Consider the following 72,089-nt stretch of genomic DNA (forward strand, 5'->3'; position numbering starts at 1 on the left):
TGCAGCCTCTAAATACCTCCTGTACCATGTCCGCGCAGCCTCTGACCATCTCCTGTAGAACGTTCGCAGTCTCTGACCTCCTCCGGTATCATGTTCGCAGCCTCTAACCACCTCCTGTATGATGTCCACAGCATCTGACCACCTCCCGTATCATTTCCGCAGCCTCTGACCACCCTCAGGTAAGTGACAGCACTGCCAGGCCAGGCTAAGGGGGGGTCACTGATGCAAGGGCTGGGTGAATACAATAATGTAAGGGGGAACTGATATAAAGGTTTCCCCCTTATAGCAGGGAATCCCCCCCTTACCTTAGTGTAATTAATCTGTGGAAGGTGGTCTCTGGTCACCAGAGTCCCCCCCCCCATCAGAGTTCCTGATATTCCTCTCTACATCAGAGTCTGCAGGATTCTCCCCTTACAGTGCAAAGGGGGAACTCTGCGGACTCTGATGTAAAAGGGAACTCTGATGTAAAGGGGAATGCAGTGGACTCTGATATAAGGCGGTTTCTGGTCACCAGAGCCCCCTCTTAAATCAGAGTTCCCCCTTAAATCAAGATCTGCAGCATTCCTCTTTATGTCAGAGTTACACTGTAAGGGAAATCCTGCACACTCTGATATATGGGGGAACGCTGTGCTGACTGGGTTATATTAATCTGATCTTCATGTAAATGGAGAAATATGGTTTTTGACTTTTGTTTAACCTAAACACATTGCTAATAGCACTATCTACATGTTTATAGTTTAAGTATTGATATTTGCACGGTTTAGCACTGAAAACAGCCTGTTTATGTACATTTTTGCAGTGCCAGTAAAAAATTTGTGCCGTCCGTAAATTTTGGACATTCTGCCAGTAAATTTCCCTCCGGGGGGTTGGCAACACTGCTCCCACCTCAGCTGTAGATCTCTGCAGTTCATCCAGAGTGATCATGGGCCTCTTGGCTGCATCTCTGATCAGTCTTCTCCTTGTATGAGCTGAAAGTTTAGAGGGACGGCCAGGTCTTCGTAGATTTGCAGTGGTCTGATACTCCTTCCATTTCAATATTATCGCTTGCACAGTGCTCCTTGGGATGTTTAAAGCCTGGGAAATCTTTTTGTATCCAAATCCAGCTTTAAACTTCTCCACAACAGTATCTCGGACCTGCCTGGTGTGTTCCTTGTTCTTCATGATGCTCTCTGCGCTTTAAACGGACCTCTGAGACTATCACAGTGCAGGTGCATTTATACGGAGACTTGATTACACACAGGTGGATTCTATTTATCATCATGTCATTTAGGTCAACATTGGATCATTCAGAGATCCTCACTGAACTTCTGGAGAGAGTTTGCTGCACTGAGAGTAAAGGTGCTGAATTATTTTGCACGCCCAATTTTTCAGTTTTTTATTTGTTAACAAAGTTTGAAATATCCAATAAATTTCCTTCCACTTCATGATTGTGTCCCACTTTTTGTTGATTCTTCACAAAAAATTACAGTTTTATATCTTTATGTTTGAAGCCTGAAATGTGGCAAAAGTTCAAGGGGCCGAATACTTTCGCAAGGCACTGTATATATACATATATATAAATGGAAGAATTAAAAAAAAAAAAATTAAAAAAAAAAAAAAAAAAAAAAAATATATATATATATATATATATATATATAAAATTGTTTTTTAATACTAATATTTCATATTTGGTTTTTAATATTTATCTTCAGTATTTCATTATATTTAGAATCTCAAATAATATATATATATATATATATATATATATATATAAAATGGAAGAATTAAAAAATATATATATATGTATATATATTTTTTTTTATACTGATATTTCATATTTGGTTTTTAATATTTATCTTTAGTATATATATATATATATATATATATATATACACATATCTATATTTTTTTAATTCTTCCATTTATATATAAGAAAAAAAAAAAATATATATATATAATTGTTTTTTAATATTTATCTTCAGTATTTCATTATATTTAGTATTTCTTAATTTCTTATTTTTTATTATAATTATTTAGCATACTTAGAACAGAAGGAGCCTTTTTTTAATGCATTCATTACGCACCGCGTCCCGCCCCCTCTAAGTCAGCTCTACAGTTCCATACCGCTTCCCTGTAAGAACTCGATGACGCGGTGGCAACTCCGTCCCAACTCAGCCCCGCCTCCTCTCAGTCAGCTGTTCGCTAAGTCTTATCATTTCATCGGACCTCGAAAATGTCTTGTGCGCATGCGCACCGGGGCTCGCACCAGCTGTCGCACCAGCTGGGTTCTGACGTAGCATCACCGGAATTGACAAGGGTCCGCAATTTTCATGGGTCCGATGAAATTTTAGAACACCGGTACAAGGGGTGGGCAGGAGGGTCTCTTGCCCTGGGCGGTGTCTTAATCTGGGGTGAGGGGGGGCGCACGTGGAGCTTCGGTTAATGCTCCTGCCTCACTGACATGCAGTGAATGTAAGCCACAGTGTCCTATCTACTGATTCCCTGACTCCTCCGTTCATCCGAAATCTGCCTTATCTGTTTACTGTAGCTACTAATCAAACTCCCCTCCCACACTCCCGCCCGCACCTTGCTCTCCTTCCCAGGACACCTCACTAAGGCCCCTTTCACTCTAGTTCAGGTCTGCCTGTCCGGTTTTTTTTGGCGGATCTTAACGGATGCCCCATGCATCTCTATAAGCAATCGGATGTCAGCGGAGACATGTCCGCTGACATCCAATCCGTCAGATCCGGACGGATGGAAACCCTATTTTCCATCTGTCCAGCAGATCGCATCAGATGGGCTCAGATGAGAACAGACAGACAGTCCGTTCCCATCCAATTCCCTCATAGAGAACAGCGGGGACCTGACAGCTCTGTGTCCACACACAGCGCGGAGACACAGCTGCCATCCGCCTGCTCAGCGAAGGATCGGCGGATCGATCCCCCGCTGAGAGAAATGGAGTCCATCGATGGACTCCCATGTGTGAAAGGGGCCTTACACTCAGTTGTCCGTTCCATCTCCGCTCCGCCCCCCTACACCTCTCTCTACCTTTCCTGCACGATCACACAGTAAGTCAGCACCGATCCTCCCAGTGGCAGCTGGTGCTCAAAAATTTGGGGGGGGGGGCTCAAACAGAAAAATGTAATAGGCATTGCTTTGCGGCAAAAAAAGCTGTAAAAATTGCGTGACTTTGAGGTAACAAAAGTGTGAAAGGGGCCTTCAGTAATTAAGGTATAGTGTGCCCCCTTTCAATGCACAGAGACCAGTGTGCCCCCTTTCAATGCACAGAGACCAGCGTGCTCCCTTTCAATGCACAAAGACCAGCGTGCCCCCTTTCAATCCACAGAGACCAGCGTGCCCCCTTTCAATGCACAGAGACCAGCGTGCCTCCTTTCACTGCAGTGACCAGCGTGCCCCCTTTCAATGCAGTGACCAGCGTGCCCCCTTCCAATGCAGAGATGCCAGTGTGCCCCCTTTCAATGCAGAGATGCCACCATGCCCCCTTTCAATGCAGAGATGCCACCATGCCCCCTTTCAATGCAGAGATACCACCATGCCCCCTTTCAATGCAGAGATGCCATCATGCCCGCTTTTAATGCAGAGATGCCATCATGCCCCCTTTCAATTCAGAGATGCCACCATGCCCCCTTTCAATGCCGAGATGCCATCATGCCCCCTTTCAATGCAGAGATGACAGCAAGCCCCCTTTTAATGCAGAGATGCCATCATGCCCCCTTTCAATGCAGAGATGCCACCATGCCCCCTTTCAATGCAGAGATGCCACCAAAAAAGACCCATTGAACTCCATGCGTCCGACGCCCCGCATGTAGATTAGGGGGCCGGATGCATGGATAGGGTGGCCGCCACTGGATTCTTCTTACTTCTCTGCCCTGTTGATTTTTTCCCCTTCTCCTTCTCTTATCTGTTCTGTCTATAAATATCTACAACACTTGTCCTGCAGCCTCTGCTCTTAGCACACCATTCCACACACTGATTTTGCACCCTTTCCATCCCAGTTTGCCTTTAGCTCTTCTGTCCTGTCCCCACACAACCTAGAACATTCAAATTTCCTCTACACCCCATTACTTTGCTCTTCTCAGGCACACATACCTCCCGACTTTCAGGGATGAGAATGAGGGGCACCTATTATCAAAAATATGTAGGCATAGGACACACCCCTGCCACGCCCCCTTAAAAGAGAATTGTACAAAAAAAAAATCATTGGGTAAACCCACAAGTGCTTTTTTACCTCTACTATTCCTTTATACTGGCTTTTGGAGTTTAGAAATTGGATGAAAGGTTTAGCACTGGGAAACACTTTTTGAAAGATAAATGGTGCATTTTATATACAACTATATAGATCAGATCAAAATGAGGGACAAATGTGGAGGAAAGAGGGACAGAGGGACTTTGTTCCAAATCAGGGACAGTCCCTCGAAATCAGGGACCGTTGGGAGCTATGAGCACCTACCACCCCAACCTCCTCATTAATTCACTATTTTCTGATCCCTAATAGTGGGTTCACATAGGGGAGCGTCAGGATGGCCGCAGGATGATTGTATGTGCAGTTTACCCACAATTGTAGGTGCGCTTCTATTAACCACTTGCCGTCTGCTCACATTGAGCCTACTGTGGCAAATTGGCTCTCCTGGGTCCAGCGACGTAGACCTACATTGATGGATCCCGCCCCGTCTCAGCGGCATGCGCGCACCGCCGGAGGCTCGCTCCCGCTGTATTCAGACACAGCGGGAGTCGGGCCAGGGGAGGAGAGGCGGTGATCACCGCCGCTCTTCCCCGATTGTCGGGGATCGAGTGAGGATCTCCTATGTGACAGACAGGGACATATTACAGGATTCAGCATAGCTGAACCTGCGATCTGTGTCTCTGTCACACAAGCCCCTCCCCCCACACATGTCAGTAAGCATGAGGCATACATTTAACCCCTTGATCACCAACAGTGTTAAGCCCTTCCCTACCAGTGTCATTATTACAGTAACAGTGCATATTTATAGCACTGATTACTGTAGTAATGTCACTGGTCCCCCCTAAAAGTGTCAAAATGTCAGTCAGGGGTCCGATCTGTCCGCCGCAATGTCGCAGTCCCGCAAGAAAAATCGCAGATTGCCGCCATTACTAGTAAAAAAAATAAACAATAAAAATGACAAATCTTTCCCGTAGTTAGTAAACACGATAACTTTTGCACAAACCAATCAAAATACGCTTATTGTGATTTTTTTTTACCAAAAATATGTAGCAGAAAACAAATTGGCCTAAAATGTTAAAAAATTTTGATTTGTAAATTTTTTTGGGGGAATGTTATTTATATATATATCAAAATGTAAACAATATTGTTTTTTTTTTTTTCAAAATTGTCGCTCTTTTTCTTAAAAATTCAAAATTGCACAGGTGATCAAACACCACCAAAAGAAAGCTCTATTAGTGGGGAAAAAAAGACATAAATTTAATTTGGGTACAGTGTAGCACGACCGTGCAATTGTCTGTTAAAGTAACGCTGTGCCGAATCGCAAAATATAGCCTGGTCAGGAATGGGGAAAAATCTCCTGGTCTTAAAGTGGTTAAAAATACGCTCATTTAGAATTTTTTTGTCAAAGACATGTAGCTAAATACATTTTGGCCTAAATATTTGACAAAAATTGAATATATTGGATATTTTTTAACTGTCAAATTAGAAAATGTCAATTTTTTTGCAAAATTTTCGCTTTTTTTTATTAATATGGCAAAAAATGAAAAGTGCAGAGGTGATCAAATACCACCAAAAGAAAGCTCTGTTTGTGGGAAAAAAGGACGTAAATTTCATTTGGGTACGGAGTTGCATGACCGCGCAATTGTCAGTTAAATTCGCGCAGTGCCAAGTTGCAAAAAGTGGCCTGAACGTTAAGCAGGAAAATCTTCCGGTCCTAAAGTGGTTAAATTCTCTCAAACCGCGTGTTTTCATGAAAAAAAATCACAGTCTTGCATGCTGCATCTTTGATGGACGTTCAGAAAATGCACAGTCCATGAGAAATCAATGGGAGCGCACCTAAATCTGCAGGTAAATTGCACATACAATCGCACTGCGGCTAAACCCAAAGCACCGCACATGTCAGGATTGTGCACTAAAATGTGGCTTTCCTGACAAACACAGAAGTGTCCTGTCCTTTAGAAAGTGTTCAGCAGTGCCATTGATGGGTTAAGGGCACCCCCGCACATCTGCTAATGCACACATTTTTATACATACCAAACCACATGGTGCCGCAGCACTGTGTGATGTGACACATTTTTACACATACCAAACCACATGGTGCCGCAGCACTGTGTGATGTGACATATTTTCACACACACCAAGCCACATGGTGCCGCAGCACTGTGTGATGTGACACATTTTTACACATACCAAACCACATGGTGCCGCAGCACTGTGCGATGTGACACATTTTTACACACACCAAACCACATGGTGCCGCAGCACTGTGTAATGTGACACATTTTTACACATACCAAACCACATGGTGCCGCAGCACTGTGTGATGTGACACATTTTTAAACATACCAAACCACATGGTGCCGCAGCACTGTGTGATGTGACACATTTTTACACATACCAAACCACATGGTGCCGCAGCACTGTGTGATGTGACACATTTTTACACATACCAAACCACATGGTGCCGCAGCACTGTGTGATGTGACACATTTTCACACACACCAAACCACATGGTGCCACAGCACTGTGTGATGTGACACATTTTTACACACACCAAATCACATGGTGCTGCAGCACTGTGTGATGTGACATTTTTAGAAAAGGGTCATGGATTATTTTCCAAATTTCTCACCTGTAGGGCAGTCTATCAAATCAAAACATTTTGGGATGCATAACATCACAGCTGCATCATGGGCTTACCCCATACGGCTGCCTTTGAAGCTAAAAGGGGTGTCGACTGTAAAACTGCAACTCAACCCCCTTATTTTATGACCCTCCCCCCACAAGCACAAGTGTAAGCAAGGCCATAGGGCTTATTTACACAGGTTAGAGGGAGGTAAAAATAGGCAGTTGAGCTGCATTTTTAGTGCCACAAACCACCCACCTGAACAAGGAGATGGTGCCAGACAGGGCTCTGCACATGGCAAAAGTGAAATGGTATGTACTGCACACTATAGAAGCCCAGTAGGTCAGCATTTTAAGAGATAAAACAGATGGTAGCAACTTATGACAAAACAAACACAAGGGCGCACCGGCCTAGTGCATTATCCTCTAAAAATAGTTTATTTAAAATAAAGGTATAAAAATACTCACAAACAAGTTCTTGTTAAAATCACATTAAAATGTGGTACACAGTCTTCAGCATCGAGATCCAAGGGCATACCATCCCTTGAAGCTGTACAGGCTTATGCATTTTTGAGGCTTAGCCTCCTACTCAGAGCCTCTGAGGAAGAGGCTAAGCCTCGAAACGCGTAAGCTTTTAACAAGAACTCATTTGTGAGTATTTTTATACTCACAAATGTGACACAAATGTGACACATTTTGATGTGACACATTTTTACACATACCAAACCACATGGTGCCGCAGCACTGTGTGATGTGACATATTTTTACACACACCAAACCACATGGTGCCACAGCACTGTGTGATGTGACACATTTTTACACACACCAAATCACATGGTGCTGCAGCACTGTGTGATGTGACATTTTTAGAAAAGGGTCATGGATTATTTTCCAAATTTCTCACCTGTAGGGCAGTCTATCAATCAAAACATTTTGGGATGCATAACATCACAGCTGCATCATGGGCTTACCCCATACGGCTGCCTTTGAAGCTAAAAGGGGTGTCGACTGTAAAACTGCAATTCAACCCCCTAATTTTATGACCCTCCCCCCACCAGCACAAGTGTAAGCAAGGCCATAGGGCTTATTTACACAGGTTAGAGGGAGTTAAAAATAGGCAGTTGAGCTGCATTTTTAGTGCCACAAACCACCCACCTGAACAAGGAGATGGTGCCAGACAGGGCTCTGCACATGGCAAAAGTGAAATGGCATGTACTGCACACTATAGAAGCCCAGTAGGTCAGCATTTTTAGGGATAAAACAGATGGTAGCAACTTATGACAAAACAAACACAAGGGCGCACCGGCCTAGTGCATTATCCTCTAAAAATAGTTTATTTAAAATAAAGGTATAAAAATACTCACAAACAAGTTCTTGTTAAAATCACATTAAAATGTGGTACACAGTCTTCAGCATCGAGATCCAAGGGCATACCATCCCTTGAAGCTGTACAGGCTTATGCATTTTTGAGGCTTAGCCTCCTACTCAGAGCCTCTGAGGAAGAGGCTAAGCCTCGAAACGCGTAAGCTTTTAACAAGAACTCATTTGTGAGTATTTTTATACCTTTATTTTAAATAAACCATTTTAGAGGATAATGCACTATGCCGGCGCGCCCTTGTGTTTGTTTTGTCATTTTTAGTGGTCTCAGACTACCCTGGTCTCGTAAGGGGCTGTAAGGCCGAAGCTATCCGGTGTTGCCGAGTCACAAGTTCTCAACAGCTGCAAGATTGTAGCTGAGGTGGACAGAGGATTGCACCACTCAGAGCGCAGGAGATTGGTGCTGTGCACCGACGATTTGTTGGTAGCAACTTATTGCAACTTATTGCCCCCTCACCACCTGTCAAACACCAGCAATGATAGCAGCATGTTTGAATGAGCCCTTAGAAACCTTTCACCCCCCTTCCTCCTTCAGAGCCCCCCTAGAGCCCTTTAGGTCTATGCACCCTTCAAAGTCCACCTACCCTCCCTCATCCCACTGACATAGAGGCCAATCAGTTCTCCTCAGATTGACACAAACAACATACTGTAGCAGTATCATTTCCTCCCAGTCATATCGTCACCACAGGGACATTTTTTCCTTCTGGTGACACCACAGACCACTCCCCTATATGTGTGCACCAATTGTAAACTCTCCGGGTCGCTGCAGTGTAACACTAAGTACTATTTCAGTGTATGTCACAAACATTACAGACCTTCCATCACTATTAGTCCGATCCTGGGGGAGGGGGCACAGTTTACTGTTAAATGAATTTAATATCAGGGATAATGTGATTTATAGGGACAGTATAGCCTTCAACATCAGTTTCCCATGGCTGCAGGACTACAAGTCCCAGCATGTTCTCTTGTGTCACTGGTGGCTTGTTTTTTCTGGATATCAATGAGCCACATCTACATTATCCACTATTCTCTCTCTCGTGGGTGATTGTGTAAGCGGGGCCCCAGTGCACTGCATTGCCCGGGGGCCTATAAGGCTCTTAAGATGGCACTGGTGGGGGAGGGGTATGAAAGAGAGAATTTCCCCTCTACATATAGGAATCGGTTCACAGCAGAGGGAGCGGGGGAGGGGTGTGCCAACATTTCTACATACAGAGGATTTGTCTCAGTGCAAAGGGGGAGGTGTAAGAGGAGAGGTCATGTCAGCATTTCTCTACAGTTTTTACATTGAGGACACAGATTACAGCAGAGAAGATGGGGGAGGGGCCATGGTAACACTTCTCCTATAAACAATGAAGTCAGCTTGAAGCAATGGGAGTGGGGGAGGGGTCTTCCTACAGAGGAGTCAGCTCACAGCAGACGGGGCGGGGCAGGGGGAGGGGCATGTCAGCTGTTTTCCACATGGAGGATTAAACTTACAGCAGAGTGAATGGGGGAGGGGACATGTCAATCTTTCTTTCTAAACTGGGGAGTGAAGTGGAAGCGATGGAGTGGGGGAGGGGAAGAAAGAAAGCATTTCCCCTCTACATATAGGGATCAGGTGACAGGAGAGGGAGTGGGGGAGGAGTGTGAAGTAGAGGGAGTGGGGGAGGGGTGTGAAGAAGAGGGAGTGGGGGGAGGGGTGTGAAGAATGATTTGATACTATAAAGAACAGACGTCTGTCCTCTATACTGCATTTCCCATTTCTCCATATTATACTTCCCCTCTACATATAGGGATCAGGTGACAGGAGAGGAGCGGGGGAGGGGTGTGAAGAAGAGGGAGTGGGGAGGGGTGTGAAGAAGAGGGAGTGGGGGAGGGGTGTGAAGAAGAGGGAGTGGGGGAGGGGTGTGAAGAAGAGGGAGTGGGGGAGGGGTGTGAAGAATGATTTGATTATATAAAGAACAGACGTCTGTCCTCTGTACTGCATTTCCCATTTCTCCATATTACTCTTTAGGCTGTGACATTGAAGTGCTCAGCAAAGTGAGGATTAGAAATAGTGTGATGTCAGCTCTGGGCGGAGTCTCCCTGCCTCCAGTGTTTATTGGGGAAGCTGATTGGCTCAGGAGGTTCTCACACTAAAATACTGACATCGCTATGTACAGCAAAGACTCAACAAGAGATAGAAAATATATTTTATAAAGAGAATGATTTGTAATGAATAATACAGTCAGTCAGGTCATTATTTAGTATAGTTAGATAATTAGTGAATTAGATAGGAGAAGTGTGATTGGATATTCCCAATTATAGGTGATTATTAGTGTTGAGCGAACACGGACTGTATTATTCGTGTTCGTACAGAATAATTGGATTTTTGTTACCCGAACACGAACACGGACACTTTACTGTATAGTCGGGTAAAAATCCGTGTTCGGTCGTTTTATTTCCGGGTTTTGCATGCTTTGGCGCTCTTTTCATGGCGGGCTTTCAACAGCCAATCAACAATCATTTAACTGGTGTGCCTTAAGCCATCCCAGCCATGCCTGCAAATGTCTCAGTAGCTGTGATTGGCCGTCTGAAGCATGTGACCGAGTCTTTATAAGTTCGAGGCAGCCGCAGCGGCGTCATTATGCTGCTTAGATCAGGGACAGAGCACACATCAACGTGCTGGCTGCTGATTAGGGAAAAATAGGCAGGAAAAAAACATTTGTGTCCGGATAGAATTGAGGGACAGGTCGGAGTGTTTAGGCAGGGCGAGCTGTAGGCATTTTAGGGATAGAGTCTGCTGAATTATAGGGTCAGTGTGTTCTACAAACTACAATCGATATTGCTGTGTGGGGTGGGGTCTGCACTTAGTTCTCCTGATCTACGATCTCTTCTCAATCCTGTTAGGGACAGAGTCTGCTGAATTTTAGGGAAACTGTGTTCTACAAACTACAATCGATATTGCTGTGTGGTGTGGGATAGGAGATAGGCAGGTGTCAGTGATCCACATCCATTTTTCTGTGTGTGGGCTGCAGTGAACACAATCTTTTTGGGGTGCAGTGAACACAATCCTTTTGGAGTGCAGTGAACAAAATCTTTGTGGGGTGCAGTGAACAAAACCTTTGTGGGGGTACAGTGAACACAATCTTTGTGGGGTGCAGTGAAGACAATCCTTTTGGAGTGCAGTGAACACAATCTTTGTGGGGTACAGTGAACACAATCTTTGTGGGGTGCAGTGAACAAAACCTTTGTGGGGTGCAGTGAACAAAACCTTTGTGGGGTACAGTGAACACAATCTTTGTGGGGTGCAGTGAACACAATCTTTGTGGGGTGCAGTGAACACAACCTTTGTGGGGTACAGTGAACACAATCTTTGTGGGGTGCAGTGAACAAAACCTTTGTGGGGTACAGTGAACACAATCTTTGTGGGGTACAGTGAACACAATCTTTGTGGGGTGCAGTGAACAAAACCTTTGTGGGGTACAGTGAACACAATCTTTGTGGGGTGCAGTGAACAAAACCTTTGTGGGGTACAGTGAACACAATCTTTGTGGGGTGCAGAGAAGACAATCCTTTTGGGGTGCAGTGAACACAATCTTTGTGGGGTACAGTGAACACAATCTTTGTGGGGTGCAGTGAACACAATCTTTGTGGGGTGCAGTGAACAAAACCTTTGTGGGGTGCAGTGAACACAATCTTTGTGGGGTGCAGTGAAGACAATCCTTGTGGGGTGCAGTGAAGACAATCCTTGTGGGGTGCAGTGAAGACAAACAATCCTTGTGGGGTGCAGTGAACAAAATCTTTGGGGGGTACAGTGAACACAATCTTTGTGGGGTGCAGTGAACAAAACCTTTGTGGGGTACAGTGAACACAATCTTTGTGGGGTGCAGTGAACAAAACCTTTGTGGGGTACAGTGAACACAATCTTTGTGGGGTGCAGTGAAGACAATCCTTTTGGAGTGCAGTGAACACAATCTTTGTGGGGTACAGTGAACAAAACCTTTGTGGGGTACAGTGAACACAATCTTTGTGGGGTGCAGAGAAGACAATCCTTTTGGGGTGCAGTGAACACAATCTTTGTGGGGTACAGTGAACACAATCTTTGTGGGGTGCAGTGAACAAAACCTTTCTGGGGTACAGTGAACACAATCTTTGTGGGGTGCAGTGAACAAAACCTTTGTGGGGTACAGTGAACACAATCTTTGTGGGGTACAGTGAACACAATCTTTGTGGGGTACAGTGAACACAATCTCATACTTCTGAAGCTTTGAGGGTGCTGCCTGTTCTATACTCCTCCTCCTCCTCCTCATCCATCCTTTTAGGTGTACAAACAATAGTAATTGGGGCCTAGTGTGCTTCTGTACGTGTGAAAAACATACACTTTTTTTGATCATATTTCCTATTCCGTTATTCAATAAAAACCTTTGGGGCTCAATTAAATTGCAGAATAGTCTGTGTCGGTACGTGTGAGATCCACCTTTCCAAGTTTTTGGGGTTCATCTCATACTTCTGAAGCTTTGAGGGTGCTGCCTGTTCTATACTCCTCCTCCTCCTCTTCCTCATCCATCCTTTTAGGTGTACAAACTATAGTAATTGGGGCCTAGTGTGCTTCTGTACGTGTGAAAAACATACACTTTTTTTTGATCATATTTCCTATTCCGCTATTCAATAAAAACCTTTGGGGCTCAATTAAATTGCGGAATAGTCTGTGTCGGTACGTGTGAGATCCACCTTTCCAAGTTTTTGGGGTTCATCTCATACTTCTGAAGCTTTGAGGGTGCTGCCTGTTCTATACTCCTCCTCCTCCTCCTCCTCATCCATCCTTTTAGGTGTACAAACAATAGTAATTGGGGCCTAGTGTGCTTCTGTACGTGTGAAAAACATACACTTTTTTTTGATCATATTTCCTATTCCGCTATTCAATAAAAACCTTTGGGGTTCAATTAAATTGCGGAATAGTCTGTGTCGGTACGTGTGAGATCCACCTTTCCAAGTTTTTGGGGTTCATCTCATACTTCTGAAGCTTTGAGGGTGCTGCCTGTTCTATACTCCTCCTCCTCCTCTTCCTCATCCATCCTTTTAGGTGTACAAACAATAGTAATTGGGGCCTAGTGTGCTTCTGTACGTGTGAAAAACATACACTTTTTTTTGATCATATTTCCTATTCCGCTATTCAATAAAAACCTTTGGGGCTCAATTAAATTGCGGAATAGTCTGTGTCGGTACGTGTGAGATCCACCTTTCCAAGTTTTTGGGGTTCATCTCATACTTCTGAAGCTTTGAGGGTGCTGCCTGTTCTATACTCCTCCTCCTCCTCCTCCTCATCCATCCTTTTAGGTGTACAAACAATAGTAATTGGGGCCTAGTGTGCTTCTGTACGTGTGAAAAACATACACTTTTTTTTATCATATTTCCTATTCTGCTATTCAATAAAAAACCTTTGGGGCTCAATTAAATTGCGGAATAGTCTGTGTCGGTACGTGTGAGATCCACCTTTCCAAGTTTTTGGGGTTCATCTTATACTTCTGAAGCTTTGAGGGTGCTGCCTGTTCTATACTCCTCCTCCTCCTCATCCATCCTTTTAGGTGTACAAACAATAGTAATTGGGGCCTAGTGTGCTTCTGTACGTGTGAAAAACATACACTTTTTTTGATCATATTTCCTATTCCGTTATTCAATAAAAACCTTTGGGGCTCAATTAAATTGCGGAATAGTCTGTGTCGGTACGTGTGAGATCCACCTTTCCAAGTTTTTGGGCTTCATCTCATACTTCTGAAGCTTTGAGGGTGCTGCCTGTTCTATACTCCTCCTCCTCCTCTTCCTCATCCATCCTTTTAGGTGTACAAACAATAGTAATTGGGGCCTAGTGTGCTTCTGTATGTGTGAAAAACATACACTTTTTTTTGATCATATTTCCTATTCCGCTATTCAATAAAAACCTTTGTGGCTCAATTAAATTGCGGAATAGTCTGTGTCGGTACGTGTGAGATCCACCTTTCCAAGTTTTTGGGGTTCATCTCATACTTCTGAAGATTTGAGGGTGCTGCCTGTTCCATACTCCTCTTCCTCATCCTCCCTTCAGGGTAGGAAAAAATTTAATCGGGCCTAGTCTGTGTTTGTACGTGTGAGATACACAGTTTTTTATCCTATTCCGCTATTCAATACACACCCTTTTGGTGTAAAAAACATTAAATTGCGGCATAGTTTGCATGTTTGACTGTGAGATACACCCGTGCGATACTGTTGTTCTTTTGTTCCGCTATTCAATAAAGACCTTTCTAGGGCAAGATCTTAAATTTCAGAAATATGAGGAGAGCGTCAAATAGGGGCCGTGGCCTGGGTCGTGGTGGTGCTGCTGCTAGAGCTCCTGTTGCAAGGAGAGGACGTGGTCGATCTGTGCCAGCTACACGCACAAGTGAAACACCTTCCTCAAGTGTGAGTGGGCGACAGAACCTGCATCAGTATTTGGTAGGGCATCATACGCCTCTAGAAGTGATGAGGCCAGAACACAGAGAGGCGATAGTAGATTGGTTTGCTGCTGACAGTGCCTCCAGTTCCTTCACATTGTCTCCCACCCAGTCTACTGCAGAAAGGTCAGAGTTGGCACCTGCAGCCAATGTCCAACCGTCTTTCACCTCACCCCCTTGCAAATCAGGCAAGCAGTCTGAGCCCCAAGCCATAGAGCAGTCTCTTATTCTTTTTGAGGACTCTGTCAGCAGGGTTTCCCAGGGCCATCCACCTAGCCCTGCCCCAGAAGTGGAAGAGATTGAGTGCAGCGATGCCCAACCACTTATTTCTCAAGATGAGTACATGGAAGGACCATCACAGCACGTCTCCGATGATGACGAAACGCAGGTGCCAACTGCTGCGGCGTTCAGCATTGTGGAGACCGACAGGGAGGGCAGGGGTGAAGACTGGGTGGAAGATGATGTGGAGGACGATGAGGTCCTCGACCACACATGGAATGAAGGTCATGCAGGTGACCTGAGTAGTTTGGAGGAAGAGGCGGTGGTCGCACAGAGCCACCAGCACAGCAGAAGAGGGAGCAGGGTGCAGAAGCGGAGCGGCCGTGCCCTAGACACTACGCCTGCTACTGCCCAACGCAGCAAGGGAACGAGCGCACCAAAGTCAGCTCAAAAGAGTTCTCTAGCGTGGAAGTTCTTTAGAAAATGTGCTGATGACAGGACACGAGTGGTTTGCACCCTGTGCAATCAGAGCCTGAAGCGAGGCATAAACCTTCTCAACCTGAGCACAACCTGCATGATCAGGCATCTAAGTGCAAAGCACGAGCTGCAGTGGAGTACACACCTTCAAAACCAAGAAACGTCTCTGGCTCATCCTGCTTCCTCTTCTGCTGCAGTCTCGGCCGCTCCAGCCACCTCTGTAGTCATACCGGCACCTGCCACCCCGCAAACAGACGATCTGTCAGCAACACCACCACCTGGGTCACCAACAACCATCTCCACAATGTCCCGTGGAAGCGTTCAGCTTTCCATCTCCCAAACACTTGAGAGGAAGAGGAAGTACCCCCCTACCCACCCGCGATCCCTGGCCCTGAATGCCAGCATTTCACAATTATTGGCCTTTGAAATGCTGTCATTCCGTCTGGTGGAGACGCCCAGTTTTAAAAAGCTTATGTCGGTGGCTGTCCCACAGTACGTCGTGCCCAGCCGCCACTACTTTTCCAGGCAAGCCATCCCTTCCCTGCACAACCAAGTGGGGGAAAAAATCAGGTGTGCACTGCGCAACGCCATCTGTGCCAAGGTCCACCTAACTACCGATACGTGGACCAGTAAGCACGGTCAGGGGCGTTATATCTCCCTAACGGCACACTGGGTAAATGCAGTGGCGGATGGGCCTGAGGCGGATAGCAATTTGGCACCAGTCCTTCCACCACCGAGGATTGCAGGGCGCTTCAGTTTGCCTCCTGTTCCTAACTCATCCTACTCCGCTACCTCATCCTCTACCGCCTCCTCATCCGGACAGCGTAATACCTTCACCACCAACTTCAGCACGGCCAGGGCTAAACGACAGCAGGCAGTTTTACAACTTGCCTGTTTGGGGGACAAACCACACACCGCGCAGGAGTTGTGGAGGAGCATGGAACAGCAGACAAATGAGTGGTTGCTGCCAGCGAGCCTCAAGCCCGGCCTGGTGGTGTGCGATAACGGGCGAAATCTCATAGCAGCTCTGGGACTAGCCGGTTTGACGCACATCCCTTGCCTGGCGCATGTGCTGAATTTGGTGGTGCAGAGGTTCCTTAAAAACTACCCCGATATGTCAGAGCTGCTGCAGAAAGTGCGGGCTGTCTGTGCGCACTTTCGGCGTTCTCACCCTGCTGCTGCTCGCCTGGCAGGGCTGCAGCGTAACTTCGGCCTTCCCGCTCACCGCCTCATATGTGACGTGCCCACAAGGTGGAACTCCACCTTGCACATGCTGCAAAGACTGTGCGAGCAGCAGCAGGCCATAGTGGAGTTTCAGCTGCAGCACGCACGCGTGAGTCGCTCTGCGGAACAGCACCACTTCACCACCAATAACTGGGCCTCCATGCGAGACCTGTGTGCCTTGTTGCGCCTTTTTGAGTACTCCACCAACATGGCCAGTGGCAATGACGCCGTTCTCAGCTTAACTATCCCACTTCTATGCCTCCTTGAAAAAACAATTCGGGCGATGATGGAAGAGGATGTGGCACAGGATGAGGAGGAGGAGGATGAAGAGGTAACATTTCAAAGGCTTTCAGGGCAGTCATTCGCAAGGGGCTCCGAGGGTGGGTTCCTGCACACACAAACGCCAGGGACACAATTGTCCAGCAGGGGCACAGTTCTGGAGGATGAGGAGGATGAGGAGGAGGAGGAGCTGGAGGAGGAGATGGAACCATGTTCACAGCAGGGTGGCACCCAGGCCAGCTCATGGCCATCACTGGTGCGTGGGTGGGGGGATACAGAGGACACGGACGATACACCTCCCACAGAGGACAGCCTTTCATCGCCTCTGGGCAGCCTGGCACACATGAGCGATTACATGCTGCAGTGTCTCCACAACGACCGCCGAGTTGCCCACATTCTAACTTGTGCTGATTACTGGGTGGCCACGCTGCTGGATCCCCTTTACAAGGACAACGTACCGTCCTTAATTCACTCACTGGAGCGCAATCGCAAGATGCGCGAGTACAAGCGCACGCTGGTAGACGCGATGCTGCTGGCATTCCCATCTGACAGCGGGCCACAGTGGAAGCACAAGGCAGAGGAGGAGGAGGAGGAGGAGGTCGCCAACTCAACCAGGGCACCGCCAGCACCTCAGAAGGCAGGGTTAGCATGGCCGAAATGTGGAAAAGCTTTGTCAGCACGCCACAACAAACAGCAGCACCAGCAGCTCAGATGGAACGTCTTAGCAGGAGGCAGCATTTTACCAACATGGTGGAGCAGTATGTGTGCACACGCCTACATGTAGTGAATGAGGGGTCTGCCCCCTTCAACTTCTGGGTCTCCAAATTGGGCACATGGCCTGAGCTTGCCCTTTACGCCTTGGAGGTGCTGGCGTGCCCTGCAGCCAGTGTATTATCTGAACGGGTATTTAGCACGGCTGGGGGTGTTATAACAGACAAGCGCAGCCGCCTGTCCAGAGACAATGTGGACAAGCTCACGTTCATTAAAATGAACCAGGCATGGATCCCACGGGACTTTTCCGTACCTTGTGCAGAATAGCAATGGATACCGACCTTACCCAGCCATTGTTCCATTTTTGCTCTTTCTCACTCTTTTGGGGTGTACCCTCATTTAAAATTTGTGAAAAGAAGCAGTGTTGGCTACCTCGTCCTCCTCCTCAGGGCCAGATTAACGTAGGGGCTATTGGAGCTGCAGCTCCATGCAGGCCCCTACCTTTTATATAGGCCCCGGGTTGGCCATATTCACTGTGACCGCTCTTCTGTCACTTGTAAACACAGAAGTCTGGCTTTTATGCTCGCTTCCCCAGGCAGCACCCTCAGAACCTCCCCACACAGCGCGAAGGCCGGACAAGGAGGGACAGTTGCCGATGCATGGATGTGTTTATGGGCTTCAGAGACAGCATCCCATGTTGAATTAGGCATGCATGGCTGCACCCTTCCTCCTCTGGGTGCATGCCAAGGCACGGCCCTTAAGGCCCTTCAAAATCCTCAGCACCAAGACCATGATGCTCTTAATCCGGCCCTGGTCCTCCTCCACCGCCGCTTCCACCTACACCGCCCATAGGTGTGCGCAGCCTATTGCATTAGGGTGTGCACCCCAAAGTTGAAATACACATGCATGTGTTTGCCTACATGTACATGGCCCCGATACATTACTCTCCCTGCTGGCAAAGAGAAATAGAGCAGAGCAGGTGCGAGGGAGATCTTTCCCATCTCCTCACTGGCAAACAGAGCGATAATGCTATGTGCCCTAGGTGATTAGGGTGTGCCCAGGTACACCAGGCACACCCTGTGCGCACGCCTATGACACCGCCACATCCACCACCACCACCTCAACCTCCCTCCTACTCCATATGGGCCTCGTCCTTCAGAGATGAAGAACATTGTTTTATTTTTCTGTTTTTTTTTTGTTGTTTTAAGTTATTTCCCTATCCACATTTGTTTGCAGAGCACTTGCCATGCTCTTAACTACGTTTTGCTGCCATTTGCAGCACTCTAGCCCTTTCCATTGGTGTTTTAGAGCCATTTTAGTGCCTTAAAGTTCGGGGTCCCCATTGACTTCAATGGGGTTCGGTGTCCGGGAAAAGTTCGGTAAAAGTCCGGGACACGGACCCAGACTTTTTTTTAAAGTTCGGCCGAACCCGACGAACACGGACATCTAGGTGTCCGCTCAACCCTAGTGATTATCTCTATGCATTTACTGGATGTGTTTTCTGCACATGGTTCTATTCCCTGACTCAGGGCGTACCATGAAATCAGAGGGCTGTGTGCAAGATTAAAACTGGGCCCTAGACGTTGATTAAAATAAAAATGCAAAAAGTGGCCTTGGTGTAAAGTGTGCTAAATATTTGGCGTGGCTTAAAGGGGGGCATGGTTAAAGGGGGCGTGGTTAAAGGGGGCATGGTTAAAGGGGGCGTGGTTAAATAGAGTTGGAGATGACTTGCATAGTGCAGAATGTGGTAATGGTAAATAGAAGATGTACAGTGCGGAGTGAATGTGTAATGTTCTGATACCTTTGGTACCCTAATTCCACTTTCCTTAGTGTATGCGCCCCACCATTCTCTTTTGGTAAGGTGCGCATACACCTTTAAGACCGATGCTGTCATCATTGAGTGCCGCAGGAGCGGCTATTTCAACCGCCGGCGGTCTCACTAACATTGTTCGTTCAACGCCGCATAACCTGCCTTGAAGCTCACATGCTTGCAAGCATACCTCGCTGTCGGAACCTCGCTGCTGATCCCTGTATCCCGCTACCGGATCACCCGCTCATACCGAACCTCTCTACTACTGCTTGCTACTAGTAATAAGTACCCCGCAGGGGAATCCTCCATAAACCTTCATACTAAAGCTTACACTATCTAGCTCTGCATACTAAGGACTGTTACTATCATCTGCACTATCTAGATTGCTAGCTCTTGAGCCTACTAACATCTATCCTTGCACTGGGTTAGTCTCTCCTGTATGTCATCTGCTAACCTATCTGCATCCTTCCTGTTACCATCTCATTCTCAAGAACATTCCTCTCAAGTGTCTGTCAACTATTGTCTCTACTTAAACCTGTCTCTTCAGCCTATCACCACTATACTACTATATACATAGATCACTCCAGGAACATCTTATTGAGTGTGTATATTTGTATGCTGAATCAGAGACTATCCACAGTGATGAGTCTTGGGAGTTGGGATTGGTATCTCAGCGTTTCTCTACATGACTACTGAGTGGAGTATTTCTGCAGATGCAAATCCACATTGTTCAGAAAACGCAGGAGCGTTACAGATTGAACGAACCTTAAAATGGATTCAGCAGAATTAACCACTCAGGTGACACAATTAAAACAACAAGTAACTGCGTTAATACACGCACTTACTGAATTAAAAGAAGACAATCAGGCTCTGACGCAGCAGGTAACCAGGTTGTCACAACTTGCCGCTGCTCAGCACCCTGAACCCAAAATAATTCCTCCTTTAGTATTTACAGGCGATCGCAAAAAATTTTGTGAATTCAAAAACGCATGTGAGTTACTTTTCTTGCTAAAACCTCATACCTACCTTACTGATCATATCAAGGTTTGCACTATTATTTCTTACCTAACAGGCGATCCACGGGCTTGGGCAGACTCTCTCTTTGAGAAAAACGATCAGCTTCTCAACTCCTACGCTTTATTTCTAGCGGAACTTGCTAGTCTATATGATGACCCCAATAGGCAGAGTACTGCCGATCTTCAATTGAGGTCCTTAAAACAAGGTAGGAGACCTGTGGAAGACTTTGTGGCCGAGTTCAAGAGATGGACCCTTGATTCAGGGTGGAATGATGCATCTCTGAGAACTCAATTTAGACTTGGCCTATCAGAGGCCGTTAAAGACGAGCTCGCCCGAGCGGATTTGCCGAAAACCCTGGATGCTTTGATACAACTCAGTATCACCATAGATAGAAGGCTACGAGAAAGAAAGGCTGAAAAAATGGGAATGCCATTATCCAGTTCTTCTCGGATTTCGGCCGTTGACCCTACTCCTATGGAGGTAGGAACCATACGCCCACCTCTATCAACTACTGAAAGAGCCAGGAGACGATCTAGTAATCTCTGCTTGTACTGTGCATCCCCGGATCACATGATAAACGTCTGTCCCCTTGTCTACAAAAAAAAGGGTGAGTGTTCATATGTCCTCCTAGGGGGATTGACAACTTCAATTACTAACCCTTACCTTTTTGTTCGCTTGACATTGCAGTGGGACCAGACCAGGATTACTACTAAGGCCATGATCGACACAGGATCTTGTGGAAATTATATCGACATACGTTTTGCTGTTTTAAATAAAGTCCCTATTATTTCTAAACCTAAACCTGTCTCAGTGAGTCTTATTAACGGTATTCCTTTATCTTCTGGCCCGATCACTGATCAGACACAAGCACTCCTAGTCACCACTAACGAGTCTCATATGGAGACCACCACCTTCGACCTAATACCTTCACCCCACTTTCCCATTGTTTTGGGACTTCCCTGGTTACACACACATCAACCAACCATAGATTGGAAGAAACGGACCCTGGCCTTCCTCTCTTGCTATTGCGAGGGTACGTGTAACCTCCCGTCTTATGGAAAGATCCTGTCTGTGGTGTCAGATGAGATTGCACCACTATGCTATCAGGATCTGTCCGAGGTTTTTCTTGAGAAAAATGCTCAAGTACTGCCTCCCCATAGGGATTATGATTGTACTATTGATCTACTCCCAAATAGCAAATTGCCGTTTGGTCATGTTTATCCTCTTTCGCAGGATGAACTTTCCCATCTCAAGGAATACTTGGATGAGAATTTGACAAAAGGTTTTATTAGACCTTCCACTTCTTCCACAGCAGCAGGACTCTTTTTTGTCCGCAATAAGGACTCAAGTCTCAGGCCTATTATCGACTATAGGCAATTGAACGCCATTACAATAAAAGATCGCTATCCTCTACCGCTTATCCCTGAGCTCATTGAGCAAGTGCGTGGAGCTACCTATTTTTCAAAATTGGACCTGAAAGGGGCATACAATCTAATCCGAATCCGTGATGGAGATGAGTGGAAGACAGCATTCAGAACCAGATACGGATTGTTCGAATATCTTGTAATGCCATTCGGGCTATGTAACGCTCCCGCAGCCTTCCAACGATTTATAAACGATATCTTTAGAGACTTACTTGATGTCTGTGTTGTGGTATATCTGGACGATATACTTATTTATTCACGATCCTTGTCTGAACATATAAAACATGTAAGACTTGTGTTATCCAGATTGCTTGCACACAACCTATACGTGAAACTAAAAAAATGCTTATTTCATAAAGAAGAAGTACTATTCCTAGGATACATCATATCCAAAACAGGCATCAAGATGGATATGAGTAAGATATCCTGTATTCAGGATTGGCCTATACCAACCACCCGCAAAGCACTACAGTGATTCCTTGGATTTTCAAACTTCTATAGGAAGTTCATCAAGAACTTCTCTGCCATTGTGAGACCCCTCACACAACTCACGAGTATTAAGAGACCATTCAAATGGTCAGATGAAGCAAATGAAGCTTTTCACTTGTTAAAGGCAAGTTTTACCTCTGCTCCCATACTACGCCATCCAGACCCATCCCTCCAATACATTCTGGAAGTAGATGCGTCAAACATGGCAGTAGGAGCAATACTCTCCCAACGACCAACTAATACTTCACCACTCCAGCCAGTCGCCTTCTTCTCTAAATCTTTAAGCAGTCCAGAGGTAAATTACCCAGTGGGTGAAAAGGAACTGCTTGCTATAAAACTGGCTCTGGAGAATTGGCGACATCTACTTGAAGGCACCCGATTACCAATACTCATACATACAGATCATAAAAATCTTCAATATCTTCAGACTAACAAAACCCTCTCCCACCGGCAGGTACGATGGTCACTATTCTTCCTAAGGTTTAACTTTCTAGTGACCTATACACCTGCAGACAAGAATAAAAAAGCGGATGCGCTATCACGACTAACTGGAGATAATTACTTCGAAATCCCTTCCGTTCCTATAATACCCTACAAGCGTATTATTGGGGTTGTCCGTTCCTTGAAGGAAGAGGTTCTGCACAGTATAAGTTTGGATTCACCCCCACCACAACTAAGTACTGATGCAGAAGGCTTCCTCTACTACAACGACAAACTTTACATACCCCCTACCATGCGCACCAAGATCTTGGAATTGTCGCATGATGTGCCTATGGCAGGACATATGGGTATGACAAAGACTCTTAATTTGCTTACCAGGCAGTTCTGGTGGCCTGACATGAAGACATCTATACAGAAATTCGTCTCTTCATGCAACGTCTGTGCCAGGTCCAAAATAGACACTACAAAACCATCCGGTCTACTATGCAGTCTACCAATACCCCAGACTCCATGGGAAGTTGTGTCCTTGGACTTTATAGTAGAACTACCTCCTTCCAAAGGATTTAATACCATCTTGGTGTCAGTGGACCATCTGACAAAAATGGCACATTTCGTTGCTATTCGCAGACTACCTTCGTCCAAACAAACAGCAGAACTACTGATGAAACATGTCTTTAAGTTACATGGTATTCCGAAAACTCTTTTGTCTGACCATGGATCACAATTCATCTCCAAGTTCTGGCAAGAACTATGTCACATACTACGAATTGAGCGGAAGCTCACTTCTCCCTACCATCCTCAGACCAACGGACAGACTGAAAGAGTCAACCAGTGCATCGAGCAATATTTACGTTGTTACACATCATACCAACAGGATGATTGGGTGGATCTCCTCCCTCTGGCAGAATTTGCCTACAACAACGCAAACCCACAGTACGACCAAACAGAGTCCGTTCTACTTGAACTATGGGTTTCATCCCACTATTCTTCCACCACGCATCCTTCCTTCAAATAACCCAGTAGCCTCAGACTATCTTACTCAAATAAAGGACTCTCTGGGTTTACTTAATACTACCATCTCACACGCTCATAGTCAACAAAAGAAGTACTATGATCTTCGTAGAAGACCTTCTCCTCAGTATGCTATTGGGGACCTCGTTTGGCTCTCAACAAAAAACTTAAGATTAAAGATCCCTAGCAAAAAGCTTGGGCCTCTGTTCTTGGGACCTTTCCCAATTCAGGAAACTTATTGGAAAAGCTGCAGTACAGCTGACATTACCAACAGACCTCAAAATACATCCCATCTTCCATGTGTCGCTACTGAAGCCCCATGTTCCTGACCAAGGAATAAGGCCTACTATCCCACCTCCACCTCCTGTACAAGTTGAAGGTGGAGAAGAATATGAGATAAAAGAGATTCTGGATTCTTGTATCCACAGAAGAAGACTCCAATATCTAGTCCGATGGAAGAACTATGGGCCCCAAGACGACACCTGGCTAAATACCTCTGACATACATGCCCCTAGACCAATTCGCAATTTTCACGCGAAATACCCGGAAAAACCAGCTCCAGAGGCCTTCAGGAGCCGGCCTTAAGGGGGGGTACTGTAATGTTCTGGTACCTTTGGTACCCTAATTCCACTTTCCTTAGTGTATGCGCCCCACCATTCTCTTTTGGTAAGGTGCGCATACACCTTTAAGACCGATGCTGTCATCATTGAGCGCCACAGGAGCGGCTATTTCAACCGCCGGCGGTCTCACTAACATTGTTCGTTCAACGCCACATAACCTGCCTTGAAGCTCACATGCTTGCAAGCATACCTCGCTGTCGGAACCTCGCTGCTGATCCCTGTATCCCGCTACCGGATCACCCGCTCATACCGAACCTCTCTACTACTGCTTGCTACTAGTGATAAGTACCCCGCAGGGGAATCCTCCATAAACCTTCATACTAAAGCTTACACTATCTAGCTCTGCATACTAAGGACTGTTACTATCATCTGCACTATCTAGATTGCTAGCTCTTGAGCCTACTAACATCTATCCTTGCACTGGGTTAGTCTCTCCTGTATGTCATCTGCTAACCTATCTGCATCCTTCCTGTTACCATCTCATTCTCAAGAACATTCCTCTCAAGTGTCTGTCAACTATTGTCTCTACTTAAACCTGTCTCTTCAGCCTATCACCACTATACTACTATATACATAGATCACTCCAGGAACATCTTATTGAGTGTGTATATTTGTATCCTGAATCAGAGACTATCCACAGTGATGAGTCTTGGGAGTCAGGATTGGTATCTCAGCGTTTCTCTACATGACTACTGAGTGGAGTATTTCTGCAGCTGCAAATCCACATTGTTCAGAAAACGCAGGAGCGTTACAGAATGGCGGGGAGTAGAATGTGCGATGGTAAGACAGTAGAAGTTGTCAGCAGTTCTTCTAATTCTTACAACTTATTTTTCATTATTTTTTTTTTAAATTGTTTAAACAAAAAGGTTTTTTTGGGGGGGTGGGGGCGCAATGGACAGTTTCAGTAGAGCAGTGTACAGTGTCAGAATTGTATTATTAAATTTTTTTATTATTTAACAATTCTATAATTTACACTATATATATGCTTTAAAGATTATTTTTTTTTTTTGGGGGGGGGGGGCATTGGACATTATCAGTAGAGCAGTGGATGGTATCAGTAGTTTTTTATTTTTATTATATTATTTTTATATTTATTTACACTTTTACATTTTTATAACTTTATTACAATTTGTTTTTAATATTACTTTTACAATGCTATGGTGGGGGGGGGGGGGAGGGCGAACATTGTCCATAGGGCAGTGGACAGTGTCAGTTTATATATTTTTTATTTTATCTTCTAATATGTTTTACAGTTTTATTTTTTTAATATATTTTCAAGAAATAATGTCATTTCGTTTTTAAAGTGCCCCTGGGAGGGGGGCAGTGGATGGTCTCAGTAGGCACTGAACAGTGGTGTCAGTAGTTTTTATTTATTCATTTTTTTTACAATTATATTTTTAATTTAATTTATGTTGAAACACTTTTTTCACAGTGCTCCTGGGGGGCAGTGGATTATGTCAGTAGGGCAGTGAACAGCGTCAGTAGAGGAGTGAATGGTGTCAGTAGTTTTTTATTATCTTTTTTGTTTTGTTTTGTTTTTTTTACACATGTATTTTTTTTTACATCCCAATTCATTTTATTTTTTTTTGTCATAGCTATGGATCCTGTCATTAGGGCAGTGGACATTAAACGTAGTTCTTTATTTTATTATTTTTTTTTTTCTTAAATTTAATTGTTTCAACATTTTTTAAAGTTTCATTTTTTTTTTTTTTTAAGAATTTAATTATTTTTTTATTCTTTTCATTCTTAAAAAATGCTTTTGGGGAGGCCAGTGGATAATACCAGAAGGGTAATAGGCAGTTTTAGTAGAACAAAGGACAGTGTCAAAATGGTATTTTATTTTTAATATTTTTTTTACAATTTTCTTATTTTTTACTATTTACTATGTTTTTCACAGAACATATGCACCCCCCTAATCGATCAGGGAAACGTGCTGTATCTCCACATGAAATTACTCCAAAAATCAAAACAGTCTAATATCTTCAGAGGCGTAAACATTGGTCATGGCCAACATGGGGAGCCTCCCCGAACACCTATGTTTGGGGCAGCTGCTGGCCCTTTGCACCCTAGTAAAGGTGCTGTAACCAAAGCCCATAGGGATATGTCAACACTAGAGACTGATAGCAATCCCTACTGTGCCACTGCCCACCCACCACTGATATATAAGGTGGCACAGCAGCTTGCAAAGTAAAAAAAAATATATTTTTTTTATAATTGCAGTTGCCTGGGTGCCAGAGTGACTGTCAGGTCCACAGAGAGTGTACTGTGCCACTGTCCACCCACCACTGATATATAAGGTGGCACAGCAGCTTGCAAAGTAAAAAATATATATATTTTTTTATAATTGCAGTTGCCTGGGTGCCAGAGTGACTGTCAGGTCCACAGAGAGTATAATGTGCCACTGTCCACCCACCACTGATATATAAGGTGGCACAGCAGCTTGCAAAGTAAAAAAAATATATATTTTTTTATAATTGCAGTTGCCTGGGTGCCAGAGTGACTGTCAGGTCCACAGAGAGTGTACTGTGCCACTGCCCACCCACCACTGATATATAAGGTGGCACAGCAGCTTGCAAAGTAAAAAAATATATATTTTTTTTATAATTGCAGTTGCCTGGGTGCCAGTGACTGTCAGGTCCACAGAGAGTGTACTGTGCCACTGCCCACCCACCCACTGATATATAAGGTGGCACAGCAGCTTGCAAAGTAAAAAAAAATATATTTTTTTTATAATTGCAGTTGCCTGGGTGCCAGTGACTGTCAGGTCCACAGAGAGTGTACTGTGCCACTGCCCACCCACCCACTGATATATAAGGTGGCACAGCAGCTTGCAAAGTAAAAAAATATATATTTTTTTATAATTGCAGTTGCCTGGGTGCCAGTGACTGTCAGATCCACAGAGTGTACTGTACCCACTGCCCAACACTCCTATAGGGTGGCACAGCACCTTGCACTCATAGTACAACACATAAAAAAAAAAATGACAGGCAGAGGCAGGCCACCCCGCAAGGGCCGTCGTGGTCATGGTGCTGTGATTTCCTTAGGCCCTAGAATAATGCCCAGTGTTCAGAGGCCACCACAGATCCTGAGCTCAAAAAATTCTGAGGACATAGTTGACTGGCTTACACAGGACACCCAATCGTCTACAGCTTCCGCTCGGAACCTTAATGCACCATCCTCCTCCAGCTCAGCTTTGGGCACCTCTCAATTTACCACTCGCCAGCCCGCCGGCACCACCACCAACACTAGCACCACAGCCGCTTCACTTGATCCGTCAGAGGAGTTATTTTCACATCAGTTGGAAGAAATAAGTGATGCGCAACTATTAGTGCCAGAGGATGTAGATAACGGGGATATGTCTCAGTCAGGCAGCATTATACACATGGACGTACATTGTGATGATGATGATGATGTTGTACCTGCTGCTGCTGCCTTTGCTGAGTTGTCAAGTGAAGCGGCTGATGATGACGATGTGTCTGTGGATGTCACCTGGGTGCCTGCTCGAAGAGCAGAAGAAGAGGGGGAAAGTTCAGATGGGGAGACAGAGAGGAGGAGGAGACGAGTTGGAAGCAGGGGGAGGAGGTCATCGCAAGGAGCTAGTGGCGCAGTCAGATAGCATGTAGATTCGGCACCCGGGGTCAGCCAGACAGCACGCCAATCAACGCAAGCTGTTGCCACCACCAGAATGCCGTCCTTGCAAAGCTCAGCAGTGTGGCATTTTTTTTGTGTGTCTGCCTCTGATATCAGCGATGCCATTTGTAACCTGTGCCAAAAGAAACTGAGTCGTGGGAAGTCCAACACCCACCTAGGTACAACTGCTTTGCGAAGGCACATGATCTCACATCACAAACGCCTATGGGATCAACACATGAGTAAAAGCAGCACACAAACTGAAAGCCACCATCCTCCTCCTGGTCCAGCATCTTCAGCCACGTCAACCACTGCTGTCCTCCATGCCCCCTATCAACAACCCGCCCCTCCGCCTCTCACCTTCAGCAGTTCCTGCTCATCTGCCCACAGTCAGGTGTCTGTCAAGGAAATGTTTGAGCGTAAGAAGCCAATCTCACAGAGTCACCCCCTTGCCCGGCGTCTGACAGCTGGCTTGTCGGAACTCTTAGCCCACCAGCTTTTACCATACAAGCTGGTGGAGTCTGAGGCCTTCAAAAAATTTGTCGCTATTGGGACACCGCAGTGGAAGGTACCCGGCCAAAATTTTTTTTCACAAAAGGCAATCCCCAACCTGTACTCTATTGTGAAAAAGGAAGTCATGTCATGTCTGGCACACAGTGTTGGGGCAAGGGTCCATCTAACCACTGATACCTGGTCTGCAAAGCACGGTCAGGGCAGGTATATCACTTACACTGCGCATTGGGTAAACCTGCTGGCGGCTGCCAAGCATGGAATGCGTGGCTCTGCTGCAGAGGAGTTGGTGACACCGCCACGACTTGCAGGCAGGCCTGCTGCCACCTCCTCTACTCCTCCTACTCCATCCTCTTTGCTAACCTCCTCGGCTGAGTCCTCTTCTGCTGTTGCGTCTTGCTCCACACCAACTGCACCCCCCCAGCTCCCCAGGGGCTATTCCACATGCCGGATACGACAGTGTCACGCTGTCTTGGGGTTGACTTGCCTGAAAGCAGAGAGTCACACCGGACCAGCACTACTGTCCGCCCAGAACGCACAGGTGGATCAGTGGCTGAACCCGCACCAACCGGAGATCGGCAAAGTGGTGTGTGACAACGGAAGCAATTTGTTGGCGGCATTGAATTTGGGCAAGTTGACACATGTGCCGTGCATGGCACATGTGTTGAATCTGATTGTGCAAAGCTTTGTGCAGAAGTACCAAGGCTTACAGGACGTCCTCAAGCAGGCCAGGAAGGTGTGTGGCCATTTCAGGCGTTCCTACACGGCCATGGCGCACTTTGCAGATATTCAGCGGCGAAACAACATGCCAGTGAGGCGCTTGATTTGCGACAGCCCGACACGTTGGAATTCAACACTGCTAATGTTTGACCGCCTGCTCCAACAAGAAAAAGCGGTCAATGAGTATTTGTATGACCGGGGTGCTAGGACAGCCTCTGCGGAGCTGGGTATTTTTTTGCCACGTTACTGGACGCTCATGTGCAATGCCTGTAGGCTCATGCGTCCTTTTGAGGAGGTGACAAAGCTAGTCAGTCGCACCGAAGGCACCATCAGCGACATCATCCCATATGTTTTCTTCCTGGAGCGTGCCCTGCGAAGAGTGCTGGATCAGGCCGTAGATGAGTGTGGAGGAAGAGGAAGAGTTGTGGTCACCATCACCACCAGAAACAGCCTTACCATCGCTTGCTGGACCTGCGGCAACACTGGAAGAGGAGTCTGAGGAAGAGGAGTCAGAGGAGGAATGTGGCTTTGAGGAGGAGGAACACCAACCACAGCAGGCATCCCAGGGTGCTCGTTGTCACCTATCTGGTACCCGTGGTGTTGTACGTGGCTGGGGGGAAGAACACACCTTCAATGACATCAGTGAGGACGAGGAATTGGACATGAGTAGCTCGGCATCCAACCTTGTGCAAATGGGGTCTTTCATGCTGTCATGCCTGTTGAGGGACCCTTGTATAAAAAGGCTGAAGGAGAACGACCTGTACTGGGTGGCCACGCTACTAGACCCCGGTATAAGCAGAAAGGCTCTGATATGTTACCTAATTACCGGCAGGCGCAAAGGATGCAGCAGCTACAAAATAAGTTGAAAGTATGCTTTACACAGCATATAAGGGTGATGTCACAGCACAACGGGAATCCAACAGGGGAAGAGGTGAAAGTAATCCTCCTCCTACCACCACAACCACGCCGGCAAGGACAGGATGCTTTACAGACGTCTTGTTGATGGAGGACATGCGGAGCTTTTTTAGTCCTACGCATCGCCACAGCCCTTCGGGGTCCACCCTCAGAGAATGACTCGACCGACAGGTAGCAGACTACCTTGCCTTAACTGCAGATATCGACACTCTGAGGAGCGATGAACCCCTTGACTACTGGGTGTGCAGGCTTGACCTGTGGCCTGAGCTATCCCAATTTGCCATTGAACTTCTGGCCTGCCCCGCTTCAAGTGTCCTGTCAGAAAGGACCTTCAGCGCAGCAGGAGGTATTGTCACGGAGACGAGAAGTCGCCTAGGTCAAAAAAGTCTCGATTACCTCACCTTTATTAAGATGAATGAGGCATGGATCCCGAAGGGACTGACAGTGGGGGATGCATTTGACTAAAAAAGGCCTGATGATTCTGAGATGCCTTGGGCTAAAAATGGTCCACACGCTGCTGTATTTAATCTCTGCATGCCAGATGACTTACGTGACGTCTCCGCCACCAACTACGGTTCAAGCCGCAATGTTTTAGTGCACTTTCTGCCTTGAAAACCTCAATTTTTCCGGCCGCTGCTACAGCAGCGGCTGCAACAATACCTATTTTTTCATGCATGTGTACATGCCTAATTTTTCTGGCCTCTGGTGCTACACTGTGGCTGCAAAAAAACAAAAAAAAAAAGGCACATACATGTGTCAATTCCCCTTTGTGATCGTTACCTTGTTGTGGTGAAGGGGCTTGCGTATAGAAACATAGAAACATAGAATGTGTCGGCAGATAAGAACCATTTGGCCCATCTAGTCTGCCCAATATATCTGAATCCTATGAATAGTCCCTGGCCCTATCTTATATGAAGGATAGCCTTATGCCTATCCCATGCATGCTTAAACACCTTCACTGTGTTTGCAGCTACCACTTCTGCAGGAAGGTTATTCCATGCATCCACTACTCTCTCAGTAAAGTAATACTTCCTCATATTACTTTTAAACCTTTGCCCCTCTAATTTAAAACTGTGTCCTCTTGTGGTAGTTTTTCTTCTTTTAAATATGCTCTCCTCCTTTACCGAGTTGATTCCCTTTATGTATTTAAAAGTTTCTATCATATCCCCTCTGTCTCTTCTTTCTTCCAAGCTATACATGTTAAGGTCCTTTAACCTTTCCTGGTAAGTTTTTTCCTGCAATCCATGTACTAGTTTAGTAGCTCTTCTCTGAACTCTCTCTAGAGTATCTATATCCTTCTGGAGATATGGCCTCCAGTACTGCGCACAATACTCCAAGTGAGGTCTCACCAGTGTTCTGTACAGCGGCATAAGCACTTCTCTCTTTCTACTGCTTATACCTCTCCCTATACATCCAAGCATTCTGCTGGCATTTCGTGCTACTCTATTACATTGTCTTCCCACCTTTAAGTCTTCTGAAATAATTACTCCTAAATCCCTTTCCTCAGATACTGAGGTCAGGACTGTGTCAAATATTCTATATTCTGCCCTTGGGTTTTTACGCCCCAGGTGCATTATCTTGCACTTATCCACATTAAATTTCAGTTGCCAGAGTTCTGACCATTCTTCTAGTTTTCCTAAATCCTTTTCCATTTGGCGTTTCCCTCCAGGAACATCAACCCTGTTACATATCTTTGTGTCATCAGCAAAAAGACAAACCTTACCATCGAGGCCTTTTGCAATATCACTTATGAAGATATTAAACAAAATTGGTCCCAGTACAGATCCCTGAGGTACCCCACTGGTAACATGACCTTGTTCTGAACGTTCTCCATTGACTACAACCCTCTGTTGTCTGTCACTCAGCCACTGCCTAATCCACTCAACAATATGGGAGTCCATGCTCAATGACTGCAGTTTATTGATAAGTCTTCTATGTGGGACAGTGTCAAAAGCCTTACTAAAATCTAGATATGCAATGTCTACTGCACCTCCACCGTCTATTATTTTAGTCACCCAGTCAAAAAAATCTATAAGATTTGTTTGACATGATCTCCCTGAAGTAAACCCATGTTGTTTTTCATCTTGCAATCCATGGGATTTAAGATGTTCCACAATCCTATCCTTTAATAGGGTTTCCATTAATTTGCCTACTATTGATGTCAGACTCACTGGTCTATAGTTGCTCGATTCCTCCCTACTACCTTTCTTGTGAATGGGCACAACATTTGCCAATTTCCAATCTTCCGGGACGACTCCTGTTACTAATGATTGGTTAAATAGATCTGTTAATGGTTTTGCCAGCTCTCCACTAAGCTCTTTTAATAATCTTGGGTGTATCTCATCAGGACCCTGTGACTTCTTTGTCTTCACTTTAGACAGCAATCTTAGAACGTCTTCCTCTGTAAAGACACATGCATCAAATGATTCATTAGTCATCCTTTCAAGTGGAGGTCCTTCTTCTTTTTCTTCTGTAAAAACTGAACAGAAGTATTCATTAAGGCAGTCGGCTAGCCCTTTATTCTCTTCTACATACCTTCCGTCCTTTGTTTTTAATTTAGTTATTCCTTGTTTTAATTTCCTTTTTTCATTTATATATCTGAAGAATGTCTTATGCCCCTTTTTCATAGACTGAGCTAGTTTTTCTTCTGCCTGCGCTTTAGAAGTTCTTATAACTTGCTTGGCCTCTTTCTGCCTAATCTTGTAGATTTCCTTATGTTCATTGCTCTGGGTTTTTTTAGAATTACAAAATGCTAGCTTTTTATTTTTAATGATTTGGGCCACTTCTGCTGAGTACCACAGTGGTCTCTTCCTTTTTTTGCTTTTACTGACAAGTCTAATGCAATTTTCTGTTGCCTTCAATAATGCACCTTTTAAGTAGTCCCATTTCTCCTGGACTCCATGTAATCCGTTCCAGTCTGATAAGGACTCATTTATGACTAATTTCATTTTTGAAAAGTCTGTTTTTCTAAAATCTAAAACTTTTGTTTTTGTGTGGTGTGACTCTTTCACAGTTCTTATATTAAACCACACTGACTTGTGATCACTAGATCCCAAGGTGATCACTAGTATCACAATGAAGCAATCACCTCTAGGAGTGTGTTGGCAATGTTGGCACACCCCAGATGATAAGGTCGTTGCTTCATTGTGAACAGACCAAAAGCGATCAGCATGATAATTTTTCATAGAAAAAACATTCATTTTCTTCAATTAAAAAAAAAGAGGACAGCCTCTGCGGAGCTGGGTATTTTTTGGCCGCGTTACTGAATGCTCATGCACAATGGCTGTAGGCTCATGCGTCCTTTTGCGTGACAAACCTGGTCGGTCAAACCCAAGGCAACATCATCGACCTCATCCCATATGCGTTTTTTCTGGAGCGTGCCCTGCGAAGAGTGCTGGATCAGGCCGTAGATGAGCATGAAGAGGAAGAGTTGTGGTCCCCATCACCACCAGAAGCAGCCTTGTCGTTGTCGATTGCTGGACCTGTGGCAACGCAGAGAGAGGAGTCTGAAGAAGAGAAGTCAGAGGAGGAAGGTGGCTTTGAGGAGGTGGAAGACCAACCACAGCAGGCGTCCCAGGGGGCTTGTTGTCACCTTTCGGGGACCCTTGGTGTTGTACATGGCTGGGTGGAGGAAGAGACCTTCAATGACGTCAGTGAGGACAAGGAACGGGACATGGCTAGCTTGGTATCCAACCTTGTGCAAATGGGGAGTTTGCGGTTGTGCAAATGGACTGACTGACTGTTGGCCAATGGCCAGGTGACAACTGCACCCTGTTGGAGGCAGGGGCGCAGCGCAAGGTAGTGAACCCGATAGCAGACTGCTGCGGATGGACCGGAACATGAGCCCAAGATTCCCCAGGGCGCGGAGTCTAAGACCCAGCAGGTGTTCACCATAGCCTCTAGTGGTGAGGATGGACTTGGCTGCAGCTGGGCCCAGGTCGCGGCCCCTGGGGTCCCCCAGGTCACGCTCCGTAGGGAGAGAAGGGAAGCAGCCACTCAGGACACACAGAATGGTGATGGGTAAGCCGAGGTCGGGGTAACAGCCAAACAGGAACAGTCAGAGACAAGCCAAAGTCGGTACACAGTAGATCAAGCACACAGGAAACAGGAAACTAGCAACAGGGAACAGCAAAGCTAGCTGGCCTGCAGTGCACTGGTTAATATAGACTTCCTGTAATGGCCTGGGGTGGAGCCAAACAGGGAGGAGAGATGATAAAAACAGCCAGAAGGAATAGTCTAGCCCTTAATGCAGACATGAGGAATGAGGAAGGATCAGGAGGGACAGGTAAACTACCAGACATTTATTGCATGTCCATGACAATGGGGAGTTTTGTATGTCAGAGTTTGGTCAGACTGTCACTATGAAGCGGGCGTAACCCTTACACTATAAATATAATAAATAAGAGTAAAAATCTGCCTAGTTGCTATTTCAACGATATTGGTGACCAATCCAGATTGTACTGTGTATGGTGTGCTATCCAAAAATGTAAAATAAAATAAACCTGTGTGATATAAATTGTTGAAAACAGCACTTTATATTTGGTAACACTGTATGATTATTGAAGCGGAGAACACATTTATTGATATACTCAGCATTGGAATCACATGAAAACATTGACTTTTCACGAAACAATTTATATCACACAGGTTTATTTTATTTTATTTTATATTTTTGGATAGCACACCATACACAGTACAATCTGGATTGGTCACCAATATCGTTGAAATAGCAACTAGGCAGATTTTTACTGTTGCGCAACACTATTTATTGTATTTATATAGCACAGAGCACTTTCTGAGGAGTGAGGCAGTTGTAAAATCTAGATTAGGGGGGTAGCTCGGAGGATTCCAATCTGATTTTGAGTAACCCTTACACTACCTGATTGATACAATATACCTGATCGTATACACACACTGGATGTTTTAAAGCACGTTATTCCAAACAATTTAGGAATGTTAGGTGATTTATGCCCTTTATGGAATAAAACACAACTCTGCGTCAACTACGTAATTTTCCATGGGAGTTTTGCCATGGATCCCCCTCCGGCATGCCACAGTCCAGGTGTTAGTCCCCTTGAAACAACTTTTCCATCACTATTGTGGCCAGAAAGTGTCCCTGTGTGTTTTAAAATTCGCCTGCCTACTGAAGTCTATGGCGGTTCGCCCGGTTCGCGAACATTTGCCGATGTTCGCGTTCGCTGTTCGCGAACGGCGAATTTTGGGTTCGCGACATCACTATCGATCATCCCTAATGGTAAGCTGTTATAATATTTGAAGAAAAAGAATTGGAATTGTATAAGGCAAGGCATGTGAGTGCCATTATTTGGTCATTATGTACTGCCTCATAACTTATTGTTGTGTTTCTTTATATTATTAAAGTATCGGAAGATGAATATATTGCCCTCATTCCTGATGAAGCAAGTTCTGTGCAATCAGTCTGAGAAACGCGGTGAATGAACGGGCGTCTGTTTGTTATTCATCCAATTTGATATGTACTGTATTTGTTATCACGCATGTCCTTATCATGTTGAATTTTAATATGTATTTTTGTAATAAATTTTGGCATTTTATCGCTCTTGCTTATCTCAATTACTTATATGCATCCATTCCTACAAAGTCCCATACTCCAATATGACAATGACTGGGTGCTGGGACCAGTCGGTCTGTCTTTGAAGTTTTTCACAAACATTTTGGGGGAGCAGTGCATATGGAGTAGTAGAAAAAAATATATTTGTCAATAGTTTTAGTTTTTTTATAATTATTAACTATTTTAATTTTTATTATTACCTTTTATTTTTATTATTTATTTTCACATTGCTATTGGAGGTTTAAAAAGTGACTGGTGTCAGTAGGGCAGTAGACAGTGTCAGTAGAATTGCTGTTTTTATTTTTTTAAATTTGTTTTTTAATATTTTCTTTTTACAGTGCCTCTAGGAGTGGTGCACTGGATAGCCTTAGCCGGGCACTTAGCAGTGTTAGTAGAGCAGTTAATGGTGTCAGAAAATTAATTTTTTCATTTAAGTTTTTCTACAAATGTATTTTTTATTTTAAATTTCAATTTTATTATTCATTTTTTTTTAATGCTTTTTATAGTGCTTCTTAAAGGGCAGTGGATCATGTTAGTAGGGCAGTGGACAGTGTAAGTATTTTTTTAATTGTTATTTAATTGTTTTATTTATAATACAAATGTATTTTTTTTACATTTCATTTTTTTTGTTAGGGATGTGGATCATGTCATTAGGGCAGTGGACATTGTTAGTTGTTGTTTCATTTTATGTTATTTTTTCTATAATTTTTTTTTCTTACAATCTAATTTATTTTATAGTTACATTTTGTATTTGTTGCATTTTTAACCACTTTACCACCGGAGGATTTTGCTGTCTTACGTCCAGGCCACTTTTTGTGATTCGGCACTGTGTGACTTTAACTGACAATTGCGCGGTCATTCAACGCCGTACCCAAACGAAATTTAGGTTATTTTTCCCCACAAACAGAGCTTTCTTTTGGTGGTATTTGATCACCTGTGCGATTTTTACTTTTTGCGCTATGAACAAAAAAAGAGCGAAAATTTTGAAAAAATAACAATATTTTGCACATTTTTTTTATATGAAATTCCCCCCAAAAAAATGTAAAAATCAAAATTTTTTATCATTTTTGGCCAATTTGTTTTCTGCTACCTATGTTTGGTAAAAAAAAATCACAATAAGAGGATTTTGATTGGTTTGCGCAAAATTTATTGCGTTTACTAACTAAGGGAAAGATTTCTGTCATTTTTGGTGTTTTTTTTAACGAGTAATGGCGGCGATCTGCGATTTTTTTTTTTTTGCGGGACTGTGACATTGCGGTGGACAGATCGGACCCTTGACTGACATTTTTGACACTGGGGGTACCAGTGACATTACTACAGTAATCAGTGCTATAAATATGCACTGTTACTGTAAAAATGACACTGGCAGGGAAGGGGTTAATTTTATTGGAGAGGGAGGGGTTAATGTATGCCTGGTGCTTACTAACGTGTGTGGGGGGAGGTGACTGAGTGACACAGGCACAGATCGCAGGTTCAGCTATGCTGAACCCTGCAATCTGACCCTGCCTGTCACTTAGGAGATCCGCCCGCTTTGTTTACACAAGCGGCCGGATCTCCACAGTCGATTCCCCGATGATCGGGGAAGAGCGGCGGTGATCACCACCGATCCTCCCCTGGCCCGACTCCCGCTGTGACTGAACACAAGGGGAGGAGTCCAGCGACGTAGGCATACGTCGCTGGACGATAACGAGCCACATTGCTGCAGCAGCAGCAATGTGAGCGTACGTAAAGTGGATAAAAAATGCTCTTAGGGGCATTGGATGGTGTCAGTAAGGTAATCATCAGAGTAAAATAGTGGGAATTTGTTACACATATGTTTGTCACATTTCAGTTGCAGCTACTAGGATTTTGATATTTAGCGCAGTTTTTTCTTTTCCCAAATCATCAGAGTCAGTAGAGTAATGGACAGTGTAAATTTTTTTTTTTTTTTTTTAAATAATTGGTCAGTTGAACAATGCTTTTCTCAAAAGTTTTATATTTTTATTTTATTTTTTAAATTTTTTACAATCTTATTTTACATTTTGTTTTACAATGTCAGGAAGGGGTTGGTGTCAATTGGGCAGTGGACAGTGTCAGTAGAAATTTGTTATTATTATTTTTTTTTAATATTTTATAAAAAAATATGTTGTTTGTTTTTATGATTTTTTCCCGCAGTGCCTCTGAGAGGGGCACAGGGGATGGTCTCAGTGGAGCAGTGATAGCAAACCAGTTAATTGTGTCAGTGTTTTTTTTTTTTGTTGTTGTTGTTTTTTGTTTTTTTCAATTTATTTTTCTCTATAAATGTACTTTTTTTTGTTTTAAAATTTTATATTTTTAATTATTTTAAAATGTATTTTTTAATTTTTTTCACAGTCCTTTTTTCATAATATCTTTTACAAGTCTATTTTGGGAGATTGGACAGTGTCAGTAGTTTTATTTTTTTAATTTTATTATTTTTTACATTTTTATTATTATTATTATTTTTTTACATTGATTTTTTTGTATGAACAATGTCAGTATTTTTTTTTCTAGGATTTTTGACAGTTTATTTTTTCAGTGCTTCTGGAAGGAAGTAGTGGACTGTGTCAGTAAGGCAGATGACAGTTTCAGTAGAGCAATGGACAGTGTCAGCATATTTTACAGTTTTGTGTATTTTTTTTTATTGTTTTCTTTTTTGGAATTTGTTTATTTTTTTTTCACAATGCTTTTTTGGGGAGGGGTTAGGGCGGTGTATCAGTTCATAGGGGTAATGGACAGTGTTGGTATATGTGTGTGTGTGTATATATATATATATATATATTCTTTCAATTTTATTTTTTTATTATTTTTTTCAATTAATTTTTTTATTATTTTTTTCTTAATTATTTGTATTGAGGGTAAAGTGGACAGTGTCCATATTTTTTTATTTTACTTTATTATTTTTACAATTTTATTTTATTTTATTTTTTATATTTATTTCATTTTTGGGGAGGGGTCAGCTCAGCACTTATCCACATAACAGTGGAGTCAGCTTGAAGCAATGGGAGTGGGGGAGGGGATGAAAGAAAACATTCCCCTCTACATATAGGAATCACAGGAGAGGAGTGGGAGAGGGGAGTGCCAACATTTCTCCATACAGAACATTGAGCTCAAAAGCAGAGGGGGCAGTGCAGGGCAGGGGGGGGGCGGGGCAGTAGGATGGGGCGTGTCATCACTTCTCTACACAGAGGACATATTCAGGTGAAAACATTTGGGGGAGGGGTGAAAGTGAAGGGGGAGTGTCAGCAGTTTTTACATTGAGGACTCAGCTTACAGCAGAGAAGATGGGGGAGGGGCCATGGTAACACTTCTCCTATAAACAATGGAGTCAGCTTGAAGCAATGGGAGCGGGGGAGGGGTGTTCCTACAGAGGAGTCAGCTCACAACAGAGAGGGCGGGGTAGGGGGAGAGGCATGTCAGCTGTTTTCTACATGGAGAAGGGAAGTTACAGCAGAGTGAATGGGGGAGGGCACTTCTCCTTTGCTGAGATAATCCCTCCCCCTCACAGGTGTGACATATGAAGATGCTGATTGGACAGCATGATTATTGCACAGCTGTGCCTTAGGCTGCCCGCAATAAAAGGCCACTCTAAAATGTGCAGTTTTATCACACAGCACAATGGCACAGATGGAATGTCCACCACAGCTCTTACCCGGGAATTGAACGACAGTGGGTGGAGTCAGTAGTTGATTTTTTTCTCTTTTTTTTAACAATTCTTTTCAGGGAGGAGGGGTTAGGACAATGGATTGTGTCAGCAAGGCACTGGGCAGTGTCAGTAGCTTTTTTTTATTTTTGTTTTATTTTTACATTTTAATTTCTATTATTTATTATAGATATTTATTTCACAATGCATGGGGGATGGGCAGTGGATGGTGTCAGAAAATGAAATAAGGAAAATAAATAACTAATAATGCTGTCCACTTTCCTTCTATTATGTTTCACAATTTTATATTTTAATTATTTTTATTATTTTCTTTTTTAAATCATTTTTTAACAGTGTCTCTGGGAGGGTGGCAATGGATGGTGTCAGTAGGGCAGTGTGCAGTGTCAGTAGTTTTTTATCTGTATTTAATTTTTTTTTTTTTTTTACAAATGCATTTTTTTTATTCAATGTAATTATATCTTTTTTTTTTTTTTTTTTTTTTCAAAAAGGTTTTTTGGGGACCAGAGGATGGTGTCAATAGGGCAGTAGACAGTAATTAAAAATATAAAAATGTTTTATTTTTATAATATTTATTTATTCATCATTGTTTTTACAATATTTTTGGGGGAAGAGGGCGGTGTCAATAGAGCACTGGATGGTGTCAGTAAGACAGTTGAAGGTGTCAATAGTTTTTTTTATTATTATTTTATTTATTTTTTATAATTTTATTGTTTAGTTTTTTTAACCGCTTGCCGACCGCCGCACGACTATTTACTGCGGCAGTCAGCCCCATACAGGCAAAGTGACGTAGGACTAAAAGTGCCAGAGAGAGGTTTGGCCGCCGGGTGCGAAGGCGGTCTCCTCACTAGTGGCAGCGGATGTGTTGACCGTCACACTGGCATGTAGCGCCAGCAGTAAATAGTCGGTGTCACCCGTCAATCGTGGGAACATGGTGACAATGAACATCAGAGCCCCAATGTCCATACAAAAACAAGGAAGCTATAAAAGTAGCTGCATTTTCCCAGAGGACTTTATATGAGGCACCACACTTATCAAGACAAAATAATACATACCATATAGTTCAAGTAATTTTATTAAACAAATGACAAAATTTGTATTGTCCAGTCCAGTACAACAGGATAGACTGATTAATAATAGCATATAATAATAAAATCCCACATAGGTGTAGGGGGTCAGCCCCTTGAATGACTAAACTCCATTACACTGTACTTCTATTAAGAAAGTCCCACAGACTGTCATGCATATTTCAGCCACAAGATGTCACTGTTGTTGTTAATGAGAATAAGCCACAGTTGTTGTTGTTGCTTTAAGTGAGGGAATCTTTCTGGAAAGGAGGAGGAAGCAGGAAGTTCCTGGGACGGTGTGGTGTTGTGTCTCGATGGCTGTGCTGAGCTGAGAAAAGGGACGGTATGCGGTGGCCTTGAGGGGGCATATAGACTGTATAATCCAGGGACAGAGCAACAGGATCCTGCCAGAGGAGACAGAGCTGAACTGTGGTACTACTGACTGCAGCTGAGAACCAGAGAAAGAGAGGAGAGAACATCCCAGAGCACCTCAAGCAAGTTACAGAGCAAGGAGCCAGACTGCAGTGACCTCCAAGTGACAGAACAAGATAAACAACCTGCAAAGAAACCCAGACCAGTGCATAAGAGACTGCAGCTACAGACAGCAAGGAACAGATCCAGAGACCTTACTGCATCCACCATCACGGAGACTGAGATAAAGCAGCTGTACCTACAGAACTGTGAGTGTGCACCGGTGCTAACCTGTGGAAGGGCATAGAGCAGGTTTCTGTAGACAGAGCGTTGCAGCAACGTGTCCCGGTTAGCGGGAATCAGATAGGATCATATAGCAGAGTAGCCTGTATTCCTGTGTGTGCGTTGGCGGGAGCGCCATTTTATGTATCACGTTGCAGTTAACTTTGCTGTAAACCTATGTAATCTGTTATTACTGTTAACATCATTCTCCGGCCATTATACTCTGTTGGTTAATAAAGCCGGTTTCTGCTTCAGCCTCATTGTCTGCTGTACCGTACTTGAATTCTGCATTGCGGTCCCCTACTCCTCTGGCCGCTACATAGGCATATACATGAAAACCATGATAAAAGCCCATCATATACAAAGTATAATTCGCTTCCTCAGGGGTGGATGCACATCATGCATCTATAAAGTAAAATCATAGTGTAAGTAATGTATATATACATATATTGAGTATTTAGACTGTATCAGCTTCCTCGTTTTTGTATAAATGTGGGGGGCGTGGCTTGTGAAATGATTACAGAGACCTGTGATCCTATATAGAAGGATCACAGGAGCTCTGTGATCATTGCAGAGAAAAGAAGGGTCAGCTGTGTTCACAACACCTGCCAGTCCTTCTCTCTCAGCGAAGAGTGATCGCGGGTGTCAGGCGGCAATCGGAGTGCATCGGAGTCCCCGCTGCCGAGTGGGGGGTCGCCCCCTAGCTGCAGGCGTGCGACCGACATATACCTACATGGGTTCGCACAGTAGGACCGTCCTGCCGCACATAGTGGCAGCTTGCCCAGGGAGCTCAATAGCTCAAGTAGCAGTTTAGCTGCGGCTAAAATTAACAGCAGATAGCAGTGGCTACAGTGCCTCTACAATGCAATAACATTCTATCGGCAGCCGCAGTTATTTATGCCTGTTTGCACAACCAGTTAGCACCTGTTTTTAACCCTTTCGCTGCCAGGCCCTGTGTTCCACTTTTAAACTCTGCTGGCCAGACCATTTTTGAAAATTTTCCTTTGCTTTTTTTTATTTTTCACTTATAGCGTTTAGAGTTTGTAAAAGATCCCCCAAACCATACATATTTTCTGAAAGCACATGACCAGTAGAATAAAAAGAAGGTGCTACTGATTTATAAGGTCCCAAGATATTTGCTTAAATGTTTATTAAAAACAATATTGTTGCTAAAAATCCACTAAAATCATTATTTGCAGATAAAAACACACCAAATTTTACAAAATTTCTACTAAACATACAAGTTTAACCGCTTGCCGACTGCGCACAGTATATTTACTGTGGCAGTCAGCCCCTCACAGGCAGAGCAACGTAGGTCTACGTCACTAGCCTGTGAGGCTCTGGGGAGCGAGCGCGCGCTGCCGGAGGCACGCTCCCGCGCGGTCACGGACGCCCCCGCGCGCGTGTGACCGGCGGACCCGATGTCCGCCGGTCACTCGGCGATTGTCGGGGGAGAGGGAGAAAGTCAGGCGGCTTTCCTGACCTGTCATTCTTCTCCCCGGTGTAGAAACACTGATCACACAGTTCTACAATGTAGGACCGTTGATCAGTGTTCCTACACCTCAAGCCACAGCCAATCACAGTAAGAATCACGCCCCTAGGGACACACACAGCCCCTCCCTCTCAAATAAAGTTAACCCCTTCACTACCAGTGTATTTTTACAGTATCAGTGCAAATGTATAGCACTGATTACTGTAGAAATGTCACTGGTAACCCCAAAAGTGTCAAAAATGTCAGTCAAGGGTCCGATCTGTCCGCCCCAATGTCGCAGTACCGCAAGAAAATCGCAGATCGCCGCCATTACGCATTAAAAAAAACAACAAAAATGACAAAAATCTTTCCCTTTGTTAGTAAATGCGATAACTTTTGCGCAAACCAATAAAAATACGCTTTTTGCGATTTTTTTTTTATACCAAACATAGGTAGCATAAAACAAATTGGCCGAAAATGTTAAAAAATTTTGATTTTTACATTTTTTTGGGGGGGAATTTCATATAAAAAAATGTGAAAAATATTGTTATTTTTGCAAAATTGACGCTCTTTTTTTGTTTATAGCGCAAAAAATAAAAATCGCACAGGTGATCAAATACCACCAAAAGAAAGCTCTGTTCGTGAGAAAAAAAGGAAGCCAAATTCGTTTAGGTACAGCGTCGCACGGCCGCGCAATTGTCCGTTAAAGTCACGCAGTGCCGAATCGCAAAATACCCCCTGGTCTTTTAGCAGCCAAATCCTCCGGGGCTTAAGTGGTTAAACTGTATTAAGGTAATAAATTACAAACATTTGTTACTTTAAATTTGCGTCTTTTGCAAAATATTAAAAATGGAACAGACGCAAAAGTGTAAATATCCAAATTTCTCTAAAAATCTGAAGGTGTTCATTTTTCTCCTAGAGCTTTCAGAATTTGTGAAAGATCTCCAAAACTATACATTTTCTGAAAGCATACGCGGTCTAGAATAAAAAGAAGGTGCTACTGATTTGTTAGGCCACACAGAATTTGCGCAAATGTTTATCAAAGCAATATTTTCGTAAAAAATACACTAAAAGAATTACTGGCAGATAAAAACACAGCTAATTTTACAAAATTCCTGCTGAATTCCTACTAAATATAAAATCTTATCCTGTGTTGAGTTAATAAATAACAAATCTTTGTAAATTTTACATTGCGCCTTTTTTGCAAAATGGTGAAAAATGAACGTACCCAAAAATTTCTCTAAAAATCTGGAGGTTTTCATAGTTACATAGTTAGTGAGGTTGAAAAAAGACACCAGTCCATCCAGTTCAACCTATGATGAGTGTGTGTATAAGTTACTATGTCAATAGTAGTACATTGTATAACCCTGTATGTTGTGGTCGTTAAGGTGCCCATCTAATAGTTTTGCACCGCTTGTGGAAGAAAATTCCACATCCTTACCGCTCTGATGGTATAGAACCCTTTAGGCCACAGGTGGCAAACAAAAGGCCCGTGGGCTGAATCCGGCCCGCCGGGTATTGTGATGTTGCCCGTGGAGCGGCCGCCAGCCGCCAACTCCTGTTCTCGCCAGCTGCTTTCTGCTGTCACGGAACAAGTCTCCTTGGCAACAGGAGTAAACACACTCTCCTGCACTCTCCTCTTCCTCCTCTCCCTGGCTGTGTGTAGCTGAGCGCATGCGCTGTTGATTCAGCATAGTCTGTCAGTGGCAGAGGTACCTGGCGGCTCCAGTGGCTGTGTGTTCTAATCTGCATCAAGCAGCTGCATCTTGAGGGTGGGATTTCGAGGACTTGTAGCAGTAGTGGCCATGAAAGCATTCTGTAAATGCCATCTTAAATCAGGTAGGAGAGAGTACAGATGTGTGGTTTTCTTTGGAAGGTGGGGGGAGGGAGGAGATTTAAAGAGGTGTATAGAAAGATGTTTATAGGTGGGGGATGGGGCAGAGTGCTGGGTGCAGATGTCCGAACCCAGGATCAGTGGTGGAAATGAGATCTTGCACAGTGGGCACAGCGCACCTCTGAACCCTGCACTCTGTACATAGTAGACCCCTGAACCCTGCTCTCTGTACGTCGTTACCCCTGAACCCTGCTCTCTGTACGTAGCGCACCCCTGCCCTCTGTACATAACGTGCTGCTGACCCCTGTACTCTGTACATAGTGGACCCCTGAACCCTGCTCTCTGTATATAGCGGACCCCTGAACCCTGCTCTCTGTACATAGCGGACCCCTGAACCCTGCTCTCTGTATGTAGCGGACCCCTGAACCCTGCTCTCTGTACATAGCGGACCCCTGAACCCTGCTCTCTGTACATAGCGGACCCCTGAACCCTGCTCTCTGTACGTAGCGCACCTCTGAACCCTGCACTCTGTACATGGCGGACCCCTGAACCCTGCTCTCTGTATGTAGCGCACCCCTGACATCTGTACATAGTGAGCTGCTGAACCCTTCACTCTGTACGTAGAATAATCCTGAGGTAATACTGAACTCTGCACCGTGTACATAGTGCAACCCAGCTACAACTGGCCCTTTGATGGCAAACGCATTGCTGATGCAACCCAGCTACAACCGGCCCTTTGAGGGCAAACGCATTGCTGATGTGGCCCATGATGAAATTGAGTTTGACACCCCTGCTTTAGGCAATTTAGGTTAAACTGCTTTTCTTCTCATTTTACCAAATGGCCGTGAGTCCTTTTATATTCCCTTTCACTGAATAGTTTGTCGCCAGTACTGTATTTGTACATTGATATCATATCTCCTCTCAAGTGTCTCTTCTCCAGAGAGAATAAGTTCAATGCTTGTAGTCTTTTCTCAGAGCTGTGATCCTCCAGTCGCTTTATTAGCTTTGTTGCCCTTCTCTGGACTCTCTCCAGTTCCAGCACAGATGAAAGCGGTGCCCAGCATAGATGAAAGTCTAATGGCCTACAAGGGAAGGCTCAGCTGGGTGCAATACATTGCATCAAAGAGGGCACGATTTGGTGTAAAAATCCTACATGCTATGCGAATCGTCAATGGGCTACATTTGGAATTCAGTGATATACACTGGAAAAGGAACAAAATTTGATGAAAAATACAGCAATTATGGAATGGCAACATCTTCTGTTCTTTCACTAATTGAGCCATTGCTAAATCAGGGCTATTGTGTAACAGAAAACTTTTATGCATCTCCTGAACTTTATGAGGTTCTACAGTAGTGATGTCGCGAACCTAAAATTTGCCGTTCGCGAACGGCGAACGCGAACCTCCGCGAATGTGCGCAAACCGGGCGAACCGCCATAGACTTCAATAGGCAGGCGAATTTTAAAACCCACAGGGACTCTTTCTGGCCACAATAGTGATGGAAAAGTTGTTTCAAGGGGACTAACACCTGGACTTTGGCATGCCGGAGGGGGATCAATGGCAAAACTCCCATGGAAAATTAGGTAGTTGATGCAGAGTCAGGTTTTAATCCATAAAGGGCATAAATCACCTAACATTCCTAAATTGTTTGGAATAACGTGCTTTAAAACATTCAGTGTGTGTATATGATCAGGTATGATGTTGTATCAATCAGGTAGTGTAAGGGTTACGCCCGCTTCACAGTGACAGACCAAACTCTAACAGACCAAACTCCCCGTTTAACAGTCAGTCAGTCCGTCCATTTGCACAACCGCAAACTCCCCATTTGCACAAGGTTGGATACCAAGCTAGCCATGTCCCGTTCCTTGTCCTCACTGACGTCATTGAAGGTCTTTTCCTCCACCCAGCCAGCCACGTACAACACCAAGGGTCCCCGAAAGGTGACAACAAGCCCCCTGGGACGCCTGCTGTGGTTGGTCTTCCACCTCCTCAAAGCCACCTTCCTCCTCTGACTTCTCTTCTTCAGACTCCTCTCTCTGCGTTGCCACAGGTCCAGCAATCGACAACGACAAGGCTGCTTCTGGTGGTGATGGGGACCACAACTCTTCCTCTTCATGCTCATCTACGGCCTGATCCAGTACTCTTCGCAGGGCACGTTCCAGAAAAAACACATATGGGATGAGGTCGATGATGTTGCCTTGGGTTTGACTGACCAGGTTTGTCACCACCGAAAAAGGACGCATGAGCCTACAGCCATTGTGCATGAGCATTCAGTAACACGGCCAAAAAATACCCAGCTCCGCAGAGGCTGTCCTCTTTTTTTAAATTAAAAAAATCTGTTCTTATCAGTTTAATCCCTGTTACGTCCCCTATCAGGGGACGTGTATCGAATAGATTTTAGACAACCGCAAAGAGTTGTCAATAGTTGACACACTCATGACATAAATTTTATTCCTCTATGCGTCAATCTTGCTGTAGTGATGACTGTGCTCATGCGCACGTTCGGGAGATTGCAGGTGATGGCGGTTTTTCAAAGCTTATGGTCGTGCTGAGGTAGTTCAGTGACAATTAAGTGACCCAGAAAACAATGATTCTGCAGTGTGGGCCCATTGTTGGCCTAGTAGGCTTTAATGATCACGCAAGATGATCATAAAGAAAATTAATGTATTTTCTATGAAAAATTATCCAGCGGATCGCTTTTGATCTGTTCATAATGAAGCAACGACCTTATCATCTGGGGTGTGCCAACATTGCCAGCACACTCCTAGAGGTGATTGCTTCATTGTGATACGCAAGCCCCTTCACCACAACAAGGTAACGATCACGAAGGGGAATTGACACATGTATGTGCCTTTTTTTTGTTTTTTTGTTTTTTGCAGCCACAGTGTAGCACCAGAGGCCAGAAAAATTAAGCATGTACACATGCCTGAAAAAGTAGGTATTGTTGCAGCTGCTGCTGTAGCAGCGGCCGGAAAAATTGAGGTTTTTCAGGCAGAAAGTTCACTAAAACATTGCGGCTTGAACCGTAGTTGGTGGCGGAGAAGTCATGTAAGTCATCCGGCATGCAGAGATTAAATACAGCAGCATGTGGACCATTTTTTGCTCAAGGCATCTCATCAGGCCTTTTTTAGTCAAATGCATCCCCCACTGTCAGTCCCTTCGGGATCCATGCCTCATTCATCTTAATAAAGGTGAGGTAATCGAGACTTTTTTGACCTAGGCGACTTCTCTTCTCAGTGACAATACCTCCTGCTGCGCTGAAGGTCCTTTCTGACAGGACACTTGAAGCGGGGCAGGACAGAAGTTCTATCGCAAATTGGGATAGCTCAGGCCACAGGTCAAGCCTGCACACCCAGTAGTCAAGGGGTTCATCGCTCCTCAGAGTGTCGTTATCTGCAGTTAAGGCAAGGTAGTCTGCTACCTGTCGGTCGAGTCGTTCTCTGAGGGTGGACCCTGAAGGCCTGTGGCGATGCGTAGGACTAAAAAAGCTCCGCATGTCCTCCATCAACAACACGTCTGTAAAGCGTCCTGTCCTTGCCGGCGTGGTTGTGGTAGGAGGAGGATTACTTTCACCTCTTCCCCTGTTAGATTCCCGTTGTGCTGTGACATCACCCTTATACGCTGTGTAAAGCATACTTTTTAACTTGTTTTGTAACCGCTGCATCCTTTGCGACTGCCGGTAATTCGGTAACATTTAAGACACTTTCTGCTTATACCGGGGGTCTAGTAGCGTGGCACCCAGTACAGGTCGTTCTCTTTCAGCCTTTTTATACGAGGGTCCCTCAAAAGGCATGACAGCATGAAAGACCCCATTTGCACAAGGTTGGATGCTGAGCTACTCATGTCCAATTCCTTGTCCTCACTGATCTCATTGAAGGTCTGTTCTTCCCCCCCAGCCACGTACAACCCCACGGGTACCAGATAGGTGACAACGAGCACCCTGGGATGCCTGCTGTGGTTGGTGTTCCTCCTCCTCAAAGCCACATTCCTCCTCTGACTCCTCTTCCTCAGACTCCTCTTCCAGAGTTGCCGCAGGTCCAGCAAGCGATAAGGCTGTTTCTGGTGGTGATGGTGACCACAACTCTTCCTCTTCACGCTCATCTACGGCCTGATCCAGCACTCTTCGCAGGGCACGCTCCAGGAAGAAAACATATGGGATGATGTCGCTGATGGTGCCTTCGGTGCCACTGACTAGGTTTGTCACCTCCTCAAAAGGACGCATGAGCCTACAGGCATTGCGCATGAGCGTCCAGTAACGTGGCAAAAAAATACCCAGCTCCGCAGAGGCTGTCCTAGCACCCCGGCAGAGATGTATAGTAACGAAGTAGAACTACTTAACCACTTGCCGACCGCCGCAAGTACATATACTGCGGCGGTCAGCCCCTCACAGGCAGAGTGACGTATCGGTACGTCACTAGCCTGGGAGGGTCTGGGGAGCGAGCGTGCGCCGCCGGCGGCGAGCTCCCGTGCGGTCACGCACCCCCCCGCGCGTGTGACCGGCGGACCCGATGTCCGCCGATCACTCTGCGATCGTCGGGGGAGAGGGAGAAAGGCAGGCAGCTTGTGTAAACAAGCTGCCTGTCAGTTCTCCCTGTGTAGAGACACTGATCATACGGTTCTACTATGTAGAACTGTTGATCAGTGTAACTACACCTCAAGCCACAGCCAATCACAGTTAGAATCACACCCCTAGGGACACACACAGCCCCTCCCTTTCAAATAAAGTTAACCCCTTCACTGCCTGTGTATTTTTACAGTAACAGTGCATATATATAGCACTGATTACTGTAGAAATGTCACTGGTAACCCCAAAAGTGTCAAAAATGTCAGTCAAGGGTCCGTTATGTCCGCCGCAATGTCGCAGTACCGCAAAAGAAATCGCAGATCGCCGCCATTACGCATTAAAAAAAAAAACAACAAAAATGACAAAAATCTTTCCCTTTGTTAGTAAACGCGATAAATTTTGCGCAAACCAATCAAAATACGCTTTTTGCGATTTTTTTTACCAAACATATGTAGCATAAAACAAATTGGCCGAAAATGTTAAAAAATTTTGATTTTTACTTTTTTTTTTTTGGGGAATTTCATATAAAAAAATGTGAAAAATATTGTTATTTTTGCAAAATTGACGCTCTTTTTTTGTTTATAGCGCGTGATCAAAAAATTGCACAGGTGATCAAATACCACCAAAAGAAAGCTCTGTTTGTGGGAAAAAAAGGACGTCAAATTCGTTTAGGTACAGCGTCGCACGACTGCGCAATTGTCCGTTAAAGTCACGCAGTGCCGAATCGCAAAATACCCCCTGGTCTTTTAGCAGCCAAATCCTCCGGGGCTTAAGTGGTTAAGTACTGTACTTAAGTACCGAAATGCGGTATCTGTACTTTCCTAGAGTAGAATTTTTTTCTCCTACTTCTACTTTTACTTCACTACATTTTTTCGATGATTTCGATACTTTTACTTTTTTTTTTTGTGCTGCATCGTTACTCGTTACTTTTAAAAAAATTACCACTGCCAGAACAGTAGATGGCAGGTTGCATAAAGCTCAAAAAAATGTGTATAATGTCATTTGTAAATCAGCGCATACGAAAATAAAGGCTGTGTATAATAAAAGCTGCTATACCAAATGTTTCCAATAAAAAGAAAATATGAAACAAACAATTAAATGGTGCTACAGCGCTTAAAGTGCATCAAGAAACTACTAACAAACACAACTTGGCTGTGCGAATAAAGTGCCTGTGCAATCGATATAATATCATCGTTTCCCCCAGTGCCCTGCCCACACTCCACACAGTATCAAAAATAAAGTGACATGAATGTGCTAAATGCATACATATACAATATGTGCAAATTCAACAATCAGTTGAAGTCAGCCAATGACGAAACGCGTCAGGGCGTGAGTACGCTATCACCCCAACTACTACGTGCTGTCGGCGAGGTGGAGGCGGAAGTTCCCGAACGCTGACGAGAGCAACGGAGTGTCTGTAATATAGTGGAGCGGAGCGGAGTTAGGCGAGCGAGGCAGTTTGAGTGTCCGGGGAGTATCGGCGGTGTCCCGATCCAGGATTCATCTCCGGGGACGGTTTGGCACTGGTGAGCTATTGGCCGCACAGCTTCTGGTCATCTCCACTCGTTTACATGCCATATTTTTGTATTGAACATGTGAGTTTAATGTGAGGGGGATGGGGCTTGTTTTTTACAATAAAGAGTTTTAGAACTACTGCCTTATGAGCGTTTTCCCTTTATATATACACATGTGATGCCTCTCTGAGTATTCCAGTCATCTTTGAGCCATTCCCGAGTGAGATCCTTCTGGACACCTGCTAGTGTTAATTATCCGGTGGAGCGATCCGGGATTCATACTGTCATTGTAAAGGCTCATTGTTTGCAGGCACTTGGTGAGTGTTGACTGCCTAAGGGGTCACGCGGTGTGGTGGAAGTTTGTCAATCATATTTACTTCACTTCATGATGACGGGTCATCCCTTTGGATTTGTCAGATGGACTCTTACACAGAATGCTAGTACATCTTTCTCACCTGATTGTTGAATTTGCACATATTGTATATGTATGCATTTATTTTAAGCGCTGCTTATGTGGTACTTCCTTGTCTTAGACTTTGAGGCTATTCACATCCTTTTATCAATCTGTATATATCAAGGCAGCTGCTAGATATTGCTAATTTACTGTATTCGTACAGTTTAGCACATCCTCATCCTCCTACCAGCGCAGGGTGATAGAGATATTGGGCTTTGGTTTTATATTCTCTTTCTTTGGTTTTATGAATGTGCTAAAGCCTAAATGCAGTGAAAATAATTATTCCCACAATGTAACAGTAAATTCCATTCATATAAAATATGACAATAAATCACAATAAAATAAGTTATGAAATAAGTTAGGTCAGGTGCGTGCAACAAGTTGAAGTGTGTAAACCTATCTATAACGAAAAGTCCATAAATGAATTCCAGTGTGCAAATCTAAAGTGTCACTTCACTTGTCAGATGCTTCCACCTCCTTCAGTGCTCAAGTGACCGACCAACACACTTAATGGTGGTGGCACTGCTGGATAGCGTCTGGGTGGCACTGGCACTGACTGCACTGGTTCAAAAAGCCATATATATTTAATTATTTCAATTCTCAATCTCATAGGTCCTCTCTTCATAAGATATTAATAACTTAAGATTAGGTGATGAACTTCTTGGCGGCCCTGGCAGGATGACGGGGACAACCGCCATTTCTGGAGCCGAGCCGCTGTGATTCCCCAACATGTGACAGCCAGGAGATATAGTGGCTAGTAGTGCTCAACAATACCCTTTTATATATAAAAATGAAATAAAATATACTGACTCACAATTTAGTAGTAGTAGTAGGTAGCGTGTAGCAAATGGCAGCACAACTCAATTCAATCAATCCCACAGCCTCGCTCGCGCCGCTGCCTGCGGAATCACTGTCATGATCATCAAGTTAAGAGACCGCACTGGAGGAGCCGTGCTGCCGTCTTCCCGCTCGATGTCTCCGCCTCTAAACGTGTTGTGTGTCACTCAGACTCCACCCCTTAGGGCCCTTATTGAGAGGAGTTGTGATGCAGGCGGCGGGACGCGGGAGCAGGACTCGGAGCATTTTCTTCGTCATCTCATCTTCTTCTCTATGAGGTGAGTGAGGTGGACCGTGGAGAGGGCCTAATCCTTGCCATGGCAAATGTGCCATTTGAGAAACAAAATAATCAATATAAAATATTAATATATTATATACACACGGGTCATGGTTGGCTTTTTTGAACCAAGAAGAGTGAGACTGACGGCTATGATGATTATCCGACCATCCATGGTCCATGGACCATAAGTGTTGTGTTGTGGTGGTGCCTGTGCTTCCTGCGGCCTGCCTCTGCCTGTGCGGCTGTGCCTGCACTGCAGTGGCCACTGGCAGTGGCACTTAACTTGAGCAAAGCAAATGAGCACTACTAGTGTGAAGGACAGGTGGTGGAAGCATGTTCTGACAAGTTCTTATAATGAAAATAATATAAACAGCTTTTTGAACCAGTGCAGTGCCAGTGCTACTAAGGTGAGAGGCTATCCAGTCCACCACTTTACTTGAGCAGATCACAGAAGAAAGGTGGAAGCATCTGACAGCAAGTGACAAGCACTTCTTAGATTGCACACTGGAATTCAGTTATGGACTTTTCGTTATAAAGTTTAGTTTACACACTTAAACTTGCACCTAAATTATTCACAATCACAACTTATTTTATTGTGGTATTGTCATATATATATTTTATATGAATTAAATTTACATTGTGGGAATAATTTGCACTGCATTTAGCACAGACATGTCACTTTATTTTTGATACTGTGGGCGATGATTTTGAATACACGAAGAATATATATATATATATATATATATATATATATATATATATATATATATATATATAATTGCAGGCACTTTATTAGCATTTTTAGCACAGCCACTTTGTTAGTAGTTTTTGATGCATTTTTCACTTTAAGCGTTGTAGGTTTTATGAAGCTGGCCTGGCACATCATCATCAATTGAGCAAATCAAATCAAACCGCGATTAAGAAGACTGCGCATGCTCCTGTTCTGCCTTTTGATCAGCTGAAAAGATGGACGAACCAAAAACACTAACTTCCACCCCTGGCCATTCAACTTCAAGTGATCTGCCTGGCTGTGAGAGTGAGGAAGCTCAGGAAGGAGACCACCCCTGGCTTTAAAAGGTGGATGCTTTAAAAGGGGAAGGGAGGGACATACTTTATCTGTTTTTTGTTTACAAAAAGTTACAGCCTAAGGAATTGTGATTGTCCTTTAGGTTAATCATTTGAATAAATCATTTTAAATAATAAAAAACAATATGATGTTCAAACTTTTGACTTCTTTCTTTAATAACTACATAACACAGTACTTGTACTTCTACTTTCAGTACTTGAGTAGAATTTTTTTTTCAAAACTACTGGTACTTTTTACTTTTAGTACTTAAGAAGCAATTTTTTTGAAAAAACTACTTGCAATACTTAATTAAAAAAATGTTGAATACTTTAGTACTTCTACTTAAGTAACTTTTCCTGGAGCACTTCCACTTCTACTCAAGTCACTTTTTGATCGAGCACTTGTACTTTTACTCAAGTAGAAATTTCGAGTACTTTATACAAGTCTGCACCCCGGTCATACAAATATTCGTTGACGGCTTTTTCTTGTTGGAGCAGGCGGTCGAACATTAGGAGTGTTGAATTCCAACGTGTCGGGCTGTTGCAAATCAAGCGCTTCACTGGCATGTTGTTTCGCCGCTGAATATCTGAAAAGTGCGCCATGGCCGTGTAGGAACGCCTGAAATGGCCCCACACCTTCCTGGTCTGCTTGAGGACGTCCTGTAAGCCTGGGTACTTATGCACAAAGCGTTGTACAATCAGATTCAACACATGTGCCATGCACGGTACATGTGTCAACTTGCCCAAATTTAATGCCGCCAACAAATTGCTTACGTTGTCACACACCACTTTGCCGATCTCCAGTTGGTGCGGGGTCAGCCACTGATCCACCTGTGCGTTCAGGTCGGACAGTAGTGCTGGTCCGGTGTGACTCTCTGCTTTCAGGCAAGCCAACCCCAAGACAGCGTGACACTGTCATATCCGGCATGTGGAATAGCCCCTGGGGAGCTGGGGGGGTGCAGTTGGTGTGGAGCAAGACGCAACAGCAGAAGAGGACTCAGCCGAGGAGGTTAGCAAAGAGGATGGAGTAGGAGGAGTAGAGGAGGTGGCAGCAGGCCTGCCTGCAAGTCGTGGCGGTGTCACCAACTCCTCTGCAGAGCCACGCATTCCATGCTTGGCAGCCGCCAGCAGGTTTACCCAATGCGCAGTGTAAGTGATATACCTGCCCTGACCGTGCTTTGCAGACCAGGTATCAGTGGTTAGATGGACCCTTGCCCCAACACTGTGTGCCAGACATGACATGACTTCCTTTTTCACAATAGAGTACAGGTTGGGGATTGCCTTTTGTGAAAAAAAATTTTGGCCGGGTACCTTCCACTGCGGTGTCCCAATAGCGACAAATTTTTTGAAGGCCTCAGACTCCACCAGCTTGTATGGTAAAAGCTGGTGGGCTAAGAGTTCCGACAAGCCAGCTGTCAGACGCCGGGCAAGGGGGTGACTCTGTGACATTGGCTTCTTACGCTCAAACATTTCCTTGACAGACACCTGACTGTGGGCAGATGAGCAGGAACTGCTGAAGGTGAGAGGCGGAGTGGCGGGTTGTTGATAGGGGGCAAGGAGGACAGCAGTGGTTGAAGTGGCTGAAGATGCTGGACCAGGAGGAGGATGGTGGCTTTAAGTTTGTGTGCTGCTTGTACTCATGTGTTGATCCCATAGGCATTTGTGATGTGAGATCATGTGCCTTCGCAAAGCAGTTGTACCTAGGTGGGTGTTGGACTTCCCAAGACTCAGTTTCTTTTGGCACAGGTTGCAAATGGCATCGCTGTTATCAGAGGCAGACACACAAAAAAAATGCCACACTGCTGAGCTTTGCAATGATGGCATTCTGGTGGTGGCAACAGCTTGCGTTGATTGGCGTGCTGTCTGGCTGACCCCAGGTGCCGATACATGCTGTCTGACTGTGCCACTAGCTCCTTGCGATGACCTCCCCCTGCTTCCAACTCGTCTCCTCCTCCTCTCCGTCTCCCCATCTGAACTTTCCCCCTCTTCTTCTTCTCTTCGAGCAGGCACCCAGGTGACATCCACGGACACATCGTCATCATCAGCCGCTTCACTTGACAACTCAGCAAAGGCAGCAGCAGCAGCAGGTACAACATCATCATCATCATCATCACAATGTACGTCCATGTTTATAATGCTGCCTGACTGAGACATATCCCCGTTATCTACATCCTCTGGCACTAATGGTTGCGCATCACTTATTTCTTCCAACTGATGTGTAAATAACTCCTCTGACCGATCAAGTGAAGCGGCTGTGGTGCTAGTGTTGGTGGTGGTGCCGGCGGGCGAGTGGTAAATTGAGAGGTGCCCAAAGCTGAGCTGGAGGAGGATGGTGCATCAAGGTTCCGAGCGGAAGCTGTAGAAGATTGGGTGTCCTGTGTAAGCCAGTCAACTATGTCCTCAGAATTTTTTGAGTTCAGGGTACGTGGCTTCTGAACACTGGGCATTATTCTAGGGCCAATTATGGGCATTATCACAGCACCATGACCACGACGGCCCCTGAGGGGTGGCCTGCCTCTGCCTGTGATTTTTTTTAGATTTGTGGTACTATGCGTGCAAGGTGCTGTGCCACCGTATGAGTGGTGGGCACTGCAGTGGGCACAGTACACTCTGTGGACCCGACACTCACTGGCAGGCCAGGCAACTGCAATTATAGAAAATATATATTTTTTTAATTTGCAAGGTGCTGTGCCACCGTATATATGAGTGGTGGGCACTGCAGTGGGCACAGTACACTCTGTGGACCTGACACTCACTGGCAGGCCAGGCAACTGCAATTATAAAAAATATATATTTTTTTAATTTGCAAGGTGCTGTGCCACCGTATATATATGAGTGGTGGGCACTGCAGTGGGCATAGTACACTCTGTGGACCTGACACTCACTGGCAGGCCAGGCAACTTCAATTATAAAAAATATATATTTTTTTAATTTGCAAGGTGCTGTGCCACCGTATATATACGAGTGGTGGGCACTGCAGTGGGTACAGTACACTCTGTGGACCTGACACTCACTGGCAGGCCAGGCAACTGCAATTATAAAAAATATATATACGGTGGCACAGCACCTTGCAAATTAAAAATATATATATGAGTGGTGGGCACTGCAGTGGGTACAGTACACTCTGTGGACCTGACACTCACTGGCAGGCCAGGCAACTGCAATTATAAAAAATAATTTTGTTTTTAATTTGCAAGGTGCTGTGCCACTGTATATATATATATATATATATATATATATATATATATATATGAGTGGTGGGCACTGCAGTGGGCACAGTACACTCTGTGGACCGGACATTCACTGGCAGGCCAGGCAACTGTAATTATAAAAAATAATTTGTGCAATGTGACGGCGCGGCCCCTATCTCCATTCCCAGTCGATGCCTCATGAGGGAAAACGTGTCGGGGAGAAGCCTGTGCTGTCACCACCTGTGGTCCGTGCTGCAGAGCGGTCACGATTGAAATAACATTTGCCTATTTATCCAACTTTAAATGTAAGTGTTCTACCTTTACTAATAAAGTCTTATAAGAGGTAATGCACTATTGCCTGTTTTATTCTCCTTTTGGGCATTATCTGTGACTGAGTGTGAGGGGTACAGGAAAGAGATTAACCTCCCCATGGCAACAGGAGTCTGAACAGGATCTGCTAGAAAGTTCACTGCCTGACAGTCTGGATAGCCACAAATTGAAAGTTCTACACCCGCACAAACCGGTTCAGTGATTTGAGGTCCATAAAGGGCTCTTTAATGGAAAGAGCCTGTAGATCACCAATTCTTCTTGCTGTAGTGATGGCTACTTTTAGAGAAAGAAATTTTAGTGAGATTTCCTTTAAAAGGTTCAAAAAGGGTCCTTAGATAACGCCTCTAGGACCCTGTTCAGGTCCCAAGGAGGGAACCTGTCTTTAGTAGGGTTGAGCGAACACAGACTGTATTATTCGTGTTTGTACCGAATAATTGGATTTTTGTTACCCGAACACAGACCCGAAAACTTTACTGTATGTTCGGGTAAAAATCCGTGTTCGGTCATTTTATTTCCGGGTTTTGTATGCATTGGCGCGGTTTTCATGGCGGGCTTTCAACAGCCAATCAACAAGCGTTTAACTGGTGTGCCTTAAGCCATCCCAGCCATGCCTACAAATGTATTAGTAGCTGTGATTGGCCATCTGAAGCATGTGACCAAGTCTTTATAAGTCCAAGACGGAGCGCCGCTGTGTCATTCTGCTGTGTTAGTTCAGGGACAGAGCACACATCATACGTGCTGGCTGCTGATTAGGGACAGACAGGCAAAAACCATTTGTGTCCGGATAGAATTGAGGGACAGGTCGGAGTGTGTTAGGCAGGGCAAGTTGTAGGGCATTTTAGGGAGAGGCTGCTGATTTTTAGGGTCAGTTTTCTACAATCGATTTTGCAGTGACCGATCTTATCAATCCTTTTAGGGAGAGGCTGCTGATTTTTAGGGTCAGACAGTGTGTTCTACAATCGATATTGCTGGGTGGGGTTTGCAGTGACCGATCTTATAAATCCTTTTAGGGAGAGGCTGCTGATTTTTAGGGTCAGACAGTGTGTTCTACAATCGATATTGCTGGGTGGGGTTTGCAGTGACCGATCTTATCAATCCTTTTTGGGAGAGGCTGCTGATTTTTAGGGTCAGACAGCGTGTTCTACAATCAATGTTGCTGGGTGGGGTTTGCAGTGACCGATCTTATCAATCCTTTTAGGGAGAGGCTGCTGATTTTTAGGGTCAGACAGTGTGTTCTACAATCGATATTGCTGGGTGGGGTTTGCAGTGACCGATCTTATCAATCCTTTTAGGGAGAGGCTGCTGATTTTTAGGGTCAGACAGTGTGTTCTACAATCGATATTGCTGTGTGGGGGGGGGGTTTCCAGTGACCGATCTTATCAATCCTTTTAGGGAGAGGCTGGAGATAGGCAGGTGTCAGTGGTCCACATTGATTTTGCTGTGTGTGGGGTGCAGTGAACACAATCTTTTTTGCCCACTGAGGAGGAGGGAGAAAAGTCTTTTTCTATCAGTCACTGTGTGCAGCGTTTTTCGTTCAGCTGTGCTGTGCTGACTCTGATCATACACTGCTGTGTTCAGTGTTCACATGTGCTATTATTGAGTGGTTTCAAAAATCATACACTTTTTTCTATTCCACTATTCAATATACAGCCTTGGGTTAAAAAAATTAAATTGTGGCCTGCAGCAGAGCTGAATGATATAAGACACTGCTGTTCACATGTGCTATTGATGAATCATACCAATCTTAGATCATATTTTCTATTCCGCTATTCAATAAAAACCCTTGGGTATAAACAATTAAATTGCGGGATAGTCTGTGTTGGTACGTGTGAGATACACCTTTCCAATTTTTGGGGTTCATCTCATACTTCTGAAGATTTGAGGGTCCTGCCTGTTCCGTACTCCTCCTACTCCTCATCCTGCCTTTAGGGGTACAAAAAATAGTAATTGGGGCCTAGTCTGGTTGTGTACGCGTGAGATACATACACTTTTTTTGATCATATTTTCTATTCCGCTATTCAATAAAAACCTTTGGGTATAAACAATTAAATTGCGGGATAGTCTGTGTTGGTACGTGTGAGATACACCTTTCCAATTTTTGGGGTTCATCTCATACTTCTGAAGATTTGAGGGTGCTGCCTGTTCCATACTCCTCCTACTCCTCATCCTGCCTTTAGGGGTACAAAAAATAGTAATTGGGGCCTAGTCTGGTTGTGTACGTGTGAGATACATACACTTTTTTTGATCATATTTTCTATTCCGCTATTCAATAAAAACCTTTGGGTATAAACAATTAAATTGCAGGAGAGTCTGTGTCGGTACGTGTGAGATACATACACCTTTTGATATCATATTTTCTATTCCGCTATTTAATCAAAACCTTTGGGTATAAACAATTAAATTGCCGGATAGTCTGTGTCGGTACGTGTGAAATACACCTTTCCAATTTTTGGGGCGCATCTCATACTGCCGAGGATTTGAGGATGCTTCAGTCTGCCTCCTGCCTGTTCCGAACTCCTCCTACTCCTCATCCTGCCTTTAGGGTACAAAAAATTGTAATCGGGGCCTAGTCTGTGTTTGTACGTGTGAGATACACTGTTTTGTAAAATTTGTCCTATTCTGCTATTCAATATACACCCTCTTTGAGTGTAAAAAATTTAATTGCGGGATAGTCTGTATCGGTACATGTGAGATGCGCCAAACAAATTTAAAAAGGTGTATCTCCTTCTACCGCCGAGGATTGCAGGGCGCTTCAGTTTGCCTCCTGTTCCCAACTCCTCCTACTCCTCTTCCTCATCCTACCTTTAGGGTACAAAAAATTGTAATCAGGGCCTAGTCTGTGTTTTTACGTGTGAGCTACACCTTTTTTTATCCTTTTTCCTATTCCGCTATTCAATATACACCCTTTTGGGGTAAAAAACATTAAATTGCGGCATAGTTTGCATATTTGAATGTGAGATACACCCGTGCGATACTGTTGTTGTTTTGTTCCGCTATTCAATAAAAACCTTTCTAGGGCAAGATCATAAATTACAGAAAATATGTCAAATTGGGGCCGTGGCCTGGGTCGTGGTGCTGCTGGTAGAGCTCCTGTTGCAAGGAGAGGACGTGGTCGATCTGTGCCAGCTACACGCACAAATGAAACACCTTCCTCAAGTGTTAGTAGGCGACAGAACCTGCAGCAGTATTTGGTAGGGCATCATAGGCCTCTAGAAGTGATGATGCCAGAACACGTAGAGGTGATAGTAGATTGGTTTGCTACTGACAGTGCCTCCAGTTCCTTCACATTGTCTCCCACCCAGTCTACTGCAGAAAGGTCAGAGTTGGCACCTGCAGCCGATGTCCAACCGTCTTTCACTTCACCCCCTTGCAAATCAGGCAAGCAGTCTGAGCCCCAAGCCATACAGCAGTCTCTTCTTCTTTTCGAGGACTCTGTCAGCAGGGTTTCCCAGGGCCATCCACCTAGCCTTGCCCCAGAAGTGGAAGAGATTGAGTGCAGCGATGCCCAACCACTTATTTCTCAAGATGAGTACATGCAAGGACCATCGCAGCACGTCTCCGATGATGACGAAACGCAGGTGCCAACTGCTGCTGCGCTCAGAATTGTGGAGACCGACAAGGAAGGCAGGGGTGAAGACTGGGTGGAAGGTGATGTGGAGGACGATGAGGTCCTCGACCCCACATGGAATGAAGGTCATGCAGGTGACCTGAGTAGTTTGGAGGAAGAGGCAGTGGTCGCACAGAGCAACCAGCACAGCAGAAGAGGGAGCAGGGTGCAGAAGCGGAGCGGCCGTGCCCTAGACTCTACGCCTGCTACTGCCCAACGCAGCAAGGGAACGAGCGCACCAAAGCCAGCTCAATGGAGTTCTCTAGCGTGGAAGTTCTTTAGAAAATATGCTGAAGACAGGACACGAATGGTTTGCACCCTGTGCAATCAGAGCCTGAAGCGAGGCATAAACCTTCTCAACCTGAGCACAACCTGCATGATCAGGCATCTAAGTGCAAAGCACGAGCTGCAGTGGAGTAGACACCTTCAAAACCAAGAAAGGTCTCTGGCTCATCCTGCTTCCTCTTCTGCTGCAGTCTCGGCTGCTCCAGCCACATCTGTAGTGATACCGGCACCTGCCACCCCGCAAACAGACGATCTGTCAGCAACACCACCACCTGGGTCACCAACCATCTCCACAATGTCCAGTGGAAGCGTTCAGCTTTCCATCTCCCAATCACTTGAGAGGAAGAGGAAGTACCCCCCTACCCACCCACGATCCCTGGCCCTGAATGCCAGCATTTCAAAATTCTTGGCCTTTGAAATGCTGTCATTCCGTCTGGTGGAGACGCACAGTTTTAAAAACCTTATGTCGGTGGCTGTCCCACAGTACGTCGTGCCCAGCCGCCACTACTTTTCCAGGCAAGCCATCCCTTTCCTGCACAACCAAGTGGGGGAAAAAATCAGGTGTGCACTGCGCAACGCAATCTGTGGCAAGGTACACCTATCTACCGATACGTGGACCAGTAAGCACGGTCAGGGGCATTATATCTCCCTAACGGCACACTGGGTAAATGCAGTGGCGGATGGGCCTAAGGCGGATAGCAATTTGGCGCATGTCCTTCCACCACCGAGGATTGCAGGGCGCTTCAGTTTGCCTCCTGTTCCTAACTCCTCCTACTCCGCTTCCTCATCCTCTACCGCCACCTCATCCGGACAGCGTAACACCTTCACCACCAACTTCAGCACGGCCAGGGGTAAACGACAGCAGGCAGTTTTAAAACTTGCCTGTTTGGGGGAAAAAACCACACACCGCGCAGGAGTTGTGGAGGAGCATGGAACAGCAGACAAATGAGTAGTTGCTGCCAGCGAGCCTCAAGCCCGGCCTGGTGGTGTGCGATAACGGGCGAAATCTCATAGCAGCTCTGGGCCTAGCCGGTTTGACGCACATCCCTTGCCTGGCGCATGTGCTGAATTTGGTGGTGCAGAGGTTCCTTAAAAACTACCCCGATATGTCAGAGCTGCTGCAGAAAGTGCGGGCCGTCTGTGCGCACTTTCGACGTTCTCACCCTGCTGCTGCTCGCCTGTCAGCGCTGCAGCGTAACTTCGGCCTTCCCACTCACCGCCTCATATGTGACGTGCCCACAAGGTGGAACTCCACCTTGCACATGCTGGAAAGACTGTGCGAGCAGCAGCAGGCCATAGTGGAGTTTCAGCTGCAGCACGCACGCGTGAGTCGCTCTGCGGAACAGCACCACTTCACCACCAATAACTGGGCCTCCATGTGAGACCTGTGTGCCTTGTTGCGCTGTTTTGAGTATTCCACCAACATGGCCAGTGCCGATGACGCCGTTCTCAGCTTAACTATCCCACTTCTATGCCTCCTTCAAAAAACAATTCGGGCGATGATGGAAGAGGATGTGGCACAGGATGAGGAGGAGGAGGAGGAGGAGGATGATGAAGAGGTAACATTTCCAAGGCTTTGAGGGCAGTCATTCACAAGGGGCTCTGAGGGTGGGTTCCTGCACACACAAACGCCAGGGACACAATTGTCCAGCAGGGGCACAGTTCTGGAGGATGAGGAGCTGGAGGAGGAGATGGAACCATGTTCACAGCAGGGTGGCACCCAGGCCAGCTCATGGCCATCACTGGTGCGTGGCTGGGGGGATACAGAGGACACAGACGATACACCCCCCACAGAGGACAGCCTTTCATTGCCTCTGGGCAGCCTGGCACACATGAGCGATTACATGCTGCAGTGTCTCCACGACCGCCGAGTTGCCCACATTCTAACTTGTGCTGATTACTGGGTGGCCACGCTGCTGGATCCCTGTTACAAGGACAACGTACTGTCCTTAATTCACTCACTGGAGCGCGATCGCAAGATGCGCGAGTACAAGCGCACGCTGGTAGATGCGATGCTGCTGACATTCCCACCTGATAGCGGGGCCACAGTGGAAGCACAAGGCCAAGGCAGAGGAGGAGGGGAAGAGGTCGCCAACGCAACCAGGGCACCGCCAGCACCTCAGAAGGCAGGGTTAGCATGGCCGAAATGTGGAAAAGCTTTGTCAGCACGCCACAACAAACAGCAGCACCAGCAGCTCATATGGAACGTCTTAGCAGGAGGCAGCATTTCACCAACATGGTGGAGCAGTATGTGTGCACACGACTAGACGTACTGAATGACGGTCTGCCCCCTTCAACTTCTTGGTCTCCAAGTTGGGCACATGGCCTGAGCTTGCCCTTTACGCCTTGGAGGTGCTGGCGTGCCCTGCAGCCAGTGTATTATCTGAACGGGTATTTAGCATGGCTGGGGGAGTTATCACAGACAAGCGCAGCCGCCTGTCCAGAGACAATGTGGACAAGCTCACGTTCATTAAAATGAACCAGGCATGGATCCCACGGGACTTTTCCGTACCTTGTGCAGAATAGCGATGGATGCCGACCTTACCCAGCCATTGTTCTATTTTTGCTCTCACTCTTTTGGGGTGTACACATTTAAAATTTCTGAAAAAAAGCAGTGTTGGCTACCTCGTCCTCCTCAGGGCCAGATTAACATAGGGGCTATTGGAGCTGCAGCGCCAGGCCCCTACCTTTTATATAGGCCCCGGGTTGGCCATATTCACTGTTACCGCTCTTCTGTCACTTGTAAACACAGAAGTCTGGCTTCTATGCTCGCTTCCCCAGGCAGCTCCCTCAGAACCTCCCCACACAGCACAAAGGCCGGACAAGGAGGGACAGTTGCCGATGCATGGATGTGTTTATGGGCTTCAGAGACAGCATCCCATGTGGAATTAGGCATGCATGGCTGCACCCTTCCTCCTCTGGGTGCATGCCAAGGCACGGCCCTTAAGGCCCTTCAAAATCCTCAGCACCCAGCCCATGATGCTCTTAATCCGGCCCTGGTCCTCCTCCACCGCCGCTTCCACCTACACCGCCCATAGGTGTGTGCAGCCTATTGCATTAGGGTGTGCACCCCAAAGTTTAAATACACATGCATGTGTTTGCCTACATGTACATGGCCCCAATACATTACTCTCCCTGCTGGCAAAGAGAAATAGAGCAGAGCAGGTCCGAGGGAGATCTTTCCTATCTCCTCACTGGCAAATAGAGCGATAATGCTATGTGCCCTAGGTGATTAGGGTGTGCCCAGGTACACCCGGCACACCCTGTGCGCACGCCTATGACACCGCCACATCCACCACCACCTCAACCTCCCTCCTACTCCATATGGGCCTCGTCCTTCAGAGATGAAGAACATTGTTTTATTTTTCTGTTTTTTTTGTTGTTTTAAGTTATTTCCCTATCCACATTTGTTTGCAGAGCACTCGCCATGCTCTTAACTACGTTTTGCTGCCATTTGCAGCACTCTAGCCCTTTCCATTGGTGTTTTAGAGCCATTTTAGTGCCTGAAAGTTCGGGTCCCCATTGACTTCAATGGGGTTCGGTGTCCGGGAAAAGTTCGGCAAAAGTCCGGGACACGGACCCGGACTTTTTTTAAAGTTCGGCCGAACCCGCCGAACACGGACATCCAGGTGTCCGCTCAACTCTAGTCTTTAGTAATAGGGGTAACCCTTTGTCTAGCCAACAAAAATCTTTTAACGGCTCTTTTGCCAGACTGGAGTCCAAAAAAACTGAAAGAGCCACTATCTGTACCTTAAGGGTGTTCACCACCACACCCTTATCTACTCCATCTTGCAAAAATTCCAGGATCATGGGAGTAGAGGTAGCAGCAAGTCCTTTTGCTTCTTCCAGGCACAGAATTTTTTCCATACTTTCAAATACATTTTTCTAGTGACTGTTTTTCTGCTCAGTAAGAGTATCTACAACTTTATCTGAGCATCCCTTTGCTCTAAGCAATTGTTGTTCAGTAACCAGGCCATCAGATGGAAGAAACCTGGGTTCGGACACTGTACTGGTCCCTGAGACAGAAGGACTGGGGAGACGGAGATGCCAAGGACAGGCTATGGACATGGCTTTCAGGATTGGGAACCATGGCCTTTTGGGCCACCAGGGAGCGATCAGAATTAAATTCAGATCCTGCGTCCTGCTCAATTTCTGGAGCACTCTGGGAATTAGCATCAGATGTGGAAAGGCGTAGGCCAGATTGAACTTCCAGGGCTGAGCTAAGGCATCCAGCCCTACCATTTCTTTGGACCTGGTTAGGGAGAAGAAGTTCTTCACCTTCTTGTTCAGAGCTGAGGCAAATAGGTCTATCTCTGGTTGCCCAAACCTCTCTACTACAGATTGGAAGACTTTGGGATTCAATTCCCATTCCCCTTCTTTGATGCTGTAGCGGCTGAGAAAATCCGCCTGCAGGTTGTCCTTTCCCCTGATGTGGACAGCTGCTAGTGAGATTACCCTCCCTTCAGTCCATCCCAAGATGTCTTGGGTTAGGGTAAGGAGAGATCTCGATCTGGTCCATCCCCGTCGGTTCAGATAGGCCACAGTTGTGGTGTTGTCTGATAATATCAGAACCTCTCTGTTCCATATGAGTTTCCGAAAGGCTTTTAGGGCTTTTCCTACTGCCTTCAGTTCTCTGAAGTTGGATGAGGCTTGTGCTGTTCGTTTGCCCCATATTCCCTGGGTTTGTGCCCCCTCTAGGTGGGCTCCCCAGCCTCTGGTACTGGCATCTGTGGTAATCCTTAGTGGGTCCCACTGACCCCATGGCCTGCCTTCTGCTAGGTTGTTTGAATTGGTCCACCATTCCAGGGAGGTCTGGACCTGTGGAGTGAGGACAACCATTTTGTCTAGCGACTCTATTCTTCTGTCCCAAGAGGACAGATGGAAGAACAGTAGTTCTCTTGCATGCAGCTGTGCCCACACAATGGCTGGGATACTGGCTGACATAAGGCCTAAGACTTTTAATACTTTTCTCCTGGGGCAAGATTGAGCATTCTTTAAGTCTAATACTGCCAAAACTATTAATTCCCTCTTCTCTTTGGGAAGAAAGAGTTTGTGACACCGAGTTCACCTGAAATCCCAGGAAGGATTGTAGCTGTGTTGGCACCAGGGGCGATTTTTCCCAATTTAGAAGCCATCCTAACTCTTGTAGGGGGGTTATTACTTGCTGGGTGTCTCTTTAGTTAGGCCTCTGTTTTTGCAAAAACCAGCAGGTCGTCCAGGTAAAGGATTAGAGCTATCCCTTGATCGCGTAACCAAGCCGCTGCTTCCGCTAGGATCTTGGTAAAGATTCCTGGACTGGAGGTTAGTCCAAATGGTAGTGCCCTGAACTGCCAGTGAGAGGTTCCTTTCTCTGTCACTATTGCAAACCTCAGAAACGTTCCTTTGGTACTGGGATGATTACCAGTTGTTCCGCCAGTTCCTGAATCTCTAATAGTAGGGCTTGCCCTTTTTGAGTTCTCTTGGGGACATGTGTAAGGGTTACTGTTGGAGGTGGTATTGATGCAAATTCCAGTCTGTAGCCTTCTTTTATGGTGCTGCGGATATATGGGGAGACTTATCTCTTCCCAGCTGGAAAGAAATTTACTCAGTCTGCCCCCTACTTTGACTTTTAAGTCATTTTTAATCCTTTACAGCTGAGGTTGAAGGAACGGACGCACTGTTTCTTGATCTTTCCTTCCGAAAATTCCAGCTCTTTGAAGGTTCCCTTTTCCTTCTTTGTTGTTTATTATCCCTGGGGCCACGAAAAAAATTCCTGTTAGCCTCTCTAAGTTTTGTGGGAAATTTCTTCCCTTTTTCTGAAGATCTGGAAAGGACATCGTCCAAACCTGAACCAAACAAAAGGGTCCCCTCAAATGGAAGACCACAAAGCTTGGTCTTGGATGTGAGGTTACCTTCCCACTCCTTAAGCCAAATAACTCTTCTGGCTGAGTTCAGGAGAGCTCCTGTTTTGGCAGATGCTTCTGATTCTAGTGCGGCGTCTGCCAGGTAGGCCAATGCCTTACTTATCACTGACAGGGAGTCCTGGATTTCGTGGGTTTTTGTCTGAGACAGACTTTTACTGAGTCTATCCACCCAGGAAAAGGCATTTCTGGCCACACAGGAGGCTGTTAGACCTGAAGCCATAGTAGCTGCATTGGCATCCCAAGCTTTTCCCAGTAAGTTTCTGCTTTTCGGCTCATGGCATCCTTGATGCTACCAGCATCTAGAAAGGAGAGATCTGATTTTATAGAAACTTGTGCCAGGGGAGCATCCAGTTTTGGTATTTTTAGGAATTTGCTTGTATCCTCCTCCTTAAAGGGGAATCTCCTCTTCCAGCAGAGCTCCATTTAACCTGTTCTCAGGTAATTGCAATTGCTGAAGAATCAAAGTCTTCAGTGAATGGTGAACATGAAAAACTCTAGAGGGACTCTTCCCTGTCCCTTTGTAGAGTTTATCCTGTGCCGTGGTTTCTCTAGGCAAACCAGGTATCTCTTCTGAGGCATAGATGGCCTGAAGGAAAACCTGCATATTTTCTAACCCAAAAAGGTTTTTTGCTGACTCTGCCTCGTCTGGGGCATCTGAGTCCTTATTCCCTTCAGCATCTGAGCAGGATGGGGAATCTGAGCGGCTCTCCTCTGGAGATAAACCTTCTGTCCTGACTCTAGTTGGGGGAAGGTTTTCTGTAGTTTGGAGTAATACCTGACTGTCCCACTCTTGATAGAGCTCTTCCTTTAGAAGAAGTCCCTTCCATTGAAGAGGGATCTATAGGGTCCACTCTATTAGCTCCTAGAGTGGACCTAACTGTCATCATAGTGGACAGCATTTCCTCCTGCGTTGTCTTAAAAGTCTTTCATCATTCCTGAAGTTTCCATTGCTGTCATTCTATAAAGGCATTTATAGCAAAAGGCCTTAGTGTGGGAGCTGGGCAACTTATCTGAGCAATTACCACACTTCCTATGAACAACGTGCCCTGACAATGCTGGTGTAGAGACAGAGGTTTCTTGTGGACCGCTCAAGGACTCTGGAAGACAGGATACAAGATAGTATACAGTTGTGTTCAAAATGATTCAACCCCCACTGAAATTGATTGTTTTGGCCAGTTTGACATTGATTTTGATCATTCAGTCATCCTGCTTACAATTAAATCAAAGAGGCACGTGTAGGTCAGACAAATATAACAACATTTATAATGAAAAAACCACAAATGTCTTTTCTGTGCTCACGTCATTATTAGTTTTATTCAACCCCCAAGTGACATTCAATCTTAGTACTTAGTACAACATCCTTTTACAGTTAGAACAGCTTTTAAATGTGAAGCATAGCTTGACACAAGTGTCTTGCAGCGATCTGTGGGTATCTTCGCCCATTCGTCATGGGCAAAAGCCTCCAGTTCAGGCACATTCTTAGGCTTGTGCACTGCAACTGCTTTCTTTAAGTCCCACCAGAGGTTCTCAATCGGATTTAAGTCTGATGACTGTGATGGCCACTCCAAAATGTTCCAGCCTTTAATCTGCAACCATGCTCTAGTGGACTTGGAGGTATGCTTGGGATCATTGTCCTGTTGAAAGGTCCAACGTCTCCCAAGCCTCAGGTTTGTGACGGACTGCATCGCATTGTCATCCAATATCTCCTGGTACTGAAGAGAATTCATGGTACCTTGCACATGCTGAAGCTTCCCTGTACCTGCAGAAGCAAAACAGCACCAAAGCATGATTGACCCCACGCCATGCTTCACAGTAGGCAAGGTGTTCTTTTCTTTATAGGCCTTGTTCTTCCTCCTCCAAACATAGCGTTGATCCATGGGCCAAAACAGTTCTAATTTTGTTTCATCAGTCCACAGAACACTATCCCAAAACTTCTGTGGTTTGTCCACATGACTTTTGGGATACTGCAGTCGACTCTTCTTATTCTTTGGAGACAGCAAGGGGGGTGCGCCTGGGAGTTCTAGCATGGAGGCCTTCATTATGCAGTGTGCGCCGTATTGTCTGAGGGGAAACTTTAGTACCCACATCTGACAAATCTTTTCTCAGTTCCTCAGCAGTCACACGGGGACTTTTCTCCACTCTACGCTTCAGGTAACGCACAGCAGTCAAAGTCAGCATCTTCTTTCTGCCACGACCAGGTAGCGTTTCAACAGTGCCCTTTGCCTTGAATTTGCGAATGATGCTTCCTATGGTGTCTCTTGGTATGTTTAACATCTTTGCAATCTTCTTATAGCCATTGCCCTTCCTGTGAAGAGTAATCACCTCTTCTCTTGTCTTCCTGGACCATTCTCTTGACTTCACCATGTTTGTAGAAGGAGCTGAGTATCACAGTAATTTTAAAGCTGCCTAATTGGTGCTTATTAGGCTTTATTGCTGCTCCCTGACATCCACAGGTGTTTTCAATACCTGATTGAAAACACTTCAAACACTTCAATGAACCTCTGTTTTTCAGAGTGGTAGTCTTTAAGGGGTTGAATAATTGTGTCAATGAAAAATTCACAAAATAAACATTTACTACTGTATTACAGAACCAATTGATGTCATTTTAGTTGCATATGGTTCTTTAAGAAGTCCTTGTAGGATTTCATTCTGAATACAATTACAAATGTACACTAAATTCCCTAAAACCCTTTACAGCATTGGAGGTTGAATAATTTTGAACACAACTGTAACTGTCATCATAGTGGACAGCATTTCCTCCTGCATTGTCTTAAAAAAAGTCTTTCATCATTCCTGAAGTTTCCATTGCTGTCATTCTATAAAAGCATTTATAGCAAAAGGCCTTAGTGTGGGAGCTGGGCAACTTATCTGAGCAATTACCACACTTCCTATGAACAACGTGCCCTGACAATGCTAGTGTAGAGACAGAGGTTTCTTGTGGACCGCTCAAGGACTCTGGAAGACAGGATACAAGATAGTATACAGTAAGTATCACCCTTCCTATAATAAATTATGACATGAGGACCATCTGTTTTTGAATCATTTCACTGCATCTGATTAGAAATTTGCTATCCTAGGAACCTAACAGGAAGCTGCACCCTATTTATAGCTCCTACTATCTAGGTCCAGCTACTTTTCCCCATTTTTATACCCTCCTCTGTTTAGATAATGATTACATTACACTATGATTTCATACACACTATGCTATTTTTCCAGGTGTATGATTCAACTACTCAATTCAAGAATTGGATACGCTTGAATCTCTACTCCTCAGGTATATCCGCACCAATTAACTCCATATATAGATGAAGACATGATTAACAGTGATATATAACAACATATGTTCCTATTTCAGTACCTATCCTTAGACCACCCTATCCCTACACACATCTTGTTTATTTGGGGGAACACTGGACCCCCATAACGCTTCTTTTTGGAGGACCCGATCACCCCATCATTCACCCACTGACATACCAAGGTACGATGTAACACAGATCCTACAACTTAAAATTATGTTGCCCCTAGACCAGCTCTCATATAAGGATATATACATTGCAGGAAGGTGATTCCGGTTGGAAACATACTCTCCTGCACTCGGACCCACTTAATACAGGATCTCGCCTCCATAGACGTACTAATGTTTCCACAAGGTATACCTCCTCTCTTACCATAGTATATATTTCACCTATAACTCGCAGGATATTTCCAAATAAAGTAACTACTCTACGTATCCCCCTATATATGCCAACACAGAAGCCATTGTGACCTTCCACTGGGTATCCTCACTGGGACCACATGTGGGAGGATCGGTACCCCTAGGACCCCCTCTTGGTGCACTGTCGGCACCCTATGCAGCGGACCTCTCCCTTCTCTGCTTTTATCAGCTGTGAGTCTCTTGTCAAATTCGGATCACTCTACTGGTATGCATTTCTGTACATCAAATGATATTCACACATGTAATGATTAACTACTCTGTTATATCTGTATATGAACATATATTTAACATACCACAACCTGTGTAACTAACAAAACTACTATCTGCTATGTTATGTAGGAAATCAAAATCTCTCCACATCCAGACCCCTGAAGAAAGGCCTTTTGAAGGATTTCCTTCAAAGCAAACATATGCCACTGAGTATATGTACCACTATCATCTTTATTGTCCTGGTTTTACATCCATACACACTCTCTGTATATATTGTAATATGTCTACATTCTAGATCTTTTACAGATCGATTTTAATATGTAAAATGATTTAAATTTTACTTTCTTGTGGAAGTGTATCACCGCTAAAATCCCGCAACCCAGGGGGACCCCTTGTCCACTTTTGAGGACCATAGAAAGAACATGGTGGGTTCCAATAAGTTCAAGAAAATGATACAACTTCCAGGTATTTTTTATGTCGGTAACCAGCAGTCTTAAAAAATGCATAGACCCAATAAGGGTTACATGTTCACTTCAGCACTTACCCTGCTCAGGCCTGGGTTTGGCTGCCGACACCTGGATCTGCCTCTCCTCTTCCTTCCCCCGGAGGATGAGTCGTGGAGGGCTTCATTTCCACAGCAGACATCCGAGCTCCAATAGCCTTGGATTCTGCTTTGCCGCTCGTAAGTGGCTCCGGCATCTCCTCCACGTTCTTCCGCTTTCCTGTGTCGCGCGTGTATGACGTTGCGCCGGAAGTTCCGGTTTTGAAGATGAGGCTTGAAGTGCCCGTCCGGCGGGAAATTCAAAAACCTTCGGTGGAGGAGAGCTGCTGGCGCCGGATCGCAAGACCTGGAAACATCCCGCAGGTGACCGAGGGCTTGCACCACATTGGGCGACCTGTGAGAAGCCTGGATGGGGCAGCAGGTAAAGCTCTGCTCGTGGGGTCCCCCAGGGGGAACCCGTGGCCTTCCGCTGAACCTGGCTCACAGGGTTACCTTTTGACTCCATAAGTCTGAAGGTTAGTAATAACACACGTATCTTGTAGGAAGAAACGCAATCTAAACTGAGGGCCTGAGGGAAGGGTGGGGCCTTTTAACTAATCTTACTTGATTGTGTTTCCGGTAGGAGGAGCCTCTCATCTCTCACTTTTGGGCCGTCCTGGAAGATGGGGAGAGAAAAATGTTTTTAAAAGGGACAGTGTAAAAAATACAAGAAGAAAAAAAAGGAAAAAAAAAAAAAGCACCTCGTCCCTCTGTGCTTGCGCGCAAATGCGAACACATACACAAGTCGCGCCCACATATTTATATGGTTTTCAAACCACACGTGAGGTATCGGCACGATTGTTCAAGCGAGAGAAATAATTCTAGCACTAGACCTCCTCTGAAACCCTAAACTGGTAACCTGTAGAAATGTTTAAAGCAACGCCTATGGACATTTAAGTACCAAAGTTTGTTACCATTCCACGAGCGTGTGCAATTTTGAAGCATGACATGTTCGGTATCAATTTACTTGGCGTAACATTCTCTTTCACATTAGAGAAAAAAATTGGGCCAACTACTGTTTTCATATTTTTTTATTCACATAAGTGTATTTTTTCCAAAAAAATTGTATTTGTAAGACCGCTGTGCAAATACGGTGTGACAAATATTGCAACGATCTCCATTTTATTATCTAGGGTCTCTGCTAAAAAAAACAAACAAATATAATGTTTTGAGG

This window comes from Pelophylax lessonae (assembly GCF_965119305.1).
Source record: "Pelophylax lessonae genome assembly, chromosome: 13".
In the NCBI taxonomy this organism is placed as follows: Eukaryota; Metazoa; Chordata; class Amphibia; order Anura; family Ranidae; genus Pelophylax; species Pelophylax lessonae.